Below are 72,089 nucleotides of genomic sequence, written 5' to 3' on the forward strand. Positions count from 1 at the left end.
TATGACCCTAGCCCTGAGTAGCATCCTGCCACCACCCAGAATGATACCACAGTACAAGGACAACATGATTGACTTCAACAATTGGCTAAGCTTCTGGTGTCATTCTAAGGGGATCCAGTATTTGTCTGCCTGGGACCACATGATCGACAGACCACAATGCTTTGCCAGAGATGGCCTGCACCTGTCGCCCTTGAGATTTTGGATACTGGCTAAGGCTCTTGCCACCCCTATAGTGCCTTTTTTAGGCAAGGTTCAAATGACAAATTCACCACCATAACAGGGACAAGCAAGCAAAATCTGAGGGTAATGCTACTCAATGCTAGAAGTCTAAACCTCAAAATGCACTCACTCGAGGCACTCCTTAAAATGGAGAACATCGACATCTGTGCAGTGACAGAGACCTGGTTCAAAGCTCCAGAGAGCACCCCTGCATTACCAGGCTATAATTCATACCACACCTTTCGGCCACCTAACCCGGAACAAAGCAATAAAGGTGGAGGCGTGTCCATATTCATTAAGAATATCCAGACCTCCAGGCTAGTTGCACAGCATAATGCATCAGAGAGTATCCAAGTGCAACTAACTCTGGCAAGACCGCAATCCAAATTGCAGCTTGCTGCAGACCCCCCACCATGCCCAAGGATTCCCACTCCTCATTTCTTGATACACTGGAAAGTATTAGGGTACAACCCAACACCCTAATAATGGGTGATTTCAACTACCCCACCATTAACTGGGAAAACTACTCATGTACCAACTCTTTTGTTCAATGTTTTCTGGAATTCATAAATTCCAATGCCTTGGATCAACTTATTCACACCCCCACCAGGGTCAGCAGTATCCTAGACCTGGTCATTACCAACATGGGCAACCGGTGTTCCACACCAGAGGTCAATTCCTTGTTGGTCAGATCCGACCACAAGCTAATCACCCTAGACATCCACATCCCGCCCTCACCCCCAATTAGGGAAACCACTGTAAGAAACTTGTCCAAAGCCAACTTCACACTTCTTAAGACATAAGTGGAAAACATAATGACACCCATGCAGACGGACAATAGAGGTATGACTGCTGAATCCTACACAAATGCACTTTATAAGCACTTACACAAGTGCATGGATCATGCTATCCCTAATAGAACCAAGATGCTATCCTCCAAAAAAAGGAAGCCAATCTGGTGGTCCTCTGCCATAAACAAACTCTACAACAGAAGAAAGAAACAGTTGCAAAAAAGAGTAAAATCCCATGACTGGAGGAACTCCCTGATCAACTTCAGTAAGAAGCTGAGATCCCTCATAAAATCCTCCAAAGCTAGTTACAAAAACAAAATTGCCACTGACTCTAAAGACAGCCACAAAGCATTCTATAGCTATGTCAAGAATCTCAATGACAACACTCAGATTTACTCTGAGTTACAGCACAATGGCACTAAATATACAGAACCAACTGATATTGCCAACATCCTGGCAGATAGGTTCAGTGCTAAGTTTACCCCCCTTTCACCCCCTAGAGGGCCTATCTCTATATCGGAAGAATACAAAGTTCCTGTAATCATGGCTGCACAGGTAAAAAACACACTGGGACCTGACAATATCCCAGGCTGCATTCTACATGAACTACAGAATGAATTGGCACCCTACCTAAGTACCATGTTCAATCACAGCCTCACCTCAGGCTTTGTGCTCACTGAATGGTGCACCACAATGGTTATCCCACTCAACAAAGGGGGAGCCATGATGGACCCCGGGAACTACCGCCCCATTAGCCTGACGAGCCTGGTCTGCAAGGCCATGGAACGTATCATCATTTAACTCATAAACAAAGACATTGGTAATCTCCAAACTCTGGACACTACTCAGTTTGGATTTTTAAAAGGCAAATCATGTCTCCTAAACCTGATTGACTTCTTTGAAGCAGTCACCAAAGCCATAGATGAGGGTAAGGTGGTTCACACAGCTTATCTAGATCTCGCCAAGGCTTTTGACACTATCCCTTATTTTGGAATTATAGATAAGCTCACTAAACTAGGTATAAATCCCTATGTCACAAGATGGGTTGCCAACTGGCTCATGGACAGAACTCACACTGTGAAAGTAGCAGACTCCAAATTCGACTTCATACCAGTGACAAGTGGAGTACCACAGGGTTCAGTCCTGGGTCCTCTCCTGTTTGGTATCTACCTCTCTGAAATACAGGCCAACACAGAAGGTCTTTGGCTAATAAAGTTTACAGATGACTGCAAACTAGGAACCATAATTGAAACTCCTAACGATGTGGACATCCTACAAAAGGGCCTCACTGAGACAGATGCCTGGTGTCAAAGCCATGGCCTCAAGCTCATTGCCAAAATGTGCATTGTCATCCCCTTTGGTAAAAATTCTGTACCCATGAGCTACCACATAGCTGGAAGTCTACTTAACGCTGAAAATGTGATAAGAGACCTTGGGACACAGGTGGACAGTAGTCTCTCCTTTGATAATCACATTGCCACAGTGGTCAGGAAATCCTTCTACGTGGCTCACCTCATCACAAAAGGTTTCTCATCCAGAAAAAAAGAAGTCATTGTTCCCCTCTACTCATCACTTATTAGACCCATTATAGAGTACAATGCCCCTTTTGGTATGTACCTCAAAAGATATAATTTTACACTCTAGCGTCATTGAGGATTACTGGCCTCAAACAGATGCCCTACACAGACCGTCTAAAAAAACTCCAGCTGTACTCTGTCACATATCGCCTACTCAGAGGCAATCTCTGCCTAACATACAAAGCTATGTCAAACCCAGAGCTGTTGGATATGCTCCACTTAAAGAAATCCCAATCCCTCCAAGCTACACACTCTAGGGACCTAAACCTTGTCACCACAATAAATAGAACATGCTGGAGGGATAGATTCCTGTCCCAGAGACTTCCCATACTCTGGAACAGATTACCTATCAATGTCAAACAGAGCTCTTCATTAGCACTCTTCAAGAAAAATCTTGATGATTGGATGGGAAATAGGAAATTCACCCCAGGGATCACTTCTGTGGCTCTGCTCGACAGGGGCACAGGAAAATAATTTTCTTGGGCGGCAAAAGCCAGGGTACATTTTTGGCTAGGCTTATATAGACCCTAGGGCCAATAGCCTAGTACCTACCTATGAACCTATAAACCTATGAACCTATTTTACAAACCTCAATCTTTCCAATTATAACCCTTCATGAAAAATATAATACAGTTGTTTCATACAGTGCATGTACCCCTTCTCTTGACACACAAAAGTATACTACGGAAACGTATATATGCCAATTATATTAATAACTCATCAATTATTGACACATAGTCTGGAATTTTTAATGCATTTGATCTGTGTTGATATACAATATATTACACTTAACAAAGACCTTCTAAATTTCGATTAAAGGCTGGACAGGGAGTTTGTGGCCTATATAAACATGTGTATACACCATTCAGATATCCTCTTGTCATTTTTCTGTGCTACTACCCAAAAAGCTAACATTTGTAAAAACTCTTATTTTCTCATTTTTCCTATAATATGGAATAAACTACTTTTTGTAAATAATTATTTCCCCTGCCGTCTTTTCAAGTCTTCACAGATGCTGTACTTTCTAAGACTATGTATATATATATATATATATATATATATATACCATGTCCTTCTTCAAGTATAGCCTTCTACTTTCTCAAGTGACTGCTTTCATATCCTCATATTCCTGCTGTTTTCCTTTAATGGAATGTTTGGAATGCTATTTTATTAAAAAAAAAACATTTTATTTTTATTCAAAATGTTTAACAATAACAATAAGTCAAAGCAATCAAATTATTAAAGCATATTAATTAAAAACTATTTATATTAGTACTTATATTAGTCCATATCAAGATTTTCATTTTAAATAAATAATTATACCATTAGCATTTTTCGAGTAAATCACTTTATATTTTTGCAAGCAATATGATGTAATGATGCGTAACAGTTGGTGTTATCATCTTAATGGTTAACAATTCTTTTTGCACACACTTTCAGCTACATCTATAAATTCTGAAAATGATAAGATATTTTTACATTTCAAATTAATTGTAATAACTTTTCTTGCAATTGCTAACATCGACCATAAAACAAGAGCTTGTGCTCTTGGAATAACTTTTGGAACTGAAGCATTAAACGATATTAATAAATTAGTTATTATACATTTATCTGACCACAGTGCTTGAGAAAAGCTTTTAAATTCATTCCAAAAAAAAAGATATCATTTTACACTCTAACGTCATTTGTAACCAATCAACATTTAAATTATCACCACATCTCCAATAATTATAGTTTGATAGTTTGTTTATTATTGCAGTCTTATGAGTGGTTATAAAAGCTCTATGGAAATATTTCCAAGTAAATAATTGGAATGTTATTTTCCTTTCAAATTGTACTGCATGCCTTTATAATTGCACTCAATATTTAATATTGTTTATTTGCTCAAAAGGTGCTAAATTTAAGTTTTACTTAATAGCTTAGAATTATTTTTCATACTTCACAACCAATAAGTGTCTCATGGTTTGTATACTGCTTTTTCTTGAACTTTTTACCAGGCTTCCAGCGAAAAGTGGGTATTAGCCTAGTCAGACTTTTCCAGTAAAAAATGTAAATAAATATATACATTACATGCATGCATATATACATAAATAGATAAAAATGTAATGTTCGTTAAAGGCATTACAATCAGGGGCTGTTTTACAAGTAGGTATGATACAGTACAGTTGTGCAAAGGTTCTCACATTATCTGCAGATGATAAATTAACAGGATTAGTGCTGCAGGAATGTAGTATTTGAATGTCAAATAGCCAGAAACAAAATCAGTTAGTCCTATGGCATGATCTTATGCCTGCCTGCATGTGTGGCTGAAATCTTTAATCCATTGCCATTAGGAAGAGCTCATCTGTAAAAGTGCAGTGATCTTATTACATTCTTTATTAAGCCACAGGAAACAGCAAACACAGGTAGGTAGAAAAATGTGATTGAAGAAGCCAAGCCTCTTTAATCCAATACTCTGATGATTCAACTATTATCTGCATTGCTAATACCTTACTTGAACTTCAAAAAATTACTCAAGAAGCTTTTTCATCTATTGAACTCTGGCTTTATAACTCTCAACAACCTAACAAAACTAAACATCTACTCTGTCACAAAAAACCTGCAAGAATACAAAACAAATTTCAACATCCATTCCCCTAAATAACACACTAATTGAAACTGTTCCATACACCAAGCTTCTAGGTGTAATTATTAATAACCTAAAATTCAATGTCCATTTACAAAATAGTATAAAAAATCATCAGAAATTAGTTATGCTCTTCAGATATTCACCTTTCCTTAACCAGTCTACTAGAATCACTCTTGCTAATACCTACCTATTACCTTCCCTCTTGTATGGTGCCAACATCTTCACTAATCTCCAGTCCTCTCTCTTAATAAAACTTGAAACTTTCTATAATAAAATTGCAAAATTTGCCACAAACACTTCATATTCCATTCATCACTGCATTGCACTTCAATCATTAAAATGTCTGGAGGTCTCAGAATGACTCTCCTACTTACAACTTTTAACAGTCCACATTATCATCGACAAGCCTACTGCCTGTCCTGCACTAACAGCTGTTTTTTTTTCCTACTTATCTCCCTAATAGATCTCTGAGATCCAAAGACAAACAACTTCTTTCTGTACACAAGCCCAATAAAGCTGCTAGAAAATCCCTATATTCCTATTCTGCTGACAAAGCTTGGAACAAACTTCCCACAGACAATAGATCAAACATCAACTTCCTCTCATTTAAAATCACTCTAATGGAATACTTAAGCAAGGCATGGATCTGTTCCTGCTCTAACCCTAATTGACACTATATCCTTTTCTAACTACCTTTTCACAATATCAAATTCTCCTTCCCTTTCTCCCTTCTTCTCCCCTTTTTAACTTTTAGTTCTCTATCTACTACCTGTAGATCTGCACATGCCTTTTGGTTGTGTGATCTTTGTATATACCTATCTCTGTCACCTTAGAGATCATATGGGTTTCCTATGTGTTTTATTTATGAAAAATTGTAACATGCAATTTTTAATATATTTCATCACTATTGTAAGTCTTTGATGATAATTAATTAATTAATTTTAATTGATGGTGTTTGTTGTTTGCTAAAATTCTCTATGTAGTCTGCATACCTCACTACCTTAACACCCAAACTACTTTCGATTTCTCACTCTAGCTTCTTCTATGCTCTTATATTTTCTTCATTTTCTTCATTCCTTACCCACTTAACCCACTTGCTCTATATCACTTTCTCATCCCTTATGCTGTTTTCTTCTCTTATGATTCATTGATTGTCACAACTATCAGAATATAACTAGTGTCTTATTGTCTAATTTTCCTCCTGTAATAATGTATTATATTTATTGTAATAGTCTCTGCATGTAACGTAATATTTTTCTTCTGTTCTTCCTATGCTTTATTATATAATTTTATTGTCTTTATTGTCTTAATCTCTGTATTAATATTTCTTTTTACATGCATTTGGAGCTTTATTCCCCGGGCCTCTGCTGAAAACGGGTCTCCCTGGACCCAGTCAGACTTTCCCAGTAATCAAATATCAAAGAAATAAATAATAACCAAATAAGTAAATAAATACATAAATAAAACGAATGCCAAAGGAGCACTGAAACCCTAAATAAACCTATTTAAAATCATACAGACTCTAAAAGTAACAGGAATTTTAGCAAAAAACACCATCAATTAAAATTAATTAATTAATTACCATCAAAGACTTACAATAGTGATGAAATATATTAAAAATTGCATGTTACAATTTTTCATAAATAAAACACATAGGAAACATATATGATCTCTAAGATGACAGAGATAGGTATATACAAAGATCACACAACCAAAAGGCATGTGCAGATCTAAACTAATAGAGTAAGAAATCACATCAATCCTGCATTAATTACCAAACCATTCTGTTATGGTGGGTACACTTATACAATTATACTGTGTTCATTATAAGTATCACTTCTGTCAAACTTCATGATTTGAATGGAGCAGTACCAAACTGTAAGCTCCCAGAAAATGTAAATGGCTACTTTATTCCAAGAAGGACTGCCATAGCAAATTTTTCTCTAACCGCAGACTGGACATTCAAACTGCAATGCTTGGAGAGTGTGTGAATGAATCAACAGCTACCACTCTCACAAGTTTTAAACATTTTCATTTTTTAAAAAAATGTAACAATAATTTCTAATATGAAGAAGAGAGTTGAGACCTCCCTAGCGAAATTATTTATGTATTCATTTAAGGACATATGCATTTATGGATGTATGCCAAAATATCTAACACTCAAAATATCTAAACCAGTAATATTAAAAAGAAAACCTATGTCATGCAGGGAACCTCCCCCTCCCCACAGCCACACTCCCTGCGTTACACAAACCATTTTCAGAACTGCACAACAGAGGGGGAAAAGACTAATCCCCATCACCAGAAACTTACAATATTCCAGGGTTTAGATATTTTGAACCAGCAATAGCTCTTATATATTTGAATTTGATCAAATGAATGGAACATCTATTTATACATGTAAGTATCTGTGCATTTCCATTTGTTGATGAAGATGACCTGACTGAGCTAGTAACCCCTTTTCAGTGGAATCCTAAGAAGAAAACACTCCAAACCATTTATGAATGGAAATTATGAAAATGCAACACTTTTCTTTCCAGTTTGTAGAGGTAAACATGTAGGTTTGTCTGTTTTTCCCTTAATAGGAAGACTTACAAGTCTATTTATATTCTGACTACATTCAATAATGTGGCTACATGCACAGAGTATAAGGTGTCTCCTTGATGGCCATTTGATTTTGTGATTAGTAACTGGTTAGAATTGTGAGATAACTGCTATCTGGAGGGATTTTACTTGCTGATGAAGGCAGTGATGGATGCAAAATATTTGAATTTATGAAGACTGTTGTAAGTGGTATTAAGTTGGACAGTGTTAAGTTTTCTCAGGCAAATTTTGTAGCAGCACTTTTCTAGTTTATTTAATGCTTGTGTGTGTGTGTGTGTGTGTGTGTGTGTGTGTGTGTGTGTGTGTGTGTGTGTGTGTGTGTGTGTGTGTGTGTGTGTGTGTGTGTCCTTTAAACTTTTTCATAAATAAAACACAGGAAATGCTTATGATCTCTAAATCTCTATGTTTTGTGTGTGTGTGTGTGTGTGTGTGTGTGTGTGTGTGTGTGTGTGTGTGTGTGTGTGTGTGTGTGTGTGTGTGTGTGTGTGTGTGTGTGTATGTGTGTGTGTAATATTTCCATATCTATCTATCTATCTATCTATCTATCTATCTATCTATCTATCTATCTATCTATCTATCTATCTATCTATCTATCCAATTGGCCATTCCCTCTGGGCTTAATTAGACTGTCTCAGTGGTTTCATTTTCTGCTTTACCACAGTTGCCTGTGTGCATTAGTAGTATGCAAAATTCTAAATTCTTTCACCATAATTTCCATATTTATAAAAGAAGACAGGCTACTGAATGAGCAGCAATTTCAAAGGCTGCTTTAGGCATAAAGGAAGGCTCTGTTCTCAAAGATACCCTACATTTGTATGAAATCTTGTATGATCCGTATTGTACTTGTGATGTCAGAGTTGATATATATATATATATATATATATATATATATATATATATATATATATATATATACACAGTGGGTGGGTGGGGTGCAGGAGTGCTTGCCCTCCCTGCAAAAAATGTAGAGGTTTTTACATACGAATTTTCAGAAACTTGAACACATGGACTTGACCATATGAAATTCAAGTTTCTGAAACATGATAATATGATATAAATACACAGATATATGTGTGTGTGTGTGTGTGTGTGTGTGTGTGTGTGTGTGTGTGTGTGTGTGTGTGTGTGTGTGTGTGTGTAACAGGTGGTGTAAGATGCATAATTGCTCACATGGGGTATAACAGAGAGGCTTGGCCCTGCAAAAATGCTTTGTGTGGAATTTGCTCTTTCTGAAAGTAATTCGTGTTCAGGTCTTTCTGAGGTTTACTGATCAATGTTTTGTGAGTCAGTTTCAGTTTTGAAACTGTCAGTCTTTCATTAGGAAACTGATTCTGAAAGTTTTCGAGATCTGAGGAACTGTTCGATATATAACTTTATCTTTGGAGCAAAGGGAAAATCTGGTCCAGTTTTATTAGTATAACCATTTTTCCGGTGGTAGACCTTTTAGCTTCTTTCACAGTCAATGATAACTTCGGAAGAAGGCAAAGATGGCTACACGTTATCTCTCCGTGATGTTAGATTGAGAGATTTGCAGTATGAATACAAATCTCTGCCTTCTTGTCGGGTTAGCTACTTGGTGTGAAGAGGGAGAGTTACTGTCTGAGCCAACAATGTCTGTCTCACAAGAGTGAACCATTACTGTCTTGGCTAGCACAGAGTTATATGACTGACATTTGATATTTGTTCTTCTTACCTTTAGCAACAAAATTAGAATTAAAAAAAGGAGGAAATGACTATCGTTAAGTCCTGATCTCAAATGATAGAAAATATTTGTTACTCACGCTGGTAAGTGAGGGTCCCTTGTCACCCCACCCCATAAGCTATGAAAAAATCTTGTTCAGGCTGCCTGTATAGTGAATTATTGGAGATTAAAATGAACAAGTAGCTCAGCTTTCTGCATCTTGTTCTCACATTTTAGATGTTTACTGATGGTAATGAAGTTCATACATTGGCTGTACCAGTTAAGATACATTGTTGTGATTGCTCTTTGTGCATCCTATTTTTGTTCAGGCTGAAAGCGACCAACTAAACAAGCTCTGTAAATATTAAGCAGCAGACTGCTCAAACAGCATTGCAAGCAAGAATGCATTAAGAAAGGAAGCAAATAAATCGATACAGTCTTTATTGATCCCATGTTACATTATTTTGAAAAAATATATATTTCTAGCTTTTGCAGAGGCATGTATGTTTATCACCAGCTTTGACACAAATACTGTTAATGCAAAGTCACATTTTGTTAAGGACACTATTACGTTACCTGGCTATTGTATTTGATTTTTATTTGCTTTCTTTAAACATGTTTAATTATCTCTGGCTTCTCTGAACTGCTGAACTGGAAAAACAGGCTACTGAAAAAGTAATTGTTTGCATTCTGCAGTGTAGTGTTACCTACAGGAGTTCAGCCCTACAGGGTGTTTTTCCTTTTAGGGTGTATGGGGCAAAGATGCTCCACTTAAAAAAAAAAAAAAACATGTTTTTTTAGTTTCATGTCCCTACATATGTTTTCCTTTTTATTTTCATCTTTTTTATTTTTGTCAGTGACACTCCTCCCCCATGTAAAAAAGAGGAAAAAGATGGTTGATGGCTACACCGATTGATTTATTTCTATATAGTGGCTTTGTAGTAGTTTTGTCAGTATTAGTCTTTTTTTATATTTAGTTTTTTTCTTAAGACAATTCTCGATTTACTTATGGCTGCTTAGAATTTGCCTCATTATACTCTTTATCAGTGTTTGCTATTTTGAAAGGTAGATCAGCTGAAGGGAGAAGAGACAAGGCCATTTGAATTGTAGTTATCAGAATATTATGACTAGTATGAACACGGAGTATGAATGGACAATTCTCTGTTTGCTCATATACAATATGCCACTGACAATCTGTAGAGTCCCTGGACTTGAAGGCTGTTAGGATCACATGAACAATAATCATTTCATTAAAGTTCATATCCTGTTCTATCTGTGGTACAGACCATAAACATTACTCTTTGAGATTCTGGAGATATCCTCCCCTAGCATAATCCAAGAAGTCTTTCACAGGTATTTGATATAAAGCCAGAAGAAAAGGACTGTCATTGGTTGATGGCAATCTATCTGTGACATCTGAGGAACAAAGGACATCATTTGTTGATGGCAGGCTGATTGCACCACCACTGGAATTCCACTTCAGTGGCTGGAATTAGAAGAAAGATGATCTAAATGCTTACATGTTTCATGGCACATATTATGTAAGCATCACTGTGTCTGCCTAGTGTGGAATCTGGTATTGGGACAAATAGAAGAGCAGAATACATTAAGCACCATGCTTAGAAAAATATCCTAGCAGTCAATACCTTCAGTTAAGAAATGTGTTAGGAAAAAGTTTGTCATCATCTGTACCTTGTCCACTGATACATCTATAGACATCGTGGAACATTTGCTATCCATGATTGTCCCAGAAATCTATTTGTCTGTAAAAGAGATATTTCTGACTTGTTGAGAGAAATACCCAGGCTCTTGAACCTACAACACTTACCTGCACTGTAGGATTTAAATTCTGAAATAAGCTGGTCTGGGTCATGTAATAAGCCAGATAAGAACAAGTGTGAATGCTGTTATGTCTTGTGTAAACTAACACTGGAGCAAGTGATTTGGTGACTACTCTTGGCACACTAGAAATGCCATGTAGCAAGGCAGCAAATTGGTAATGAAACTTCCCTCTTGCCTATCACATTTCAGAATGGAGACATGTATGTATGCTTCCTGCATGTTTATGTTTAGCATTGTTATGTATTTGATTTCTTGTTTATTTGTTAACCAGTACCGAATGCTGATTCATATGGACATTTTTCAGATTCAGTTAAAGTGAGCTGTCTAGGTAAGTAATTTACACAAAGACACACATAGACAAATAAAGGGTGATGGAGTCAAACCCTGGATTACAGGATGAGCTTTATTAACAGCTCACAGATGTATGAACTTCTGCATTAACTGCCAGACACTGGCATCAGGTATCAATAGAGGAAAATGTATTCATAGTGGCAAGAGCCTGAACAAATTTCTTGATAAACATGGTCAAGTTGATAAGAACCAGGATAGTTTTCTACTAGTGTCCTGATTTGGCAATAAGAGGAAGCTTGAGTGAAACCTCTTTTCTGTTCTACCACTACTGTCTTTCTAGTTGCCTGCCCCTTATGTTAATTTAACCATAGGTTCATAGGTTCATACTAGGCTATCTTCCCTAGGGCATTTATCAGCCTAGCCAGAGTGTGTTTGGCTTTCACCACCCATTTTAAATTAATTTTGCTATGCCCTTTTTTGAGGTTAGTATACTGTGCCTCTGTCTAACAGTGACACAGAAGTGATACCCGGGGTAAACCTACAATCTCCCATCCACTCATCAAGATTCCTCTTGAAGAGAGTCAATGAGGGACTCTGCCTAACCTGGACTGGGATTTTATTCCAGAGTGAAGGGAGCCTCTGGGTTATGAATCTGTCCCTCCAGCATGTCCTATTTATTTCAGTGCTGAGGTTCAAATGAGAGATTGCTATCAACTTGGGTCCCCAGGTCCCTAATTACTTCTTCTGTACTTAATGGATTACCACCTATGTGGTAATTTGTGGGCACTTTGTTTTTGCCAAAGGGGATGACTATACACTTTTTGGCGTTTAGCTTGAGGCCATGGCTCTGGCACCAGTTGTCTGTTTCTATGAGGCCCTTTTGGAGGATGCATGTGTTGGCTGGAGAGTCGATTATGGCGCCCAGTTTGCAGTCATCTGCGAACTTGGTCAGCCACAGTCCTTCCGTGTTGGCCTGTACCTCCGAGAAATATATACCGAACAAGAGAGGTCCCAGGCTGAGCCTTGTGGGACGCCACTTGTAACTGGTTTGGAATCTGACATGTCCAGCAATTCTAACCATGTGGATTCTGTCCTTGAGCCAGTTTGCAACCCATCTAGTGACATAGGGGTTTATATTTAAGCTGGTGAGCTTATCTATAATACCTGAGTGGGGTATTGTATCGAAGGCTTTTGCAAGGTCCAGGTAGGCTGTGTGGACCACCTTCCCCTCGTCAATGGCCTTGGTGACTGTTTCAAAGAAATTGACCAGGTTTAAGAGGCAGGATCTGCCCTTAATAAAGCCGAACTGGGTAGGATCCAGTGTCTGTAGGTCCCCAATATCTTTATTTATGAGGTCCATGATGATCCTTTCCATAGCTTTGCAGACCAAGCTAGTCAGGCTTATGGGGCGATAGTTTCCAGGATCCGTTGAGGGACCACCTTTGTGGAGAGGGACCACTGTTGCTGTACACCACTCTTTGGGTACATATCCTGTAGTAAGGCTGAGATTGAACAGTAGTTTTATGTTTGGGTTTAGCTCTTCTTGGAGTTCATGTAGGACACAGCCCAGGACACCGTCTGGTCCCATTGATGTTGAGTTTTTTGCTTTGGAGAGGGTGGCTGTTACCTGAGCATCTGAGATGTCAGGGGGGCAGCACTCTGCTGGGATAGATATTTGCCCTTTTGGTGGGGAGGGGGGAGAAGTTTGCACTGAACCTGTCAGCTAGGATGTTGGCAATGTCTGTGGGTTCATGTATTTTTGTCATTTTGGACTAATTCTGAACATATCTGGGAATTCCCACCCAGGTTCCTAACATAACTAAAGAAAGCCTTGTGATTATCCTTAGTGTCCTGTGCAATTTTTCTCTCGAAGCTGGCCTTAGATGATTTTATGAGTACCCGTAGTTTTTTGCTAATACTGATCAGAGATGCCTTCCCTTTTTGGGATTTTGCTCTATCATGTAGTAGCTTCCTCCTTCTATTGTATAGTTTGTTTATGGCTGGGGTCCACCAGACAGGACGTCTGCCTTTGAAGGATTGGGTCTTGGTTTTATTTGGGATTGCATGATCCATGCATTCCTGAAGGTGTTCATAGAATGCGTTTATAAAGGATTCTGCGGTCTGGGCCGTATTTTCCACAAGCCTGGGGGCTTTGAAGGATTCCACCTTGGTTTTGAGGAGTGTGAAATTTGCTTTAGAGAAGTTTTTCACTGTGGTTTTCTGGGCAGGGGGTGGGGTCGGGATGTGAATATCCAGTGAGATTTGTTTATGGTCTGATCTTACCAGTGAGGGATACACTTCTGGTCTGGAGCATAGAGTCCCCATGTTGGTGATGATCAGGTCCAGTATGTTTTCCCCTCTTGTGGGAGTGGTAACAAGTTGTTCCATAGCATTTGAGTTTATAAATTCTAGGAACCTTTGGGCTAGGGTGCTGGAGCTAGAGTAATGCTCCCAGTCTATGTTTGGGTAGTTGAAGTCACCCAATATAATGGTGTTTGGAGAGACCTTCATATTTTCCAGTGTTCTCAGGAAGGCCGAGTGGGGTTCCTGGGTTTGGGAGGGTGGTCTGTAGCAGGCTATAAACTGGAAGGCAGCTTTACCCACTGTTAGTTGCACATGGATAGTCTCTGATGCTTCGTGCTGTGCCACCAACCTGGAGGTGTGGGTATCTTTGACGAATATTGATACTCCCTCCTTTTGTGGTTCGGTCCAAGTTTTGGGGTCGAAAAGCATGGTATGAGGTATAACCTGGTAGTGCTGGGGTGCTCTCGGGAGCCTTGAACCAGGTTTCTGTTACTGCACAGATATCGATGTTCTCCATGCTAAGGAGAGTTTCGAGTGTGTGCATCTTGAGGTTTAGACTTCTGGCGTTGAGTAGCATTACTCTTAGTTTCTTATGCCTTGTGATACCTATGGAGGTGGGTTTGTCTTTTGAGCCTTGCCTAAAAAAGGCACTATGGGGGTAGCAAGAGCCTATGCCAATATCCGAAAGCCCAGGGGTGACAGGTGCAAGCTGTCCTTAGCGAAGCATCGTGGCTTGTCGAGCATGTCATCCCAAGCTGACAGGCATTGGATCCCCTTTGAATGACACCAATACTTAAGCCAATTGTTGTAATTTCATATCGTGGCATCATTCTTGGTGAGGGTAAGATGCTACTCAAGGTCAGGGTCATACCGGCCTGGGCTACATGCTCAGAGAGCTCCTCTATGTCTCTTTTCATATAGTCCAGGGAGGTACGTCTCAGGTCATTCACACCAGCATGGACAATGACTGAGTCATATTTGTACTTGCCTTGGAGTGACCTGAGTGCTTGTGTTATGTGGCGGATCCTAGCGCCCGACAGGCAGCTCACCATGACCTTCTCCTTGTTCAGCCTGGTGAGCGGGACGTCAGTGTGCCTGATGATAGAGTCACCTATTACAAGTGTATCAGGTGTGTTGTTTAGCCTTAAGGGCTGTGACTGTTCGGCACACTGGCTTTGTGAGCTATGTGTTGCACGTGTTTTGTTTTGGGGTAGCGGTTGCTTGGGTGTCTGCTATATCTCATTTCCTCTATGGTTTTACTGGCTGGTGTGAGTAAGCACAAAGTTATCATTTTGTGAAATCACTCCCTTTCAACTATTTAAATTTATTGGCCATCCTACTGTATTCCATAGTACCAGAATAAAAAAGTGACCACCCCCTTTCAATCTATCTTGCAGTTTTGAAAATAGTGACTCTCCACTAAACTTAACTTTTTAGACAGGTAAAACTTAAGTTACCTACTTTTACATCTAACTCCTCTACTGACAATGCAGTGTTTAGGATAAACCATTTTTTTTCATCTTACCTTTAAGCATCTATTGCAAGACCACCAGTTATTGGAGAACCTACATTCTGCCTCTCAGTAGTCATATTGGGATTAGTGCTTCTGTTTTCTGCTGGTGAGAGAAGGAGTGCAGTTACATTATTTCCTGGAGACTGTTGATCACCAAAAATCTTAATAATTGCTTTATAGTTAACAGCTTGGAATCTGTACTTATATTCTGATCCTGGTGAGAATAGAAGCAAACTGCATTGATTCCTGACTCTTTCTGGTTGGAGAGTGAGTGTCTTTGCTTAACATACTTGATTGGTCTGGTTGCTATTCAAGGCATCTACCAGAAAAAGGCTACAAGCCTGCAGACCCTTGCATCATCTGGGACAAGACTGTGGATCACCAAACAGGTTGTGGCTTGTTTCTCTTCTTGGGATTGGTGCTAACATTTTGCTTCTGGTGAGAGAAGAAGCAAAGGAGTATTGCATCCCAGTAGAGTGAAGCTGTGCTGAGACCAGCATTAGTAGTGGCCAGGCAGTAGCCATTCATGCGACTCCCCTCTTTCATCATTCTTAACAAGCTAATTCTTTATTTTTCAGTAATTACTGCTTGATTTTTTTCTAACTTCAGAATATCTGCCTAAATACTTCATCCTTGAATTTTCAGGGTCTACATATTAGTTTCCCCTCAAGTGCAGTGCTCTGTACAGACTCAAACACCTTGAGTGACATTTTTCCTGTAAAAGGAATATATAAGGAAACAGCTTCAGTACTTAGTAATAATGACCATACCTCATGTAATGTCTAAAGGTCGGTTCCCTGTGCTTTCTCCTATTAACCTGGTGAACTTGGGCATTCCGAGGCAGTGTAGCAACTGCCTCATGTACACAAACAACATTCTCCTCTTAACTCACAACACTCAGACTTGTGAGAGATGCACTTATTTATCCAAATTTGAAGCCATGCACTCTCAAGCCAAGACCGGAATAGCTGGTCAAAAGGAGAAGGTCAACACCTGCACCACACCACATGCAACACATAGCCTTCCAGAACACCCACCATCACAGCACTCTCATAAAAACACAAACCACACACCCACCTTCATGGAGGCTCTCAATAGAAATTTATCCAAACAGCAGAGACGTCCAAGGCAGAAATGCACTCGACCACCACAACACAGCACAAACTACAAGACACATAGCTCACCTACACAGTGTGCCCCTCAACCTAAGCCCCTAAGGCAAAACAGCTTGCCCAATATACTAATCATAGGTGACTCAATAGTAAGACATACTGATGTCCCACTCACTAAGATGAATAAGGAGAAGGTAGCAGTCAGCTGTCTATTAGGTGCCAGAATCCAACACATAACACATGCACTCAGGTCACTCCACAACAAGTACAAGTATGACTCTGTCACTGTCCATGTGGGTGTAAATGACCTGAGATGCACCTCCCTGGATTACATGAAAAGAGACATGGAGGAGCTCTCGGATTATGTGGCCCAGGCAGGTATGACTCTAGCCCTGAGCAGCATCCTACCATTGCCCAGAATGATACCGCAGTACAAGCAGAAAATGATTGGCTTCAACAATTGGCTAAGTTTCTGGTGTCATTCTAAGGGGATCCAGTATCTGTCTGCCAGGGATGACATGATTGACAGACCTCGATGCTTTGCCAGAGATGGCCTGCATCTGTCACCCCTGGGTTTCCCGATACTGGCTAAGGTTCTTGCCACCCTATAGTGCCTTTTTTAGACAATGTTCCAAAGACCAAATTACCACTGTAACAGCTATAAATAAATGCAATCTGAGGGTCATGCTGCTCAATGCTAGAAGTCTAAATCTCAAGATGCACTTGATCAAAGCATTCCTAAAAATGGAGAACATCGACATTTGTGCTGTAACGGAGCCTGGTTTAAAGCAGCAGAAAGCACCCCGATGCCACCAGGCTATAACTCATTCCACACCTTTCGGCACCAGAACATGGACCGAAGCTCCAAAGGCAGTGGTGTCTCCATATTCATAAAGGATATACACACCTCCAAATTAGTAGCCCAGCATAACGCATCCAAGATACTTCGGGTACAACTAACATTGGGTAAGACGGTGATTCAGGTCTTAGCCTGTTATAGGTCCCCAACCATGTCCCAAGACTCTCACTCCACATTCCTAAGCACCCTAGAAACTATTAGGGTCCAACCCAACACTCTCATACTAGGTGACTTCAACTACCCCTCCATCAACTGGGAAAACTACTCATGTACCAATACACTGGTCCAATGCTTCCTGGAATTCATCAATTCCAATGCCCTGGACCAACTCATCCTTACCCCCATTAGAGGAAGCAACATCCTTGACCTGGTTATTACTAACATGGGCAACTGCTGCTCTACACCAATAGTCAATTCTTCCCTGGTTAGCTCTGACCACAAACTAATCACCATGAAAATCCACATTTCACCCACACCCCCCTCAAAGGTAACCAGCATAAAAAATGTTTCCAAAGCTGACTTTGGCTCCTAAAAACAGAGGTGGCTAACATCATGTCACCCATGTCAATGGAAAATAGATGCATGACTACAGAATCATACACCAATGCACTGTACGAACACGTACATAAATGCATGGAACTAGCCATACCCAACAGAGCCAAGATGCTCTCCTCCAAAAAAGGAAGCCAATCTGGAGGTCCCCTGCCATTAATAAACTCTACAACAGAAGGAAGAAACTGTTGCAGAAAAAGGTGAAGTCCCAAGACTGGAAAAAATCCCTTATTAGCCTCAACAAAAAGTTGAGATCCCTCATCAAAACCTCTAAAGCCAGCTATGAAGGCAGAATTGTGGCAGACACTACAAACAACCACAAAGGCTTCTATAGTTATATCAAGAATTTCCATAACAATACCCAGGTTTGCTCTGAGTTACTGCACAATGGTACCTCCTATACTGAGACAACAGATATTGCCAACATGCTGGCTGACAGACTCAGCACCAACTTTACACCTCTCTCCCCATGAAAGGACCAATCACAATACCGAAGGAATGCTAAGCACTCAGTATTACTGCAGCACAGGTTAAAGTTGCATTGTCCAAGGCCAAGAATACAGCTTCCATAGGACCCGACAATATCCCTGGATGTGTTCTACATGAACTACAAAGTGAACTGGCACCACATCTGTGTGCCCTGTTCAATCACAGCTTCACCTCAGGCTTTGTCCCTACCAAATGGCGCACTGCTACAGTCATCCCTCTCCATAAAGGGGGAGTGACTACAGATCCTGGGAATTATCTCCCCATTATCCTGATGAGTCTGAATAGAGAAAAAGTGTTTTGGTACCGATTTTTAAGAATAAGGGTGATGTGCAGAGCTGTAGTAACTACAGAGGGATTAAATTGATCAGACACAGCATGAAGTTATGGGAAAGAGTAGTGGAAGCAAGGTTAAGAAGGGACGTGATAATTAATGATCAGCAGTATGGTTTCATGCCTGGAAAGAGCACTACAGATGCAATGTTTGCTCTAAGAGTGTTGATAGAGAAGTACAGAGAAGGTCAGAAGGAGTTGCATTGTGTTTTTGTAGACTTAGAGAAAGCATATGACAGGGTGCCTAGAGAGGAGTTATGGTATTGTATGAGGAAGTTGGGTGTGTCAAAGAAGTATGTAAGAGTGGTACAGGATATGTACGAGGGTAGTGTGACAGCAGTGAGGTATTCAGTGGGAGTGATGGATGCTTTTAAGGTGGAGGTGGGGTTACATCAAGGATCAGCTCTGAGCCCTTTCTTATTTGCAATGGTGATGGACAGGTTGACAGACAAGATAAGACAAGAGTCCCCGTGGACTATGATGTTTGGAGATGACATTGTGATATGTAGTGAGAGTAGGGAACAGGTTGAGGAGACACTGGAGAGATGGAGATATGCTCTAGAGAGATGAGGAATGAAGGTCAGCAGGACTAAGACATAATATATGTGTGTGAATGAGAAGGAGGATAGAGGAATGGTGAGGATGCCAGGAGTAGAGGTGGCGAAGGCGGATGAGTTTAAATACTTGGGGGTCAATAGTTCAGAGTAACGGTGAGTGTGAAAGAGAGGTGAAGAAGATGATGATCCTGATGAGTCTGATATAAAAGGCTATGGAGCGCATCATCATGGACTTAATTAACAAGGATATAGGGAATCTCCAAACTCTAGATCGCACGTAATTTGGTTTTGTGAAAGTTAGATCATGTCTGCTCAACCGAGTTGACTTCTTTGAGTCAGTCACCAGAGCTGTGGATGAGGGCAAGGCAGTTCATTCAGCCTAGCTCGATCTGGCCAAGGCCTTTGATACCATTCCCCACTCAGGAATTATTGATAAACTCACCTAACTAGGCATCAACCCCTATATCACTTGGTGGGTTGGAAATTGGCTCACAGATAGAACCTACAGTGTGAAAGTAGTGGACTCCCACAGGGCTTGGTCCTGGATCCTCTCCTGTTTGGCATCTACTTCTCAGAAGTCCAGACGAACACGGAGGGACTCTGGCTGACCATGTTCTCAGATGACTGCAAGCTGGGAGCCATTATTAACTCCCCAAGTGATGTAGACATCCTACAGATAGGCCTCACTGAGACCAATGACTGGTGTCGAAACCATGGCCTTAAGCTTAATGCCAAAAAATGCATCCTCATCCCCTTTGGGAAAATCTCATTTCTCACTAATTACCACATAGATGGGAGCCCACTGAACACTGAAGGCATTATAAGAAATCTGGGGACACAGGTTAATAGCAACCTCTCCTTTGACTACCACATTGCCCCTGTGGTTAGAAAGTCCTTCTGTGTGGCAAATCTCATTACCAAGGGTTTTGCATCCAGGAAGAAAGAGGTCATCATCTCTCTCTACTCTTCCCTCATTAGGCCAATCGTCGAGTATAATGCCCCATTTGGCATGCACATCACTAGGCACATGCAACAGCTGAAAAGCCCACATATGTACCTCATGAAGAGGATCCTAGGCCTTAAACACATGTCTTACATGGACAGACTCAAAAAACTCCAGCTATTCTCTGTCTCATATCGTCTACTAAAAAGCGATCTCTATTTGACATACAAAGCCATGTCTGACCCAGCTCTGGTAGAAATGCTACATCTAAAGAAATCCCAAATCCCTCTGCTCCACACACTCCAGAGACCTCAACCTCATTACCACAATCAACAGAACATGCTGGAGGGACAGGTTCATAACCCAGAGACTGCCCATGCTCTGGAATCGACTTCCCATACATGTCAAGCAGAGCACCTCACTGGCCCTCTTCAAGAGAAATCTTGATGAGTGGATGGGAAATAGAAAGTTCACCCCGGGGATCACTCCAGTGGCTCTACTTGATAGAGGCACTGGGAACTAACATCGGGCAGCACAATGCCAGGGCACTTCTATGGGCTAGGCTTGTAAAGGTTCCAGGTCCATTAGCCTAGTACACACCTATGAACCTATGAACACCATCTGGTTATACTGCATGACTACTAAGTAGCTGGTGATTTAGATACAGAGCTAAATGGATCCCATTTTTGGACTCATCTGCATTGACCCTGGAACTGAGTTACAGAGAATTCTGTACTGTAAGCTATGGACAACAGTTGTCTAACCCAGTTGCCTGATGCAATTCAAGTATAACTATGGCAAGGCTAGTTAACTATGGCCTGTCTGTTGATGCTTCCTATATTTAAGAATGCATTTGTTTTACTATCACATTTCCCCACACTGATGGTGTTTTGATTGCACAATCACTTCCCAGATGGCTCAGATCTCCACATACAAAATATGTTATCATTTTACCTCAGTACTACACCATTTACACTAAATTCTTTCTATTGCTATCATACTATCTGATTTAACTGCCATTCACATATCTGCAAAGTTCTCATCATTCCCCAGTCAATATTTTCCATTCATCATAAATGCTTGAATAACTTTAATTTTCCTCATATGTGCATATATTGAAAACAGTTGGGATCATTCCCTGTTTTTTGGCCAAATTTCCCCAAGTTAGTCTGGAAACTACCTTAGGCCTCCTTTGAAAACAGGCCATAGTTGTAGTTGGACTGACACAGTCATTAAAAGATACATCAATAAATAAGTAAATGCATAAATAAATACATATATACATAAATAAGCAATTATATATAACTATGTAATGACTATAATGGGTCCATTTGTTCCTGTTTACCTACTTTTAAAACAAAAATAAATCAGTGCATACATACTTATGTACACATGTACATCATTATATAAACAAATAACTGGACTATACACTGACACTGGTGATAATATACCCATATATTATGAGTGTTTAAAACTGTTAACTGTTTGTGCTAGTTCCTAGAATTTCTACCTGAGGGGTCAGGTCATGAGTCTGTCTTAGAATTTATCTATGGTAGTCTTCCATCTGTAAGCGGTGGTGGTGCTGCGGTAGCATTGTCACCTCACAGTAAGACGCTGTCCGGTTCGACTCTCAGCTAGAGCGTCTTCTGCGTGGAGACATGCGTGAATGGGCGTACCTTCGTTGAAGGTTGTCCGTCAGGGCTGGTAACTTGGCACGTAAAAATCAACTACCAATCAATAGCGGACCGGAGTTCCGCTGTGGCAACCCCTAAAAGCCGAAAGACACAAAACAAAAAGTCTTCCATCTGTATCAGGTTGGTTATACCCCAAAACATATGATTGCAAGCATATGCACCATGTTAATACATTTCCAGGCATTCAGCTTCCACTGTCATATGGTAGTTTACTAACAGCTGTTATCTTTCTATTGGACTAATTAAAAATGACTGCTTTACATATACCAGTGTCAATCACAGAGTTACTAAAATATTTTTTATCAATGTCATACCCTGCAATTTATTTTCAGAGTTTAAATGTGTAAGTTTTGTTGTTTGTACAAAGAAATATCCAGTTTCATGAAAGAAGGAATGAATTAATAGCCAAAATGTTAGTGATTTATGCACGTAAGGTTTCAGCAGTTCAGAATATTCTCTTCATGGAGAAGGCTAATTTTCTATATCCAATTTAAATGGCCATCTTATTAAAAGTCTTGCTAAAATAGGCTCATAGGTGTTTATGGATGTTTACTAGGCTAATGACCACAAGTGCTTTTTTAAGCCTAGCCATGCCTAAACATATTCTTACTGAGTGCTAAGTCAGAAGAGACAAGTGCTCATCATTAGATACTTTACCAAGACAAAGGAAGTGTGTAATTCGGTGTCTATATGTCAGTAACTCTTCACCCTCATTTGTTCTGGAAGGAATAGTTAGATGTGGAGGCAGGTTTCTTCCTCCTTTTTTATAAATCCCGAAGCAAAAGGCTTGTTTAGTATTCTACAGCAATGCAAAGACCAATACAATTTTAGAATAATGAGCAGAAACCTGGGTGCGGTTAATGCTATCGCCTCACAGCAAGAGGTTCTCTGGTTCGATTCTCGGCTGGGGTGTCCTCTGTGTGGAGTTTGCATGTCCTCCCTGCATTCGTGTGGGTGTACTCCGGTTTCCTCCCACATTCTAAAGACATGCTTCTGGAGCATTTCTCCTTGGGCCTCTGCTGAAAAAAGGCTCTGTGGAACCTAGTCAGACTTTCCTGGTCAACAAATGTTAAATAAAATAAAAAGAAAAAAAAGAAAATATACAAGTAGGATCAAGTGGCATCATATTATATATTTCTTCCACCATTTTATCTAGTACAAAGTTACCAGCATAGAGATATCCAATAAAGGGCTGGCAGAATCATGTTGAATGTCTGGAATCAAAGGTGGACTCAAGAAAATTTAGGACCTTCGCTATGTGACTTGGGTAGAAAATGTCTTTCTTTTCTTTTCTTTCAAGTCTGGAAGTCTATCACTGCCCATAATTTCATTACTACTTCCCCAATAATTGAGATGAAAAAGATGGAGTAAGAACATTTTTTGTCTGTATTTATTTATAATTTGTTTGTTTGCTTTGCTTTAAAGATCATTTAAGATTATATAATATTTTTGTGCTGAATTTAACATAATGTTAAAAGTTTTATATCTGAGTATATCTCCTTACAAAAAGACACTGCAAATGATAGTCATCATCTTCTTTCGGCTGATTCCCGTTAGGGGTCGCCACAGCAGATCACCTGTTTCCATTTCTTCCTGTCCTCTGCATCTTGCTCTGTCACACCAACCATCTGCATGTCCTCTCTCACCACATCCATAAACCTTATCTTAGGCCTTCCTCTTTTCCTGTTACCTAGTAGCTTCATCCTTAGCATATTTTTCCCAATATACTCAGCATCCCTCCTCAGCACATGTCCAAACCAACGTAATCGTGCCTCTCTGGCTTTGTCTCTAAACCTTCCAACCTGGGCTGACCCTCTAATATACTTATTCCTAATCCTGTCCACCCACGTCACACCCAGTGCAAATCTTAACATCTTCAAATCTGCCACATCCAGCTCAAACTCCTGCCTTTTTGTTAATGCCACTGTCTCCAACCCATATAGCACAGCTGGTCTCACTACCCTCTTGTAGACCTTCCCTTTCACTCTTACAGGTACTCATCTGTCACAAATCACTCCTGACACTCTCCTCCACCCACTCCATCCTGCCTGTACTCTCTTCTTCACCTCTCTTCCACACTCACTGTTACTCTGAACTATTGACCCCAAGTATTTAAACTCATCCACCTTCACCACCTCTACTTGCATCCTCACCATTCCTCTATCCTCCCTCTCATTCACACACATATATTCTGTCTTAGTCCTGCTGACCTTCATTCCTCTTCTCTCTAGAGCATATCTCCATCTCTCCAGGGTCTCCTCCACCTGTTCCCTACTCTCACTACAGATCACAATGTCATCTGCAAACATCATAGTCCACGGAGACTCCTGTCTGATCTCGTTTGTCAACCTGTCCATCACCATTGCAAATAAGAAAGGGCTTAGAGCTGATCCTTGATGTAACCCCACCTCCACCTTAAATGCATCCATCACTCCCACCGCAGACCTCACCGCTGTCACACTACCCTTGTACATATCCTGTACCACTCTTACATACTTTTCTGACACTCCTGACTTCCTCATACAATACCACACCTCCTCTCTAGGCACCCTGTCATATGCTTTCTCTAAGTCTACAAACACACAATGCAACTCCTTCTGACATTCTCTGTACTTCTCCATCAACACTCTCAGAGCAAAGATCGCATCTGTAGTGCTCTTTCTCGGCATGAAACCATACTGCTGATCACTAATCATCACGTCCCTTCTTAACCTTGCTTCCACTACTCTTTCCCATAACTTCATGCTGTGACTGATCAATTTAATCCCTCTGTAGTTACTACAGCTCTGCATATCACCCTTATTCTTAAAAATCGGTCCCAAAACACTTTTTCTCCATTCCTCAGGCATCCTCTCACTTTCCAAGATTTCATTAAACATTCTGGTTAAAAACTCCACTGCCATTTCACCTAAACACCTCCATGCTTCCACAGGTATGTCATCTGGGCCAACAGCCTTTCCATTCTTCATTCTCTTCATAGCTATCCTTACTTCTTCCTTGCTAATCCATTGCATTTCATGATTCACTATCCCTACATCATCCAACCTTCTCTCCCTCTCATTCTCTTCATTCATCAACCCCTCAAAGTACTCTTTCCATCTCCTCAACACACACTCCTCGCTTGTGAGTATGTTTCCCTCATTATCCTTTATCACCTTTACCTGCTGCACATCTTTCCTAGCTCGGTCCCTCTGGCTAGCTAATCTGTACAGGTCCTTTTCTCCCTCCTTAGTGTCCAACCTTTCATACAACTCTTCATATGCCTTATCCTTAGCCTTCACCACCTCTCTCTTTGCCATGCACCTCATCTCCTTATACTCCTGTCTACTTTCTTCATCTCTCTGACAATCCCACTTCTTCTTTGCCAACCTCTTTCTCTGTATACTCTCCTGTACTTCCTCATTCCACCACCATGTCTCCTTGTCGTCCTTCCTTTGTCCAGATGTGATACCAAGCACCTTTCTAGCTGTCTCCCTTACTAGCTCTGCTGTAGTTACCCAGCTATTTGGTAACTCTTCACTGCCACCGAATGCCTGCCTTAACTCATCCCTGAACTCCACCTCACAATTAAACTTTTTCAATTTCCACCATTTGATCCTTGGTGCTGCCTCACACTCCTCCTCCTCTTCTTGATCACTAACATCATCCTACAAACCACCATCCTATGCTGCCTAACTACACTTTCTCCGGTCACCACTTTACAGTCTCCAATCTCCTTCAAACTGGCCCTCCTACATAAGATATAATCCACCTGTGTGCATATTCCTCCAGTCTTGTATGTCACCCTATGCTCCTCCCTCTTGTTAAAATACGTATTCACCACAGCCATGTCCATCCTTTTCACAAAATCCACTACCATCTGAACTTCTGTATTCCTTTGTTTAATACCATACCTACCCATCACTTCCTCATCCCCTCTGTTCCCTTCACCAACATGTCCATTGAAATCTGCTCCAATCACCACTCTCTCACCCTTGGGTACAGTCATCACCACTTCATCCAATTCACTCCAAAATTTTTCTTTCTCATCCATTGCACACCCAACTTGTGGAGCATATGCACTAACAACATTCATCATTACACCATCAATTTCCATCTTCATAAACATCACTCTATCTGACACTCTTTTCACCTCCAAAACACTTTTCGCATACTGTTCCTTCAGAATAACTCCTACACCATTTCTCCTCCCATCCACACCATGATAAAACAATTTGAACCCCCGCCGATACACCTAGCCTTACTCCCCTTCCATCTGGTCTCTTGCACACACAATATACCAACCTTCCTTCTGTCCATCATATCAGCTAGCTCTCTCCCTATACCAGTCATACTACCAACATTCAAAGTTCCGACCCTCACTACCACAGTCCTAGACTTTCTCCTCTCTTCCTGCCTTCGGCCATACCTTCCGCCTCTTCTCCTCCTTCGGCCAGCAGTAGCCCAATTTCCGCCAGCATCCTGTTGGCTAACAGTACTGGCGGCAGTCATTGTTAACCTGGGCCTCGACCGATCTGGTATGTAAATAGTAACTGGTGACTGCATGAAAAGTTTTGGCAAAGTTTTACGCCGGATGCCCTTCCTGACGCAACCCTCCCCATTTATCCGGGCTTGGAACCGGCACAAAGAAATGCACTGGCTTGTGCATCCCCAGTGGCTGGGTTACACTGCAAATTATAGTACAGGTATTAATTAGATTTCCACAAGAGCACTGGTTGGTAATTTATTTTGCTTTGCATTTGGTTACTAGGATTATCTGTAATGGTATAAAAGCTCTTCTCCATGGAGGCCTGGGACATAAAGCTATATAAAATACAATTAATGTTCTTGAGAATACAAATGAGCAGTGCTATACAAACACACAGCAGAGCAATGCTATACCATTACATTTAACAAAGAATTTAGCTGTAAATTTAACATCTGATAAAATACAGAATATAAAGATACACAAATTCACATCATGTAGATATTGAGAAATTCAGTCAATTCTACATAAGCAATCAAAAATGTATCACCTTTTTGAAGAATATTACTTATCACTGATTTCATTAATATAGCTGTGTATAGTAAAGAGGAGCACAGAGGAGAGAGTACAGGGCAGGGTGGTGATGGATTATGGGGTATAACTTTCAAAGATTATAGAGAACTAGTTATAGATAGTAAAAATGTATAAGAGACAGAGTATAGGAGGTTTTTTCTACTAGGACAACATTAATAAAATCACAAAAACATTTAACGGTAATGCTGTAGATTGAAATCCGCAGTGGTGGTGCTGCGGTAGCATTGTCGCCTCACAGCAAGACATTGTCCCGTTCGATTCTCAGCTAGAGCGTCTTCTGTGGAGACATGCGTGAATGGGCATACCTTCGTTGAAGGTTGTGCGTTAGGGCCGGCAACTCAGCACATAAAAATCAACTGCCAATCATTAGCGGACCAGAGTTCTGCTGTGACGACCCCTAACCGGGAAAAAGCCGAAAGACACAACAGCTGTTGATTGAATAAGGGGTAAAACAATTGTGATTTTCAGTGGCAAAGAGCAATGCTTATCAATTAGCAAAGTATAGTAGAATGACCTGAATTTCAGGTAGTAAAATACATACAGATGGTGCACTCCATTTTAGAGTCCGAATAACTTTAACTTCAGTGACTCAGGACTGCAACCATCCATACCAGGGATGTCTGAATACTGAAAAGATTACACTAGGCAATACCATCTGTCTCTGGCTATTTACCATTCATTTTTTTAATTACTGTAACAGTGAACCTTAGGATTATCACCATAACACAGTTGTATATATAGTAATGCCATCTCTGTTACCATATATGTCAGTACATTTTCTGAATTAAGAATGCCTGACACATACCTGCATCACAGGTCTGATACAGGTCTGATACTAGATATATTGCCTTATGACATATTTTTGTTATTTTGCAGGTACTGTTGTGCTATCAAAGAATCACCATCTATTCAACATACATTCATACATATAAGACATTTGGGGCATGTGTACAGTAAGTGACCATCAGGTGAACTGATTTATTTATCTATTTATTATTATAATTATTGATTATAATAAATAAATAATTAAATTAGACATTTGGGGCATCTGCACAGTAAGTGACCATCAGTGAACGGATGTACATAAATGAAACTGTGTGCATATGTGCAAATACCATGTAAGCAACATATGCACTTGACTTCATCTGTAGCCACAGTGCACATAACATGTCTCCTATCACTTTGCTTATATATCAAGATACACGTGCACATGCTAATTTGGTTGTTCTTCATAAATCTGGTAATGTTTAGAAAAAAACGTATCCTATTTGCTTTAATGTTAATATTGACTTGTATCAACTTCATATCTCAAGTTGTTAATATTTCTCCCAACAGTTTTGATTCCAGCATCTGATTTATCTAACTCAGCATTTCTGTGCTACTCTAATATCACCCTAATTGCTGAATGTGAAATTAGAAAGAGCAAAAGCTGGTTTGTTGTTCAGTATCCAAACAGTTAAAATTATGTTATCTACCCTTATCAGTTCTTTGCAAATAGATGGGGAAGGAGTCAATGCAGTGACACGTTTTATTTTCCTAGATTCAAAGATCTCTGCAGATGGTGTCAGTAGTGTAATAGCTAGAACACTTGCTTTGGGTGCAGAAGGCTTTGGGGTGTATTCCCGCACCAGACAGATGGATTAATGACACTTCAAGTGCAACAAAATAGGGATGTTGCACTCCTGAGTGTGTCATCCTTAGGATGAGAGGTTAAACCATGGTGAAGTGCAGATAATTTTTTGTGTGCGTGTGTGTGTGTGTGTGTGTGTGTGTGTGTGTGTGTGTGTGTGTGTGTGTGTGCATGTGCATGTGCGTGTGTGTGTGTGTGTGTGTGTGTGTTTGTGTATGTGTGTGTTTGTGTGTGTGTTTCACAAAAAAAGTCTTTACAATATATTTTCCATGTATACAGTTCTTTTCTTTTTTATATTCTCCCAAAAAGTTTCTAATACCGAAGCGATCTTAATGAAAGTATCACAATGTCTCTTTTTTAATCAAAGTAAAAGTTCTTACCTCCTGTGCCTCAGTTCCCAAAGGTACAACTATCTTGTCCCATATTTCATAGTTGTCCATTTCTTGTTCTTTATTCTAAATTCTAGCTATGTAGTCTTCTTTTCCATTTCTTTGTCTTCTTCCTCTCTATTCTTTCTTTTCTCTGACTACTTCTGCCAATGTTCTTCTCTTAAGTTTTTGTCCCTTTTCTTTGTGAATTATTTCCATCATTTCACCCAAGATACATCCTTCCCCATCTCTGGCTCAGTCTGGGCAACTAACTCCACCAATGAATCACCACGCAACCCTCCTGACTGGAGGGTTGTAGTAATAAAATTGCCCTGTTGTTGCTTCTTTCCCCTCAACTCCTTAAACAAATTACTCTGAAAAACATTTTCCATATCCTCTATGGTCACCCTCATGATTCTCTGTGCCAGATATCTTCCCCTCATTTTCTTAAAACAAATCCAAATAGTCACAGTTTTCCCCTACGTTTCACTCCTCCATTACCATGTTTGCATGCCGTTCTTGCTGCAACTGCACTAGGAACAGAAGGGACGATCATCAGCCACTTACACCATGAGTGTTATAGCGCCCCACTGAGGAAGTTCCCTTATGATATGGACAAATTTCTCCTCATTTTATAAACATTACTTCATGTCTCTCCTAAAATGAGACTACTAGCTTAGTACGATTAACCCGGTCAACAAAGGCTAGACAAATTAATAAATGGTGAGTGCAGCCCTGATACTAAAGACACATAGTTGTTGGAAGGAAAGCTATGGCAAATCTGGGTATGATTTTAAAGTTGAAAGATATTATATTGTCGATGAGGTCCATATAGTCAAAGCTATGGTCTTCCCACTAGTAAAATATGGCTGTGAAAGCTGGACTGTAATAAAGCTATGCATTGGACATTTAATGCTTTTGAACTTGTTCCTGGAGAAATCTTTTCAGAACTTCATTGACAGCAAAAAGATCAAATCAGTTAATACTTAAGAAAATAAATCCAGACTGTTCACAGGAAGGTCCAATAGCAAAATTAAAACTTGAATATTTTGGCCATGTAATGCAAAAAATGGATTCATTGAAGAAGAGACTAATACTGGGAAGGATTGAAGACAACGATGCATTCTACTATAATGTTATCAAGTATTGAAACTGCATATGTACACAGGAAAGGAAAATGTAATTGTCCATGCTGCTTAAATGTTAGTCACTGCTTTCCTGTCATTAGGCACTGTAAATATATGAAATGTTAATACTTAATATGATTTCACTCTTTTTAGACATCACTGTAAATTCAAAAGTAAGGAACGCTTTACACAGTGTCTGTTATGAAGAACTGCACTATTATACTAATATTATATACAGTGAAACTCTACTGAATGGGAATGTATGCTGTGAAAATAAGTTGCGTGGTTGAGATCATGATGACACCATTATTATGTTGTCATGTCACAGTCTCTATCAACATACACTGACTTACTCACATAAAATGTACATCTATTACATGAAAGCATACCTCTGGACTGTCCAGATTTTCGCAGAATGTCCAGATTTTTGGCTCATATTTTTGGTCCATTTCTCATAAAATTGTGGTTTTCTGGGTAATCATTGAGGACGGAAGTCAGAAAATAATGGCATACATTTGAGTTTCAGACTTTACATCATTCAGAAAATTCATGGTAATGCATAACTTGTTATTCTACCCACTTTCTAAGTTTGTAAGAGCAATATTTAAAAAGTATCACTATTTTTCAGCCTTTTTCTCCCCATTATATGTGCCTTTGTCCAGATTTCTTACTCTAACATGTTGAGAGTTATGCATGAAAGTAATGCTGCATGCAAATTTGTTTGCTAATGGGAATCCACCCTCTCTAAAGTTCCTGAAATTAAGTAACAATACATCATGTTTTGTGTTGTATGACCCAGTCAGTGAGTGTGTGTGTGTGTGTGTGTGTGTGTGTGTGTGTGTGTGTGTGTGTGTGTGTGTGTGTGTGTGTGTGTGTGTGTGTGTGTGTGTGTGTGTGTTTATATATGTGTGTATGTATAAACGGATAGAAAGATAGATAGATAGATAGATAGATAGATAGATAGACAGATAGATAGACAAATTATAGATAATAGACAAAATATATTCACTCATTCAGCTGTGTTAGAAGTATATCTTTTGATGAGGCCGTGTTTGAGCAGAAAATGGATTTCATAAAACTGGTCCGTGGACAGATGTTTTTGAATACTGGTATTATGCAGTGTATGATCATGGATCAGAAATCCTCTTTTTTGTATACATCTGACTCTGGAAAAGACTTGTTGTTGCTTTATATTACCTGAGCTATTACATTTAGTAACTATTTTAAGTATTTTTAATATACTTTGCTTATGTGGTTGTGGTTAATATTCTGGATAAGAAAGTACCAATACTGACAAAAAGTTAGATAAAAGTGGAATCATTGAATGAATGAATGAATGAATGAATGAATGAAAATATCTAGAGTACAACATCCTTAATAGAGCACAGTCAAATGTAAAATATCACAGTTACTTCTAGATGCTTCTTTTGCTATGTTTCTGCAGAAAAGCGCATTTCTGTATGTCCACAAGGGGTCTATATTAAAGCACCGAAGAGGTGTTTCATCGAAAACCTCTTGGTCAATACATAAAAAACGAATGCTCAAAACAGTGATTTCTTTCCCTGGGAAAGAAATCGCTAGTGCACTCACACACACACACACACACACACACACACACACACACACACACACACACTTTCAAACATAACAATGTGGGGTGCTTCACCCCCCCCACACCCCCCAATGTGGGGGGAGTGCTACCGACACCCCGCTAACTAAATATACCAACTCCGAGCTCGCACTACAGTGAGGAAAGGAGCAAACTCAGGGGGATGGCCAAGCAATTTCTTTCCCAGGGAAAGAAATCACTGTTTTGAGCATTCGCGCTTTAGCCCATTCGCTCTTTATGTGTCGATCAAGAGGTGTTCGATGAAACACCTCTTCGGTCTTTTAATATAGACCCGCCCACAAGTACATAAACCTCAAAGGTTAGCACAATGCTGAATTTCATAGAAATCAGAGTTTTCCACTAATCTCCAAGGCAGAGCAACCCCTTAGTGAAAATAATTTAAAAATGTGTGTTAGGGGGGTGGACACAGCCCTTCAAATTGACATGCAAGGAGACATGACTTCCATATGCTCACTGTTATACATATTGGGCAGGATTCACGAAGCCTCCATGTAAGAGTTACAAGGCTTACACGGAGGCTGCAGTTAAACGGTGTGACGTCAGCATGCCATGCATATGCATGAGGGCATGCTGAATCACACCTAAGGCTAACACGGTCCATGTAAGACAGTAGGGGGCGTGTCCATAGGGCGAGCCCTGCAAACGGACACACCCCCAGAAGAGTAAAAGTCTCGAAAGTAAACCCCCATGACAGAGTCCGTGTAAATGTGAATAAACACAACACAACACATGCCCCCACAGACTATGAACATAAAATGTATAAATGAACATCTTATATATGTTTTTATAAGTTGTAAAGATGTTTGCCTGTGAGTGCGCTCGTTTGCATGGGCATGCCCGGCGCTTAGCCACAGTTAGCAGTCAGTGGAAAAGCATATAAGAACTATATATGCAAAGTAAGCCAAGAAGCAATAGCATAGCGGTAGAGACGTCGGCTGAAGAGGAGGCAGTCATGGTTCGAGCCCCCACAACATCAATTTTTATTTTTAGTGAAATAAGCACAAAACAATTCCCTGACATATATGTACATATATAAAATTATATTTTATGTAAAATGTAATGAAATGGGCCATGTATTTTGAAGAAATGTGAGATAATAAAAAATAAAAAAATGTCAGATGTGCCTATAGCTGAGCTACAGTCTAACAAGTTGAGTATATCTGCCTGTAGGTGAGCAGTGTTTTAACAGGTTTAAAATGAGTGCCCGTAGGTGAGCAGTGTTTTAACAGGTTTAAAATGAGTGCCCGTAGGTGAGCAGTGGTTTAACAGGTGCAAAATGAGTGCCTGGGGTTGAGCAGCATTTTAACACGCTGAAACTGTGTGCCTGTAGCTGAGCTGAGCGTAATATACGTGCTGACAGCCAAAAAACACGTAAACCAGCGTGGCCTGTTTACGCGGAGCTGTGCACCATGCCAACAAGCTAACCAACGGACAATGTTGAGCAAGCTGTATCAAAACTGCCTTTACACAGACACACCTCCTAGCCTGTGTAGACAGTCATAAAATATAAAAAGCAATGGCCAGGCTCGAACCCAGAATACCATGCACCATAGTCAAAGTACTTAACCACTAAGCCATGACAGTTGCACTTAGAAATGCAGTAATAGCATATATATAGGAATGAATAGAAAGAGGAGCATGACAAAGCAGGTTTTGTGAAGCAGATACAATTCCAAAATGGCCAATCACAGATAAGTGCAGGAAAAACAGCATATATAAGCCCCATAGGCGGGAATACACAGCATAACCAATTGTGGAACCGACTTGCAGCAGGATGGCAGGTGTAGGAGAGAGTAGTTGCTTCCGAGCACAAAGGTGGGGCATTAAGGAGTCTAAAATATATGGTTTGGCTCCTCATCCATGATCATGAGGCCCAACTCATGCAGGGCCAGGTCCTGTGGGGAGCATATAGGGCTGAGGTGTGGGACCGGTTGGCACATGATCTCACCAGTGCCACAGGAATACCAAGGACTGGTGAACATGTCCATCACCACCATGCGGACCTGAAGAGACAGAAGCAGGACCAACTGAACCATTGGATCCAGGAGGCCTGGCAAATGCCCAATGCCCCACTATTGAGTAAGTTACATGTAATTATTTATGTAAGAAAGTAACCTAGCTGATATTATGGAGATGTGTATTCCAATATTACTTCATTTATATTGCAGCTGCAGGTGTCCGTTCTGCGAACCGTCAAGCCTATGCCGATAGGCTGGTGCGGTTGCGCCACCAGACAGGTCAGTAATCCTCTCCCTGTAACTGTAAAAAAATATATAAGTATGACAGCTTGCAAAAGAGTGCAGTGTAGTCACTTATTAACAAAATGTGCAAGTAACAGTGTAAGAGAGTTTGCAAGTATTGCTTGATTACAAAAGTTATGCATCCCGTAATCCAAAAATAAAAATGAAACAAGTCTGAAATAAAGATGTCCCACCTGCAATATAATAGTACATAACCTGCAGCAGGCTGAAACGTACAGCTACAGAAGCTGAGTAAAACACATGTGTGAAATATATCCCTGTTTATATTCTGAAACATGACACAAGTGAGACTGTTGGAAAGGATTGTTATAACTAAAAGTAAAACATGTCAATAAAACCTAGAATTAAGTACCACCCTGAATTGCAAAAATAAAACAAGTGAGAGAGTGTGAGAAAGAGGTATGAATCCACCAATAAAGTAGTAATAACTCCTGAATAAAGTATACTGCAGTCAGTACAGAATTAAATGAATGTGACAGGCAGAACCAAACAGCAACATGTGTTGAAAAAAGTACTGAAGCTGGAATGTGTGTCCCAAAATCTGGATATGTTGCTCTCAGTTTGCAATATGCAGATAGTATGGTTGTATGAAATACCAAACATCCACAGTTGTCTATAGCCATATAAAGCAAATGTAGCAGGATGATGTAGCTGAACAGAGACAGATATTAATGTGTATGAATAAATATGAAATGTATATTGATGTAGCAGTAACATTCCTATCACCAACCTGAATTAGTTATCACATAGGAAACTGTAGTCAGACCTGTAGTGTGTATATATCTGCAGCTAGTAGAAATGTACAGCATATGTATAGGTATTTGAAGTTGTTAATGAAATATTTCTTCACCCTACCCTATAACCACAAATAATCCATTCCACGTGAAATGGGTATGTGCATTCACAATTAACACCCCTGGACATTTATCCTGTTGGTTCATACATATTTGCATGTACGTTGATGCATGTGCCCTGTTCATACATTCAAACCTGATGGCCTGTTGCCATCAATCAACCCTGCATGTTGTTGGATTGTGTATTGCTGTTCAAATTATGCATGTGTTATGCTTGCTGTTCAATGGCTTGAATTTATGGGTGTTTGGTTAATGGGAATACTAATGCATGCTGTTACAACTAATTGTGAATGGTATTGTATGTTACTAACCCAAACTGTCATAAAATAATGCAAAACATAGGACAACAGGGAAGGTGGGTTCCAGCGGACCCACCTCTCCCACCTCAGCTGGCGAGTGCACCTGGCAGTAGTGCCCAGGCCGGACCCTCCTCCGGTGGCCCTGTGCCACCTGCGGGTGGAAGCACTGCAGGGGATGGGGCTTGTCCCCCCTCTGCAAGCATGGCCGGAGGAGAACATCCACTCACCCTCCATAGTGTCCGGACTGTGGTACGTAGGGAGATCTGGCACACTGTGCTTGGCCCCCTACGCCAGCTTGAGGCATGGGTGGCACAACTCATGGGCGTGCCTGCTGCCCGGCCTACACAGCCCCTAGCACAGCCCTGTCCTGGGCAGCGAAGGCACAGTGGCAACTGCCCATGGGTGGGGATCTCAGTTCCACTGTTGCCATCTGTGGGCTCATGGGCTCGAGATATCCAAACATCCATCCCCGTCAATTGTGTAACCCCCCCCACATGTGTCATACACCACCCCTGTATGCGTCTTGTTTGTCTTGTCTGTTAACCTCCCCTTCCTACCTCCCCAGATATACCGACTTCCTGTACCTGACATACCACTCTCACCTGAAAAAAAAAAAAAAAAAAGGGCACTCTGTACCCACAAAAAAATTACACCCCATACATAGCTACCCATTTTGCACACGTCTGCTGGGCATGTAAACTGGCAATTACAATTGGCTGTACAACAAATATTATTGTTGTCCTCACACCTCTCTCAGGTGTGGAAGGTTTCAAATTTCACACCAAATTACAAGCATATGCACAGCTGTTGCTGACGAAGAAATGGGCAGCTATGGGCCTTTCCTACATCCCTCCTGAAAAACCCGAGCTTGTTTTCCTACTGTCCTACCCTCTTTGTGCCCCCTTTTTCACCACTTTCCTATCTCCCCATTTTCTTTTCTTTAAAAGAAAATAGCGCAGGTGTGCGCGAGAATAAGCACTTTTAAGCAGTAGTAGATGGGTGTGCGCTTCTGTGCACTTAGCTAAGCATGTGTGTGCGAAGCTAAGCGGCAGTGCACATGCGTGACCTCTGCGCAAACCAGCGCTAACCCGCTTACAACTGCTTAAAAGTGCCTTAGTCACTCTAAATGACAAGGCCTGTAGTTTTCTCAGCAGCAAAATAAAATACCTCCGTCGGTCTCGAACCCAGGACCTTGGAAACACTAGTCTGCATGACTTACCACTAAGCCATGACTGCTATACAAGAACATTGTGCTGAAAGAAATATATCATAAAATAGTAGGAATTAATGTAAAGGGAATATAGCAAGTCTAGTACACAAAGCATGTCATGTATATTTACTGTCAAATCTAGTGGATTTGTAAAATAGTACTGTGTGCTAAAAAACAGTCATGCTAGTTGGTAGCTACTAGGTAATAATGTCATAGTAGCATTTGGAAAGCCACACACATACTCAGAGCAGGATAAACACTGCCATAGTTGAATAGTTAAGAGATCAGACATAGCAACTGTGACTGAGTTACAGGGATGTCCCTGATGTGAAAACAAATGTCAACTGTGCCCCACTGACACCCTGTCAAATGTACTAACAGTAGGCAGAAATGTGTAACTACACATGCAATGGTAACTAAGACTGACTGAAGGTATGCACCACCTGCACGTCACAAATGGTGTACTAATACATATGCTTGAAATAACCCACAGTCACAACTGCAGAATATCAGAATATGTCATTGGAGTAACCCACTGCTATGTACCATTCCATGAGGCTGATAAAAGATGCACCGGAGAGTATCTGAGGCCTGCTCAGCAGCATGATCAAATACCCCTGTAAGTGTCAAGGCCCACACCATGGCCAGACCACACTGCATGCAGTAACACCCTACCACAACAAACACATAGGGAATTGCTGCCCAAACAGATTTAGCAAGCATTACAAGCTGTGAATGTAAATGGAAAATAGGAAAGCCATAGCAACACATTACAGGAAAGACACCTAGCAGGCATACAAGGAGTGAATGTAAAGGCCAAATATTGAAGCCATAGCAACAGATTGCAAGAGCCACTGCTATATACCAGTTACACCACAATCCCCACAGGAAAGCACACACACCCATATACACAGTATTACTAGTCATAGGTGTCAGTTTACATACACACGGAGAAGAGGACACTGGAGGAAGGAATACTCAGCTTACAGAACAACATGCATTGCAGTGTCTACAACACAGCTTGAAATATGAGAGACATACCAACCCTCACAGAACAGCGTCCACAGCAAACCAGCATGGTCCCCACCCTGATAGTCTGAAAGGGCTATGCCTACCTAACAGACCTTTTTATAGCACAGTCCTGTAATCACAGTGAGAACTGCAATCACTACACAACAGGCTACATGCAATTAGTAAATGCTAGCTAACAATTGGTGCAGAGGCCATCACATGGACATGTGCAGATACCTACAAAAGCATCCTGTACTCCCAGTCCACACATGCAATACTTTCATTGCACCCGCTGGAGGTAGAGAGAGAGAGAGAGAGAAAAAAAAAAAGAAAGAAAGAAAGAAAGAAAAAAAAACTGTAACAACAAAACAAAGAGGCTGACAGCAGGCCAAGTAACTGCAAGCCTACACAAACAGCTGCAACAAACATAAGTAATGTAAAGTACTACTATAATACTCTGCATACTGTGAACCCTCCAGATGTGTTATTGGTCTGTATCTATGTATATGAAGATGTGCATAGGGCCGGGGACATACTGCAACTGTCACTGAAGGCTCCACATACATATGTATGTGACGGTAGCTATGTGCACATAGCAATGTAGGTTGTAGTGCAATGTACAAGTAGGTTGTACAGTAATGGATGTTCAGCAGTACATTACTGTGTGTATACATATGTGGAACAAAAAAGGAATATATATATATATATATATATATATAGCATGTGTATATGTATGTATATTGAGATATGTATGTATATATATATATATATATATATATATATATATATATATATATATATATATATATCATATGCATATGTGTATACATAGATAGAGAGGGATGTAGAAATACATAGACATATATAGTTTCACAGTGTCATAGTATAGTACTAGGCTATCTGCAGACAGTGTATAGAATAGATTTAGAAACTTGCGCCTCTGTATAGTAGTGACACAGTGAAGACCCCCCTATATAATACCATTAGTTTACTGTGCCTCTGTCTAGTAGTGACACAGAGATGAACCCTGCTGTAAACCTATGATCTCCCATCCACTCGTCAAGAATGCACATGAAGAGTGTCAGTGAGGGTCTCTGCCTAACATGAACTGGGATCCTGTTCCACAGTATGGGAAGCCTCTTAATGATGGATCTGTCCCTACAGTATGTCCTATTCATATGTGTGCTGAGGTTTAAATCCATAGCTGTTGTGGTTCTGATGGATTTGGATTGTATGAGGTGGAACATGTTCATCAATACCTGATTGGACATGGCCTACTACATCAGGCACAGATCACCCCTACGTAGGCAGTATGCTATGGAATAGAGCATGAGTTACGTTAGTCTGGCAGCATATGACAGTTGTTGCCGACTCTTGATCCTCCTGGTGATGTACTTATGGAGTCCCCCTAGCTGTTGCAAGTGCCAGGTGAGGTACCTACCAAATGGGGCATAGTACACAGTCATGGGCCTGATAAGGGAGGAGTATAGGGGTACAATGACCCCTTTTGATCTGGATGTGAATCCCTTCATGATAAGGTGGGCAAGGTAGGAAGTCTATCCAACCACTTTGGCAACATGGGTGTCAAATGAGAGGTCAGCATTGATCAGTGTCACCAGGTCTCAGATTACTTTGTCTGTACTCAGTGGGTTACTGTCTCTGTGATAATATGTGGGTATCTTGTCCGTCCAAAAGGGTATGAGTATACATTACGTGGCATGCAGTTTAAGGCCATGACTCCGGCACCAGTTGTTGGTGTCCATGAGGCCTGTCAGTAGGATGTATGTGTCAGCTGGTGTATCGACTATGGCGCCTAGTATGCAGTCATCTTTGAACATTGTCAGCCACTACCCTCCCATGTCTGCTTCCACATCTGAGAGAGATAGGTAAGTCCAGGTAGGCTGTATGGACCGATGTGCCCTCATCAATAGCTCTAGTGACTGATTTGAAAAGGTCAACCAGGTTCATAAGGCAGGATCTGCCCTCTACAAAGCCAAACCGGGTGGGATCAAGTGTCTAAGTCCCCAATGTCTCTGTGTATGAGTTCCATAATGATCCTTTCCGTAGCGTTGCAGACCAGGCTGGTTAAGTTTATGGGGCGGTAGTTACCAGGGTCTGTAGAGGTGCCTCCTGTGTGGAGTGGGACTACTGTTGCTGTATGCCAGTGTCCAGGTACATATGCTGTAGTAAGGCTATGGCTGAATAGCATTTAATGTGCATGTGTAGCTCCTCTTGCAGTTCATGTAGCATGCAACCTGCAATACCGTTGGGTCCCATTGATGCTGTGTTTACAGCTTTGCTGAGGGCGGTTCCCAGCTGGACATCTGAGATGACAGGGAGGTTACAGTCAGCTGGGATAAGTAATTCCTCATGTGTGGATGAGGGAGGGGAGAAATCTGCACTGAACCTGTCTGCCAGAATGTTGGCATTATCTGTGTGTTCAGTGTAGCGTTTGTCACTGTGAACTAACTGTGAACACAACTGAGGGTTCCCACCCAGGTGTGTAGCATAGCAGAAGAAGGCCTTGTGGTTATCTGTAGTGTCCATAGTGATGTCCCTCTCATTGTTGGCCTTGCATGTTTGTACGACAAAACGTATCTTTCTACTACTGCTGATCAGAGATGCCATAGCTCTATGGAATTATGCTCTGTGCAGTAGCTACCTTCTGTTGTTATACAATTTGTTCAATGCTGGGGTCCACCAGACAGGACGCCTGCCCTTGGTGGAGAGGGTCATGGTTTCATTTGTGATTGCATGATCCATGCATTCTTGGAGATGTCCGTAGAAAGCATATGTGAAGGTGTCTGCATTGTGGGAAGTGGTTTACACTGGCTCAGTGGGCATTAAGGATACCAACTCAGTTATAAGAAGTGTAAAGTTGGCATGTGAGAGGTTTCCCACTGTAGTCTTTTGTGTTGTGGGGGAGGTGGGATATGTATATCCAGGGGGATTAGTCTGTGGTCAGATGTGACTAGTGAGGGGTATACTTCCGGTGTGTAGCACATTGTCCCCATGTTTGTGATGATCAGGTCTAGTATATTATCTCCTATTGTGGGAGAGGTGACTAGCTGTTCCATTGCATTTGACTTAGTGAATTCCGGAAACCTTTGGGCTAGGGTGTTTGGGGTAGAATAATGCACCCAGTGTATGTTAGGGTAGTTGAAGTATCCCAATATGATGGTGTGTGGTGGGACATTGATATCCTCCAATGTCTTCAGGAAGGCTGACTGTGGTTCCTGAGATTGGGAGGGTGGTCTGTAACATGCTACCAGTTGTATAGCAGGTTTACCTACGGTTATCTGCATCTGGATGGTCTGTGATGCTTCATGTGTTGCCACTAACCTGGAGGTGTGTGTGTCCTTCATGAATATGGACACACCCCCTCCCTTTTTGTTTTGTCCCGAGTCCTGGGGCCAAAAAGCATGATACGGGGTATAGCCTGGTATCACTGGTGTGCTCTCAGGAGCCTTGAACCAGGTTCTCACTTACTGCACAGACATCGAGATTGGTAGAATATGTACATACAGATATATGTCATACACACATACATATATAGATATCTGTAGAGACATATACATATACAGATAGATCTGACTGACAACAGATATGTCTGTATACGACTATCTCTCTCTCTCTGTCCCACCCCTTCACACTCTCACTCTCCCTGTGTCTCTCTCTCACTCTCTCCCTCTCTCTCCCCACATCTATACTACATCTATATATACATATTTTATATACATATATACAAACATATATATATCTATATACTATACATATATTTATATATATATATATATATATATATATATATATATATATATATATATATATATATATAGACTGTGTGAGGCACATGTGTGCAGATGTCTTGCAACAGGTGCCTGGTGTCAAAGGCATGGCGTGAACACCAGTGTGGATACTGGAGTACCATACCCCATTCAAAAACACTGACACCAGTAACCATCACATATGTACATGCCTGCCCACCACTGCATGTGTCAGGGGGGAACAGGGGCAACAAGTGTACAATAGGCTCCACATTGATATACACAGTGGCACACTAGTCCTGTAATACCTCTACATGGAATGTGTCAGCGGACATGGTGTGTCAGCTATGGACATGTAGGTCACTGTACCCCTCCACACCCCACAATGTCCTACATGGTATGTACCTCCCATGACAGCTACAGATATGGAAAAGGACACAGACATATGCAAGTAACTGTATCAATGCACTCAAACACCACAGAGCGCACACAGACTACCTACATAGAGGTTACCACTACTGGATATACATAGTTCGGTCACACCCATGACAGTTGTCTAACAACCATGGTAACACCCCCAACATCCACAACACAAATTACCTATGTCTGTCGTCCTTGTCACTGTAGTATAGAGCACATGGTGGAGGTACAGGACCCTACCCACAGATATGACATACCCTGTAGTAGACCACACAGAATTAAGAAGCAAGGCTCCCCATGAGTATATGTCAGACATACCCCTACTGAATGTTATGCAGATAGGTAATATGCCATATGAGTCACCCTGTGTAACTGTTTGTAAGGAGCAGGTACGATCATAACACATGTGTCACAAGGGGCAGGGTAGCATAACAGTATACTGCTGTAGGCCCAGGGCCAAAAGCACACTACCTATCTAAGACACAATGCACACCCATGAACACATTGCAAACGGAATATGTGAGGTGGAATGAGTGTGCTAGTGACTGGGTGCATGTTGTGTACTGGTGTGATTGCTCACCATGACTGTCTGTCTGTCATGGTAGTGTGTGTCCTTGGTGTGATTCCAGAGACAGGTGTGTGAGGTATTGCGATCAACACATACTACATTGCCATATGTTGTGCTGTGTTACCCTGTATGTCACTGTGGTGTAGGTAGGGTTATGGCAAGTAAGAGTAGTGTGCATTACCAGTGAAATATGTAACATGCATTGTGTGCAGTGCATGGGCTGATAATGTTCCCCATTCAGTACCTTGATACAAACCCCCAGTGTGAGGTTGTGTATTGTACCTGAAACAGTGTGCTGACTGCTGCAGTATACTAATCTGTCATATGGAGTGTGCCAGGTACTGTTGCACAGTTGTCGGATGAGCACTGATATCTGGTTATTTACATGTGTATCCCCCAATAGACAGACAGATGCTATATATGGTGCTTAAGTTATATCACTGCAGTTGAGTATTATGTGTATTATGTGTGCCATAGTTTGCTGACAGATATTGCTGACATATTTTCCTTCTCCTTTTCAGGGCTATGGTTCACCAGCGGAACCCTGTCTACTCCACTGCAGAGGAGGAGGAGATACACCAGAGCCTGGTGTGGGATTTTGCTGTACTCTTTTCCCGCACCAGTCAGAACCAGCAGGAGAGGGCTGCACTGTGGCAGGACCTGGTCTGTCGGGTAAATGACATAGGCACACATAACCGGACATATGAGCAGGTACACCATCACTGCAGTGATTTAATTAGAAATGTCCGTCAGCATGCGTCAGATATCCACAGGCAGCAGCTTGCCACAGGTGGTGGGGTGGCTAGACATCCCCCCCTCACCAGACTGGAGGGACTACTCCTAAGTGTTGTGGCTCCAGCACAACAGCAACAGCAGCAGCATACATGTGTAATGATGGAGGCTGGAGCCACACAGCAGCAGGACACAGAGCGTGCAGGTAACATGCCATGTGTATAGTTAACCATTCTGTACACTGTTAGGTTATGCATGTGTGAGGTGTGTCCTCATTTTGTAGCTGTAATCTTGGTAATTATTGTGCAATAGTGATGTCCTCAATATCTGCAGTACACCTGTGGAAGCTAACTGTAGCACTACTGAACTGTATCATGCCCACAATATCAATGGCACAGTTGTGCCCACTGACGATAAATGTCTCTTTTCTGCAGGTCCCTCTGGTGTACCAGCAAGGCAGCCTATCCATGCTGGTGAGTGTGCAATACCATTACCTTAAATACTCTGTATACTAATAGTAATAATAGGATGATGCAGTAGTGCTATGTGTTTGATTGCAGGTGTGTTTGTGTCTGTGGGTTGATATCTCATATACTGAGGTGTGTGCATGCGTGCATGTGTGCATGTGTGCATGTACCCATGTGTGCATGAGTGCATGTGTGCATGTGTGCATATGTGCATGTGCCCATGTATGCATGTGTGCATGTGCCCATGTCCCCATGGGTGCATGTGCCCATGTGTGCATGTGTGCATGTGTGCATGCGCCCATGTGCGCATGTGTGCATGTGTGCATCAGTGGTGACATTGTGTACACATTGTAAACTGTGTTACCTGTGTTACTCCCACAGGTTCTGGTGCTGCTCTGGTGTCGTGCAGCAGGGAACCTGAATCAGCTGCTGTGGATAGTGATAATGATGATACCTGTGTAATGGCACAGGTAGGTGTGCCAGGGTCCATCATTGGTCAGCCAATTGACACTACACAGCTGTCAACCCCATCAATGCGCACAGTCATCCTGCCAATAAATCCTTTGTCACCAATGTCCCTAGGTGATGGACAGGATACAGTGGGCATTGACCAGGGTAATGTGGTACCGGTGGCACATGCATCCCCACACAGCAGCCATGGCCAGGGTCCTGACACGGTACCACACAGGCAGACGTCCATGGGTTCTCGTGAGATCATCCATGGGCGTACTGCTCCTGTTAGACGTGCCCACAGAGGTCTTTCAACCACAGCCATGTTTTGGGTTGTAATGCAGGCACAGTCACGTATGGAACAGTACACCAGACAGGGTCTGAGGGAGCTGAGAGCATGTCGCAGAGCCATGAGTGACAGTATGCGTGATGTTGCGGCTGCCATCCGCAACTTCACCGAGGTCGTTAACAGACGTTGGGGGGGCATTAGATCTGTTCCACAACTACATGTCCATGAGCCAGGACAATGGTGGACGGTTGAGGCGTCAACGTGGCCGTATGCCAGCAACAGCAGCAGCTGGCAGCCGTCGCGGACAACAGGCCCGTGGCCACTCCAATAGTGCCAGCAGCAGCCCCAGCAATGCTGGGTCTGTGCTGTCATCAGACCGCCCCAGGAGACCATGTGCATGTGGCGCTGGATAGTCCCAACAGGGACCTGTCTCCAGTCACCAACCACCTGCTTCTGATGACAGTACCCAGTCTGGCTTAGTACCTGATACGGTCCGTAGCACCCCTGCCAGGCACAGGTACCGTGCCCGTGGCCACAGACAGTGATTTGTATGACCTGGCAGGTACAGTCTGTGGCTGTCCACAAACACCTGTATATGGCAGCCATGAGGTGGGACTGTGTGCATTCATACACACATGCAAAGTGATAACACCTAGGGCTACCGCATACACGCACACACTACATCAACATTTCCCCATCTTGTACTGCTGTCCCTCACCAACACACACACACAGACATGTCAATTGGTTGTATCAATAGCAGACTCAGGCATACCAGGTACACACCCTGTGCATATGATGAAACTGTGCCACCTCCTGCAATCTGTAAAATTGGTGCAGGAACAGGTTAACATGGTGCTGATGCACAGGGAGTGTACATAGACATATTGTAATAGTATGATGTTGACAACAGTACAGTGTAATGATAGCACTGTGGGTATATACCAGCATGCCTGATGCAGTTACAGTATGAATGTCAATGTATTGTTTTGTACACCCATAGTAATTACCACAGTGTTCTGTCTGCACATCTTTGCATACTGGTGGTGAGGCTGTGAAGGGATGGCCACCTACATAGGTAGCACAGGGGATACAACAATGTACATATTGATACTCAATGGCCATGTCAACTGCGAGTTGCATGCTGTCCACATACGACTCTGCAATGCAGATGTTTCAGGATGTTGATATCTGTGCAGTACTACACAACAGGTTCAAGGCTCACAAGAGCACACTAGCACTACAAGGTCACACCTCATACCATGCATGACAGCACCAAAACGCAGAACTAACTATGACAGGAGGGAGAGTGTCCATACATGTCAAGGATACTGTGGTGCCAGGACAGGTAGCATACAATCATACTAAGTCTGGAACTACTGAGTGACGGCTCAGTGTCTGTTATTTGACATGTGTATTATTACAGGTATGAGCACTTGGGTATCAGGCCAGTTATTCAACATTACGAAGGTACGTGGTCTATACACTTGTGTGGGGTGCGACTGGACCCAGCCCGTCTGACCTGTGAATGTCTGGGTACTGGCTTATAGTGCCTGCATATATGCACTGTTACCTACTGGAAGTCATACACCTTGTTTGTTGTAGCATAGTCTACATACAGGCCTGCTGACTGTAGCTTTGTTTGTATGCGTGTTTGCCTGTTATGTTCCTGAAACACTGATTCCACCTGCAGTGCAGATATACAGTGCCTCTGTAGATCCCTAGTGACATCTGTATGGCTTACTGTACTGATGTTCATGTGTCACTTGACAGAACGTCACTGTTTGTCCTGTTTGCATGTAGATTGTCTGTAACACATTACATATGATTTACCTCACATTTGCTCAAGACAGCATTCATACATGCCAGTACTAACAAATCAGGAACACTACACCCTCATATAGTCACCTTGAGTACCTTGTTCCCCATTGGCCCTATGTGTCGTTACTTAGTATGGGAGTCACAATGCTATGGTAGCATGTGCAAAGGTCACCTGTCGATGTACTCTCAGGTCCAGTTGGTGAATCTGTGAGTCATGTGGCAATGTAATAGTGGCCTCATGTACACAGACAACCCTCTCCCCTTCCCATACACGTACAAGACATGTGAGAGATGCAACCACATAGCCAAACTGGGGGCTAAGCTCTGTTAACACAGCACTGGCATTCCCTGTCAGGTGGAGTGGGATACTACAGTGAATACAGTACTAGTCTCCCATAGACCTTCCACGACCGCAATCCAAACACAGACACACACACAGGTACATTATTGGGCTCTCAGAATAGCATCCTGCCTGAGCAGTTGACACCTGCAAAGCAGACACACAAGCAAACGTTAAGCCAGAGCAGAACACATGCAACACATAGATCACAAAGCCTGTGTGCCAAACAGTCACAGGCCATACGGCTTGACAACACACCTGCTACAGTTGTATGAGGTACCTCTATCATCACGTACACTAAGGTCCTGCTCCCAGGCTGAACAAGGTGATGGTCATGCTGAGCTGCCCGTCGGGCACTATGATCCACCACATAACACAAGCATACCAGCCACTCCAAGGCGTGTAGAAGTATGACTCAGTCATTGTCTGTGCCATTGTGTATGACCTCTGACATACCTCCCTGGACTACATGTTAGGGGACATAGAGGGGCTCTCTGAGCTTGTGACACAGGCTGGTATGACCCTGGCCTTGAGTAGCATCTCACCCTCACCAAGAATGCTGCCACAATATGTATACAGGATCATCGGTTTCTGCAATTAACGTATCTTTCAGTGACATTCAAAGGGGATCCAATGCCTGTCAGTGTGGGATTACATGCTGGGTAAGCCACATTGCTTTGCTTGGGACAGCTTGCACCTGTCACCCATGAGCCGTTGTATATTGGCAGAGGCTTTTGCTACACACATAGTGCCTTTGTATGCAAGGCTGACATTACATAGCCACCTACACAGGTATCACAAAGGATAGGACACTAATAGCAATGCTACTCAACAGCAGCAGTGTAAACCTCAAGATGCATGCAGTGGAAACTGTCCTTAACATGGGGTACAGCAATATCCGTGCAGTAACAGACTCCTGGTACAAGGGTCCTAGGTGCACACCATCAGTGCCAGGTCATTCCTGATACCATGCTTGTCATCCCCTACACATGCACCAAACCAGAACAGGGGGGATGTATCCAAAGGCACCTGAGATACACACACCCCCAGGTTGGTGGCACTGCACAAAGCATCAGAGCCTCTCCATGTGCAACACACAGTGGGTTAGACTGCCTTCAGGTTCATAGCCTGGCACACACCACACTCCCATACCCAGGAAACCCACTTGGCCTTCCTGACAACACTGGGAATATGACGGTCTCTACACACACCATTATATGGTTGTACTGCGACTACCCAAACATCCAGTCTGAGCATTATTCTAGCTGCAAGACCCTATCTGAAGGGTTCTTATCATTCATTCCCTGCATTGCTATGGAACAACTTGTTACCACTCCCACAAGTGGTGACAACATGCTGCAATTGTTCATCACCAACATGTGGACTATATGTTCCAGAACAATCATGTATCCCTCGCTGGTGGGATGACACCATCTACAACCCACACTGTATAGTCACATACCACATGCAGCCCCTGCACAGAACACCACAGTCATACAGTTGTCTGATGCATATTCCGTGTATTCACATGAGGCAGGCTTCGGACATGGGATCTCTTGCAGTTCACAGGTACATATGTGTAGGTGACACACACATACATCATGTGTGCATTGACATCACTGATATAATGTATGTCGTGCAATATTGGGAACAACACCCCACACACATGGACAAACTGTGTGACAAAAATACACATGGCATTTGTAGGATACAAGCCCCTACCTAACTATATTAGATCACTTGTGAGAGTTGCAGTAGCAGAGTGTGTTATTTGCGTTACTGGGAGGATTGCTTTCACCTGCTGTACTTATAGGGTGCTGACATCATCAGTGTTTAGATAGAGGGATATGCAGCATGTGTTGTGTAGTAATAGCTGCCAAAATTGACATTTGTCATACACATGGAATTGCACACAATACTCCTCCCCACACATTCACTGGGAACTTGCAAGATTCAAACTCCTACCTAACTATGTTATGACACTTGTGAGAGACGCATTAGCGGAGCATGCTATTTGCATTACTGAAGGGATTGTTTTCTCCTGCTGTACTTATAGGGTGCTGACATCATCAGCATTTAGACAGTGGAATTTGCAGCATGTGTTGTGTAGTAATAGTTGCCAAAAGGGAAATTTCTCATACACATGGAATTGCACACACACTACACCCTCACACACACTGGGCAATTGCAGGAGTCAAACCCCAACCTAACTATGTTATGACACTGGTGAAAGACGCATTAGCAGAGCATGCTATTTGCATTACTAGAGGGAGTGCTTTCTCCTGCCGTACTTATAGGGTGCTGACATCATCAGCGTTTAGACAGTGGAATATACAGCATGTGTTGTGTAGTAATAGTTGCCAAAAGGGACATTTGTCATATACATGGAATTGCACACACTACTCCCCCACACACATTCAGCACTTGCAGGATTCAAACCCCTACCAAACTATGTTATGACATTTGTTAGAGACGCAGTAGCAGAGCACGCTATTCACATTACTGGGTATAATGTTTGCTCCTGACATATGTATAGTGTGCTGACATCATTATGGATGAAGAGGTATGTACATCTGTGACTATCCATCAGTACAGGGGAGAGCATATCTATGCATTAACTTTGCACAGGCACAGTGGCCTACTGTACTGTGGAGGCAGACGCCAAATACACTGTGGATAGCCTTCTGTATTCCCTAGGGACAACAGTCAAGTATTGCACTCTACGGCCATATGTTTACCTGTCAGATGCAAGTATCTGTTGCTCATATACTGTTTGTGGGTCTTTATTGCCATAGCCTTCCCTATCTCTGTAAACAACATGTGTACTGTGGGAGATGTTTGCATATGAGTGGGATCCAGTACTTTACTTATGTATCTGTTGTAACTTCACTGTGTGTACTGGGCAGATGTCTGCATTGTGGGAGGCTCCTGTATTAACACATAGAAATGCCAGATATGTGTGTGCAACTGCTGAACTGTGACATGGCCTAAGTGTGTGAGCATGCCCAGTTTGTATGGCTTCTTGACTGCCACTTCTCATTTATCTAAGTGTGCGAGCATGCCCAGTGTGACCTTTCCTTATGTTGGGATCTGTGGACCACCACATTTCTGTTTGTGTGTGGACACCATCTATATATCACATGTACAGTTGAGTGTTGGACATCAGGTTGTCTTCTTACTGCCCAACTGCTTTGTGTCTGAACCTAACAGGCATTATGCTGTGCCTGCAGGGTCGCCATGGGATAGTTTGCATACAGTTGTCATCATCCTTTCCTGCTGACCAAACAGTTGTATTGTTGTATAGTGTACTGGTGCAGAACTTTCACTGTGGTGGACAGTATAATCGGTTTCAGTCCTATCACTCCTTGTAATATTTATAGTTAGCACACCAGACTGGTTGATGGCCAGTTGTGCAGATATGACCATGTTGCATTTTGTTCAGATATGGACAGCATAGTACATGATTGTCCGACATTGTTAATGTATTCCACAACTTGTGTGGACAGTGACAAACAATGGCCATGTGCCCTAGTCCATTTGTAATGCTAGTCAGAGAGTGTTTGTCCTTCAACACACATTTACTGGTGTTTGCCATGACATATGTCACGGTTAGTGTGCTGTGCCTCTGTCTACCCGTGACATACAGGTGTTATCCAGGGTACACCTACCATCTCCCATCCAGTCATCATGATTCCTCTGGATGACAGTCACTGAGGGACTCCCTGGATATCCTGTAGTGGGAGTTTAGTCGTGGGTGGAGTGAGCTTCTGGGTCATGGACCAATTGGACAGCATGTCCTGTTTATGTCTGTGCTGGGGTTCAGGCCTGTCAGCTGCATAGGTCACCAGCATTCAGTGTTTACATGGTGCCAAATGTCCATTGATACCAGGTTGGTCATGGCTCTATACATCAGGCACAGTTCACCTCCAGCCAGGCAGTATGGCACTGTGTGGAGCTGCAGTTTCTTTACTCAGGTGACATATGACATCTGTTACAGCTCTGCAATCCTCCTGGTGGGGTATTTGTGTGGTCTTTCCAGTTGCTGCAGGTGTCTACTACGGTACATCCCTGAAGGGCCATTGTACACAATTGTGAGGCTGCTGATGGATGACTGGAGAGGCACATTGACCTACCCTAACCAAGCTGTGCTTACCTTCATGATTAGGTGGGTATATGGTATGTTTCTGTAACCACTACAGACACATGGTTGTCACATGCAGGATATCTATCACCTTGTGTCCCCAGGTCTCTTATTGCTCCTGATGTACTTACTGGGTTAACACCTATGTGGTAATTTCTGGCCATGTACTGTGTTTCCACAGGGGTTGACTATACACTATTCTGCATTTAGCTTGTTGACATGGCTGTGGCACCACTTGTGTGTTTCTATGTGTGCCTTTTGTAGGTTGCTTGTGTCAGCTGGAGGGTCCGATATGGTGGCCAGTTTGTAGTCCTCTGCAAACCTGTTCAGACAGAGTCTGTCCATGTTGGCCTGTACCTATGTGACATATATAGCATACAAGAGAGGTCCCAGGACCATGCCTTGTGGGATGCCAGTTGTACCTGGTTTGCAGTCTGCCATGGCTACAGCATGTCTGCCAGGACAGTTCTGTCCTTGAGCTGGTTTGCAACCCATCTACTTGCATAGGGGTTTATAGTTAGGCTGGTGAGCTTATCTGTACCACCAACTAGGGTATTGTATGGAAGGTCCAGATAGGCTGTGCGATCAACATTCCCCACATCAATGGGTTTGGTGCACGTTTTACATGAGTCAGACATGTGTAAGGGGCAGGATCTGCCCTATGACAGCCACATTGGGTAGGGTCCAATGTCTGTAGGTACCCAATCTCGTTATACATGGGATCCATGATCATCCACTCCATTACTTTGCCAACCTAGATAGTCGGGGTTGAGGGGTGATAGTTTGCAGTATCCATTCAGGCACCCCCTTTGTGGTGTGGGACCACTGTTGCTGTACACTGTTCTTTGGGTACATATCCTGTGGTAGGACTGATAGTGCGCAGTAATGCTATTTGCTGTTCCATTCTTCTTACAGTACTTGTTGGACACAACCCAGGACACCATCTGGTACCATTGATGCTGTGTGCTGTGCTTTGTGGATGCTGGCTGTTACCTCAGCATCTGCAATGTCAGGGGGCCAGCACTCTCCTGGGATAGATATTTGGCAGTTAGGTGCTGGTGGGGAGGTTGGAAGGAATCTGTTTGGTAGGCTGTTGGCAATGTGTGTGGGTTTGGTGTATTGTTTGTGATATTAGAGTGCTGTAGAGCATATCTGTGGATTATCACCATGGTTCCTACCATCAGGTAGGACAGCTGTGTGATAATCCTTTGTGTCCTGCACAATTTGTATCATCATAGGTTCATAGCTTCATGCTAGGCTATCTGTCCTGGCCTTGTTTGAGCATGGACAGACTGTGTGTGGGTCTCAACACCCCTTGCAATGTGCATATTATGCCCACGTAGGGTTTACTTTCCTAGATGTGACACAGGGATGGCCCCCAGTGTACACCTACTATCTCCCATGCACTTCACCGGATTTCTCTTGTTGAGTTTGTGTGTGGAGCTCAGCCTATCATGGACTTGGATTCTGTTCCAGAGTGTCAGTAGCCTCTGGGTTATGGATCTGTCCCTCCAGCACATCCTATTAATCTATGTGTGGAGGTTCAGATATCTCACTGTGGTGTGTCTGCTGGATTTGGGGTTTCTGCAGTGGAGCATGTCCATTCATTATGGATTGGACATGGCCTTGTACATCAGGCATGCATCACCTCTGACTGTGCAGTATGCTTCTGAATTGGGCTGTGGTTTCTTCAGCCAGGCTGCAGATGTCCAATGTTTGGACCCTTTATCCTGTTGGTGGGGTACATTTGGGGTCTTTCTGACTGCTGCATGTGTAAGGTAAGGTACATCCGAACTGGGGCATTGTTGTCACGTATGGGCCTGATAAGGGAAGAGTATGGGGGCACAGTGACCTCTGTAGCTCTACATGTGCATCCTTTCATATTAAGGTGGGCAATATAGCAGGTCTTCCTGGCCACCTTGGCAATGTGAGTGTCACATGGCAGGTTACCGTCCACTTGTGCCCCTAGGTCCATGATTACTTCTTCCATACATAATGGATTGCCACCTATGTCATACTTTGTGTGTGCCTTGTTTGGCATTTATTGAGACATTCATACTCTGAAGTGTCTTCAGGAAGGCTGGCTGGGGTACCTGGGTTTGTGTGTGTGGTCTGTAGCAGGCTTCAAACAGGTACACAGTTTGAGACAGTGTTACTTGCCCATGGATAGCCCATGCTGCTTCTTGCTGTGGTACCAACATGGGGGTGTGGTTATTCTTGATAATTACTGGTAGCCACACTCCTATTGTCATGTGTTCCATGTTTTGGAGCTGTAGAGCATGGTATGAGGCATAACCTGGTAGTATTAGGGTGCTCTTCTGGGCCTTGCCCAGGTTTCTGTTACAGAACACATATTACCATTCTCCATGCTGTGGTGTGTTTAGTCTGCATGCACCTTGCAGGTTAGACTTCTGACGTTGGGTAGCATTACATCCAGGTTATTATCCCTTGTGCTACCTATGGTGGTGGGTTTGTGTTTCTAGACTTACCTATTCCAGGCACAGTGGGGGTGACAACAGCCTTTGCCAGTATCTACACAGCCAGGTGTGCTGGGTGCGTGCCATCCCTAGCAGGTGGGGCATCATGTCTTGCTCGGCATGTCAGCCCAGGCTGTCAGCCATGTGTTCCCCCTTGCTAACAGCAATACCTCAGCCAATTATTGTACTTGATCTTGTTGTCTTCATAGTGTGGCATCATGCTTGGTGAGGGTGAGATGTTAGGTTGGGTCTTCATGTTTGCATATACTAGATGGTGTTACATTGCTTAACACATGGCAATCATGCCTCAGGTGGTGCTGCAGGGCTGCCTCTGTCGGATGCACATACTACACTCCCTGTACATGTTTGAGAGCAGGTTGTGTCATGTTAGGCATCCCTGTTACTATATGAGTGAGTCAGAGAGGGGTATCATTCCCAGGGTTCCTACTGAGCCAGTGTATGTGCTATGCATTGCCTCTTTGCCAAGGCCAGGGCATACTGGGCACGCCTCCTTCTGCCTACTGGGGCAGGCTCAGGTTGTTCCTCCTCCGAGTCACACTCTGCCTGTGATGGCCTTGGCAATGGTGGTGGGCTGTTTGTCCCGGCCCTATGCTGGTCCTGCTGCAGCTGTTTTCAAAGGATCATATTATGTAGCATAGCACATACCATGACAATTTGGGTACATGTAGTTGGTGAGTACTGCAAGGCTCCACCAGATGTGTCCAGGCACCGGAACCATGACTTGAGCAGCCCAAACATATGCTCTATTACATTACGTGTTTGTGCATGTGCCTCATTATGGCGTTCCTGTTCAGGTGTGTGTGCATTTCTGATGGGTGTCATCAGCCGCGGCTCCAGTGCATAATCTGCATCCCCCACTAGGTGACCATGTGGGATGTCCCCATTGACAAATGTCTGGTACAGCTGCGTCAAATGCCAGATATGGGAATCATGGTAGCTCCCAGGGCAGCCAGCACACACATTCATTATTATGCCCTGGGCATCACACATGACCTGGCAGTTGATGGAGGGGAAGCCCTTGCGGTTAATGTAGGCCCTACCCCGCTCACCGGCTGGTGCTTTGATGCGTATGTGCGTGCAGTCTATTGCACCCACTACCTCAGGGTATTCCGTTATTTGCTGGAAGAGACGCATATTGCTGGCCAATACCTCTCGGGCATTGGGGAAATATACATGCTCACCAACATGTGCTGACATGGCATCCAGGAACTGGTGCAGTACCCTGGAGGCTGATGCCTGTGATATCCCCATCATATCACCAGTTGGTCAGTGGAAGGTACCTGTTGCTAGTATTCTTAGGCCAACACATACCTTGGTTTCTGGGTTCTCCTCTGTTGGTTCTGTGTGTGAGGCGCGGCCTGCACAGCTCAACGATTTGCTGCAGGAGGTCTCTGTCCACTCTATAGCGCTCCACTATCTCCAGCTCATGTAACCCCTGGTAGGTGACCCTGGGCCTGAAAACTCTTCTCCGTCTCCTCACTGTGGGTTGTCTGGCAGCATTTCCATTGTCACCACCCTCAGCAAGTCTCCTATGTCTCCTTATGACAGCTATGGCAGCCCCTAGCATGTTTGGTCTGAGTGCAGCTTTTTCAGTTTTCACTTCTACTAGCTTACTCCTGTCTTGCAGTGTCTCTTGAGAGAAACATACTGCAATGCTGTTTGCAGTGTTTTAAGTGCTGGGCTTGTATTCTGCCTGTGTAATTGCCTGCTTCTAATTGTTTTCACCTGCTACTTCTACATGTATTCCCTGCTAGTTTCCTACTATTTCTTCTGCTTCCTTTTTCCTCTTTATTTCCTCAGGGGGGAGCAGCGCGCATACCAGTGAAAACACGCTCACAGTGGCTACCACGCATGCACACATGCTTACACGGACTAGAATCTGTTTATTCGGGTTAAAACGTGCGCACACCAGCACAAACAGGTTTACGGATCTTTAAACAGGCTCCTACATGCTTACTCTGCCTTACACGCACGCACTCTGTCTTACTTGCGGCTCCCAGCACGCACATGCACGCATGCATGCACAGCAAGAAACTTTGGTGTTGGCCACAGTGTACACCTTCCATTTCTTGACTTTCCCATGCTTATCTGTTGACACTCCTCTTTTTATGCTGTGTGATTGACATCTTTCACATACCACTTTGCTCTAATGAGCTTGGATTCTTCCTGACATTCCCCCTTGTGATGTCACCTATCTCCTACTCTGTTACTCCCCCTTATCTAACTCTTACACTACACAGAATGTGCTCATATGCTATGTGACAGTGTGATTCACTATCCTACCACTCATTTACATAGGATTGCCTACTAATGCTTAGTTACATGTCTTACACTCAGCTTCCCCCCTTAGCAACCACTAGACGGTGGCCATGTTGTTTTTGGTCTGCTAGTCCCTGCATTGCAAATCCATGCATTACATAAAACCCACATTTGTGGGTTTCAAACCTTTATTTTTCTGTTTTATATAGTGCAGCTCATTTGCGCGGGGCTGCGCTGCATTTAAACATCGCCGATCTCCGAAAAAAAAAATTATTTTATTTCATGTTTGCATCGGGTTAACATGCCAATGGCCACATATTTGGCCATTGGCATGCTGACTGCAACATTTGCACACTTTATTTGGAGCTGTCATGGCTCCGTTGTGTTATTTGCAGTAACGTACTCAGTTGTCAACTGAGTACATTTCTGCACCTAACACGACTCTTACACGGGCTGGTTTCAGCTTCATGGATCACTAATCTACCTCATTTGCATGCCTTTAGGGCTGCAAGTGGGGTGATTAGCATATCCACGTCCTGCCCGTGTAAGAGTCATTTTAGCTGTCTCTTACACGGGATTTCGGGCTGTTCCTGGATCGCGATGGCTGCATGGAGTCTTACACAACTCTTAGACTCCGTGCAAGCCATCGTGAGTACTGCCCATTGTATTCATCAGACTTGTATTATTCAAAGATGCTGTGATTTAGGTATTTTCAACTTCAGGATTTTGGTCTCACTATTTATAAATACAATGAACAGTGCTTTAGTCTACTGTCAGGATCTCCATTCATTCATTCATTCATTCATTCATTCATTCATTCATTCATTCATTCATTCACTTATACATTAATTCATTCACTCACTTATTCATTATATGAAAAATACCAAAAGAAATCCTTCTACAAGTGTAACATTACACAACAGGAAAAATGAAGACTGAGGGAATCAGATTCACTATAACATACAATGAACCTGTTATCAGGTTCCAGTCTTTGATGTCTTTGCTTTGCTTTGATTTGTCATTTCTTATATATCTATATATATATACACACACACACACACACACACACACACACACACACACACACACACACACACACACACACACACAAACTAAATCTCAGATATCAAAATCTCTGCATTTAAAATACTGAAGCTAAAATATCTACACCTCAAAATACTGAAAACTCAAAATACTGAAACTGAAAATATCGAAAGAAACTCAGGACACCAACAATAACTTTATTGCAGCACAACTACATACAGAAACATATAAAAGGCAAAGCATATTAGTCTTCTCTAACTATAAGCAGGGGGAACAAGCCCCCCTTCACCCCCACACTTCCTGCTTCTTAAATATATCAACTCCGAGATTGCTCTATACAGCAGAAAATGGCAAACATACCATTACCTGCTTCATGACTGCCTGTTGTAACCTTAGTCATGTTCACTTCTAGTTTGCTATACAACAACACAACTCATCTTAGTGTAGTGAAGTGTGATCTTGGAGTTGATATATTTAAGTAGCAGGGGGTGTGGGTGGTGCAGTTCCCCACATAGGTGGTGTAGGGGGGCTTGCCCCCCTGCCTATACTTGGAGAAGAGTAATATGTTTCTTTATGTAGTTATGCTGCACTATGGTTATTGTTGGTGTCCTGTGTTTCTTTCGATATTTTCAGTTTCAGTATTTTGAGTTTTCAGTATTTTGAACTTTAGAGATTTTGGTTTCAGTATTTTGAATTTAGAGATTTTGAGATTCGAGATTCAGAAGTGGACCCATATATATATATATATATATATATATATATATATATATATATATATATATATATATATATATATATATATTGCTAAATGAATATTATACTATTTCAGCTTGCTCTGGCTGGCTAAAAGACAAGGGCTTTTCAGTTTGTAACTTAAAATAACTAGTCATAAAAGTAGATCACCTATGGGTTGAATTTTTTATCTGATCTTATAACAGGAAATGAATAAGAAGCATTCATCATTTGTGAGTCAGGTAAGTTATTCATATGCACAATGCACATCTCAACTTTGATGAGTTTCACAGGTGTCACAAACCACAAGAGATGTGTCTTTAGGTCATATCCTTAAGTATGCAGTAATCACTTACTTAACTAGCTCCCCATTAGATATTCTATTCTTGTAATACATGAAAGCTTTGTTATGCATATTATTATATGGTTAATTAGTCATGTACAAGCTGGTAATTTTGTGATTTGTCTGATGATCTATGCCCTTAACAATTCTGCCACAAGCAGCTGGAAGTGCTCTTTCTTTCTGTAACAAGCCACTTCAATGACAGGTGCTCAGTGTAGGTGGGCAAGAAAATTTGACAATAAAGTGACTCCATTTCATGCTTTGTCAGACGCTGTCATATTGCTTAGCAATTTGTTTTATTATGTTAAATCAAGGTCTGACCTTTTCATTCATTAAAGTAATTAAAGAGCTGCTTATTATTTAGTTTGTTTAACATTTATGAAGTCCTGGCTTCTCTCAGGCTTTGTTCCTGTGAATCATTTCTTCTGTGATTCTATTTTTAGTAACTTCACATCTTTGATGTATATACTTGTATAATGCTTTATACTGACTTGTGGATTCTGAGAACATTAAACAAGCTGATGCTATGTTTCTGATCATGTTACTATTACCCTTCTATTCTACCAGTCAGTTGTCTATGATAGAAAAACATAGAGTTATATCTGACCAATAAAACTCCTCCTTTTTAATAAAAATAATAATAACAATAAGATTGCAGTCGTCTTTCCTTTGTGTTAAAGTATTGCTTTGTTTAATTATTTTCGCCTGTCTTTTTTCTAAAGTCCAGTGAACTATGTCTTATTCCTTTTTCTGTACTATCATTTTTCTTCTTAGCCATTTGTTTTGCTCTATTGACATTATCTCTGAGATAGCCACCTATAAAGTGGTTCCACATTCCAGGGGAAAATTACCTTACAGCAAGCAGTCTGCCTTTATCCAGTAAGCAACAAGCAACAGTCATGGTGCATGACTAGCTGCCTGGCACACTGTCAAAGTTTGTAGTTCATTTACTCTTGCTCTGTCACTCATGCATGCATGCACATACACACACGCATACACACACACACACACACACACACACACACACACACACACACACACATATGCATGCATGCATGAACCACATACACACGCATACACACACACACACACACACACACACACACACACACACACACACACACACAAAATATAATTTTCTTACAGTTATGCTCTATGTAGAGCTAACGGAGATCTAGAGCTTAAAAGGTGTTATATTAGTGGCTAGAAACTTAGGGGGAATCACATCCAAGACTGAAGGGTGAACCACATTAGCAGCTCACAATCCTAAACATCTGTACTGTACTGCCAGACTAAGGACTAGAGCAATAGAAATTACACCGTGCAGGAAACACTACACAGCTTTTGTTTATCATTCTTTACTGTACTTCCCATCACACTAATATATCTAGCAGCTAATACACTTCTTATGTATCATGAAACTCATATAAAATAAGCTTTTACATTTCATCAAGTGCATATATATTTATTAGACTACTCCATCACCCATATTCTTTGCTATTTCTGTAAGGGATAATAAACTTCTGTCAGCTTGTTCTCATCACAGAAGAAATGTTCTTACCTTAAATGTAATATGTGTAACTGCATCTATAGAAAAGTATGGCTGAAGTAGCTTCTTATCTCAGATTTTAGCCAAAAACTGCTTACACCCATAACTGCAAAAAAGAGGATCTCTGATTTTCCTTTTCCATGAAGTGAAGCAATCTCAGAGGTAGTACGTTTATAAGCAGTCGGCTACCTATCAAAAGCACAAAACAAGCTGTTGTGAGTCTCAGCAGATCATCAAATAAAATAGGATGTGTTTAGTTATATATATTGTCTCACTGTTAAGTATATTTCCTTCTCTTTCCTTTCTGCCTGCTTCTGCAGTGTCTCAAATAGTTTAGGTTTTGCACAGAACATCACATAATTTCATTTTGGGATTTTTGTCAGAAATCTAGTACTTCACTTAGTGCCTACAGTAAACTGCTGCTCTGAAGTACTATTCACGCCAGTTCTATTGTGTTCTGCTTCATGTCTGTAGTCCTAGCTTTGTAGGCTACTTTGTTTCATTCAACCCTACTGTCTTTCAATAGTAGACCAAACATTATGCTACTATTACAGTGAAACTTAATTGAGGTGCTGAATTCATGGTATTCCATGCCATGATTGCGGAACGTAAATATGAGAAAATTATTCTTATTAGGAAAACCAGGCAAAATCTGTTTTATATTGTTTAACTTGTTTGCTTTCACATTTAAAGGTAAGTCGGAATGACAGTTCTCTGCAGTTGTTAAGGCTTCATAAAGGTTACCACAAACTGTAGACTATGTCTACACTTGGTGTACTCTTTCTGAGTGAATAGACAGCAGAACAAATGTGGTAGGGATGTCCTTGGATACAGATCATGTGCACTTAGTGTAGGCATTCATGAATATGACTCTAGAACCATTTGGTTAAGATCTCTCCATGTAATCTTCCAGGGTTGGGAGGGTGGCCTAATGGTTAAGGTGTTTGCCTTACAAACACAAAGTGCAGGATTTGAGTCTCACAAGGGATAATTGGCTAGGCTTAAAATGGCTCGCAAGGGCAGTTAGCTTAGTACCACTCTATGAACCTATGAACCTATAACAAAACAACAGTTTAAAACATCTGCTAACACTATAAAATTGGTTCATAGATTCTTACTAATCCTATGGCAAAGAAGGCTATCATGAAGCTTGGCCATGTCCCGCAGTACTACTGGAAGAGTAACAATGCCGCCCATGAAGGATCTTTTCCTCACATATCCCAGGTAATAATTTCCCTCATTAAGTAAATTTTCTTCACACATCCCATGTGAAAATTTATGATCACCCAGCAAGTAATCCAGACCGATTTTAAATGATGTTAGAGAAGTACTTGCTTTGATATGTAAGGGCAGCCTATTCCAGAACTGAGGATATCTTGGATTATGTGCCCTTAATGCCTTTCAATGTTATTGATCTGATGGTATAGGTTTATTGCTCTAGAATGACTGTTTGCTTTACCACTGGTTCAGTTTAGGCAACAGAGTTCAGATAGTAGGCTTTATTCATAACAAGACAGGTTATGCAGAGACCACCCCTTTAGTCTATCAGTGTATCTCAGGTTACTGAAACCTGAAATATGAGATATACAGTCGTCACAGCCGAGTCCACTGTTAACCAAGTCCCTGATCACTGTCTCAGTTTAAGTGGAATGTTATCTGCATGGTTAACAATAGTCATGTGAAATTATTAAGGGAAACTAAGCTGCATTTCTTGGGGTTGAGGGTAAGACAGTGATTAACACACTAAGCATGTGTTCGATACAGTCTTTGCTGGAAAATGTGAATAGCAGAATGGGATTAACACACCCATCACTTTGCACTCACTGACACACACGTTTTTGTCGTTATTCATTGCAGTTTGTTTTAACTTGCATTTGTTTTGCTTTACATTTGCTTTATTTCAGAATTTTTTTCCTGGAGTTTTAAAATAAATTGTTTTGGGCAAATTAGCAACTATTTGTTTTCTGTTCTGTGCTGTAACTGCAAAGAGTTAAAGTCTGTGTGATCTGTGGGAGGAGCTGGCAAGTAGCATTCATTATTTAAGGTAAGCAAAATGCAAAAAGGTTTTAATCATTTGGAGCTGCTACTGACATATTTCTACAAATTACTGACCTGGCTCTACAAACACCCATACTAAGGATCTACATTCATACCAACAAATAAAGAAGACTCATTGATGTGATAGGTTCCTGTCTCTACACATTTCTAGCCTATGCAATAAATTACCACTACAGTTTGAGCAAAATATTACTTTTGTTTGGTTTAAGGCTAATCTTAATGATTGGATGGGTAGATATAAATTTGTACCATGGTTATCATGTATGGCCCTGTTTGATTTTGGAGGTGGGTACTATTAGGTTCATAGGTTCATAGGTTCATGGGTTCATGGGTTCATAGGCAGTTACTAGACTTGCAGTCCAGGGGACCACTGAAGAGCTTAGCCAAATTACTAGCTGCCATTAAGTACTGTCTGGTTAAGTGTCTTACTTAAGGTCACACAATAAGTTAATTAGATGAGGTAATCAAGCCATGTTCCAGAGGAACTACAGCTCGCAGCCTTAACCCGCTATGCCAACTGCCAGACTCATGTCTGAGTCTCATAAAGGGTAGCAACATTTTTAAGTGTAGCTACTTAAAATTGCATACCCAAGCCTCTTTTGGTCCCTGTAATTGCTTTCCAAGACTCATTCCTATGTTCCTACATCTCTAATTTCTGGCATACTAATACTTTGTCCATGAAATCTATATTCTGTTTGTAAGGAATCTATTGCTCTCTGAACTATGAAGTGGCCTAAAAACTCTGTCAGTACTTGGAGTCTTGTATCCATCTTCTTTCCAGGGGTGAAGACCTACATAGTCATTTTCATAACTTTTTTGAACTTTTTGAACTTTCAGTAACTTCTTACTAAATATGAGCTTAGATTTTAGGAAGGAAATCAACATAATATAGCTGTACTTATAGTTAGTGCATTTGACTTAGTATGAATGCAGGAATTGGCACTGTGTGTACCCTTCCTTCATGTGGAAAAGAGCTTTAAAATGTTGCATCACTCATAACTCTGTAACTGTATTAACATATCCTTCCTTGATTAGAAACTGTGAACTGTGACTATTCTATAGTAGAACTCGACATGGTAAAGTGGATTTCAGTGTACCCAAATGATCTGCAGTTATCAGGTATGTTCTCTAAATTTGTTGCTGAGCCTTTCATTCTTTTGTTTTGATGTAGGAAAGTAGGTGCACTCTTGCTGGGACCCATTGTATGTGTGGCATAATTCTGTTTCACTCCTCTCTAATGTGGTTACCATTCAATCTAAACAAGAGTACTGACTTTGTTTTTTTGCAAAGCTTGCTCCTTATAAATAACTAGTCATTAACTATACTAAAATACGTTTTTCCTGTTTGGGGACTAAATGTCTGCCTGCCTATCATCTCTCATCAGACTGACAAGCACTTATGGCTCTGTAAAGGCTGCCACTTGATTTAAATATCTGAGAATTATTTTAGCTTAAAATCTCATTTACCTAATCACAACAATAAATAAATAAATAAACAGACAATCAGAAATGGTGCTTTTGGAAAGATAAGCACTGCCTTTTCTCTGATTCAAGGACCACACCTGCCGTTTCCAAGCCATGCTTGCCATTTTCTTTCGCACATCTATTATTTTACATACTGATCTGTTGGCACTATCCATGAGCTGAAAGGAATTAGACAAACTGGTTGTATCATGTGAAAAAATAATCAGATATACAGCTGAAAATAAAGCTAGGGAATATGACTGTGCTGCACTGTCACCCCCATAATTAACAGGACTCTCAAGACATAGGTTCATAGGTTCATAGGTAGGTACTAGGCTATCGGCCCAAGGGCCTAAGTAAGCCTAGCCAACAAGGTTCCCTGGCTTACACCACCCAAGAAAGTTAATTTCCTGTGCCCCTGTCAAGCAGAGCCACAGAAGTGACCCCCAGGATGTATTTCCTATTTCCCATCCACTCATCAGGATTTTTCTTGAAGAGTGCTAATGAGGATTTTTGCTTGACATAGATAGGTAGCTTGTTCCAGTGTATAGGAAGTATCTGGGACAGGAATCTATCCCTCCAGCATGTCCTGTTTATTGTGGTGACAAGGTTTAGGTCCCTAGAGTGTGTAGCTCAGAGTGATTGGGATTTCTTTAGGTATAGCATGTCCAACAGCTCTGGGTTTAACATAGCTTTATATGTTAGGCAGAGATCTCCTCAGAGTAGGTGATATGCTACAGAGTAAAGCTGGTGTTTTTTGAGACGATCAGTGTAGGGCATCTGTTTGAGGCCAGTAATCCTCCTTGTGAGGTACATCTGTGGCCTTTACAGCTGCTGCATATGTCTTGTGAGGTACATTCCAAAAGGGGAATTGTACTCTATAATGGGTCTAATAAGTGCCGAGTAGAGGGGAGCAATGGCCTCTTTTTTCCTGGATGAGAATCCTTATGTGATGAGGTGTGCCACATAGAAGGATTTCATGACTACTGTGGTGATGTGATTATCAAAGGAGAGACTACTGTCCACCTGGCTTCCAAGGTGTCTTATCACACATTCAGCGTTAAGTAGACTGCCATTTATGTGGTAGCTCATGGGTACAGAGTTTTTACCAAAGGGGATGACAGTGCACTTTTTGGCATTGAGCTTGAGGCCATGCATCTGACACCAGGCATCTGTCTCACTGAGGCCCTTCTGTAGGATATCTACATCATTTGGGAACTCGACTATGGCTCCTAGTTTGCAGTCATCTGTGAACTTCATTAGCCAGAGGCCTTCTGTCTTAGCCTGTACTTCAAAGAAGTAGATACCAAACAGGAGAGGTCCCAGGAATGAACCCTGTGGTACTCCACATGCCACTGGTTTGAAGTCAGATTTGGAGTCTGCAACTTTTACAGTGTGGGTTCTGTCAGTGAACCAGTTGGCAACCCATCTTGTGACATAGGTGGGATTTATACCTAGTTTAGTGAGTTTAGCTATAATTCCAGAATGGGGGATGGTGTTGAAAGGCTTCGTGAGGTCAAGATAGGCTGTGTGAACTACCTTACCCTGGTCTACAGCTTTGGTGCCTGCCTCAAAGAAGTCGATCAGGTTCAGAAGGCATGATCTGCCTTTCACAAACCCAAACTGGGTGGGGTTCAGAGTTTGGAGATTACCAATGTCTTTCTTTATGAGTTCCATGATGATACGTTCCATGGCCTTGCAGACCAGGCTTGTCGGGCTAATAGGGCAATAGTTCCCAGGATCAGTGGTGGTTCCCCCTTTGTAGAGTGGGATAACTGTTGCTGTGCACCATTAAGTGGGCACAAAGCCTGACGTGAGACTATAATTGAACATGGTGCTTAGGTGGGGAGCCAGTTCATTCTTAAGTTTGTGTAAAACGCAGCCTGTAATGTTGTCCAGTCCCATGAATGCTGTGTTTTTGGTTTTAGAGAGTGCAGCTTGTACCTGCATAGATGTGATTACAGGGACTCTGCATTTGTTCTGTATAGATATGGGCCCTTTTAGGGGGGGGGGGGGTAAAGTTAGCACTGAACCTATCTGCCAGGATGTTGGCAATAACATGTTATATATTTGTATTAATCTGAGTCATAGGCTTCATACCAGAGTAAGACATCTCTCAGATATCAGCCACCATTTTGCCTCTTGTCATTCCCTCAGGACTGATTATTCCTTACATGTTAGAGCTTCTTAACATATTGAAAAATAAGGCATTTAGTACTGCAACGCCTTCTTACTGGAACAATCTTCTAACATATATACAAATATTATGCCTAACTTCATTCAAGCTAAAACTTAAGGAGTGCCATCTTACTGATGGCATATGTTTACAATGCCCTGATTTTCCATTTAGTATTATTAACTCTCAAATTCATCTCTCACAGCTCTGCCCTTGCTTGTTTTAAACATCTGATCAGTACTTGATAAACACTGTTACTTTGTTTTACAATAATTTTACAGTAAATCACTGGTGCTCAGTAACCTTCCAACTGATTGTTTTTGTTCATGACAAAAATCCCAAGAAGTACATTTATGAAAGGCCTATAATCTACCTACCCCCATTCCTACCACTACCAACAACACTTTATAACTCTTGTAACATGTCAAGAATCCTGTGCTCCAAATCATCTAGTCAGCAACTCCACCCCTAAACATTAGCAAATTAACCACACTAAAACCAAATTCAGAAGCCAAAGCCCATAAAATCTTAAAATGCCCATTGCATTTGCATTGATTTTTCTCCTTATGACTAGATGAGAAACTCTTAATCCCTGGTACCTCAGCCACTGTTCTTCCATCCCGCAAATGAATTATAGTCACATATGTTAATGTCTCAGTTTTATCTAGCAGCTTAACCAGCACAAGCAATGACAACAACTTGGTATGAGTATAATAAATAAATATTGTGCTTACTTGGAATATATGTAAGTATATATTCCACAAATAAATAAAAATTGACATATTATGTGTCAGGACCCCTGGGACTAGTGCCCGAGTTCTGAAGTCTAATCAGTTTAGGGTAGAAACTGTTATTGAATCTTGTTTTTTTTTTAATTTTATGATTATGGAGTAGTGTAATGATCCTCATAAAATATCTTCTTATCCTTGTTATTAGCCTCAGCCGTTAATATTTCCAAAAGAGATCCAAACCAACTTACATGGATGTGTACATTAGGCAACCATCTAAAACTCCATATAACTGTTATATGCAGCTGAAACATAAAACAAGACAAATGGTAAAGGATACAATATGACACATCCACCATTCCCACCCAGGTAAACAGCTACCATCAAAGTTGGTGACTTTATCGCTGGGGGGCTTTTATCTCTCATTCATGTCATACAACACACCAAAATTATTAATGGTCCACCCCATTGAATAAAACCCCACAATCAGCAATGATTGCATATTATATTGGATCATAACAAATTATCCTTCCATCATTCTTACTGCACTTCTAATTTATGTTTGGTCTACTGTCATGTTTTGCATTCTGCTATGTTAAGGTATAATATTACTGTTCTACTGTGTGATAACATGTTCAGTGTAAATTGGGTAAAATCTTTATAATGGCTTATATAACTTCCATATGCCATAAATGACTTCTAGGTGTTTCTTTTGCTGTATGTGTGTACTTGTAATTCTAATTAAGAAATGTAATAAAGTGGTAAATCAATAATTTATCAAACAAATAAAAACGTAAATAATGAGTGACAGGAGTACTAACTGGGATGATCAGAGACTGTGCATCAAAGAACTAAAGGGAAATAGTTCTCAAAGTTGGGCTAGAGAAATATTTTAAACATGAAAACTTCTAAACAATCGAGGAAGCAGGGATAGGAGGAGCATGACTACTAAGGGTGCGGGGTGCAAATTCAAGAAGAAAGAAATATATAAGGAAGAAATGAAAGAAGGCAATCAAGAGGACAAAGGAAGACTCAGTCAGTGATAGGTCTTGCTAGCACAATTTCTTACGACTGACAGATGTCTGTCCAAATGCTGGCATGTAGAGCTAATAGCACCAAAACAACTTTTAGTGACAGTGGAGTTTTCTTTATTGTCCATTATTGTACAACCTCTGAGTAGATAGATATATTTATGTTTGGGGGTACCCCCAGATTGGAGGAGCAGGAGGATTGCCCATGCAAAATAAAATTATCTCTAAGTTTCACCAAATATTGTTTTCATAATTTGTATCCAGTCTATCAGCATGTGAGTGAATGATTTTCAGAAAATTTACATGAACTCATCTTGCTGTGCAATGCAGTAGCTCATACCAAGAATAGTCAGTCATTTCTATGCTTTACTACAAAGAGCTGTAGATACTACACAAGAAGAAATATGGAAAGCATTTGACAAAGACTAGGATAAAATGATACTCGGATATATAGAGATCAAGAGTGAGACGTGGATAAAGAGGGTGCGGTGACAGGTGTATATCTGAGATGGGTACTGAGGAAGAGAATCGTGAGCTGTAGGATCTTCAGCATTCATTAGTCAGGTAAAGGTGATACATATAATTTAGAGAAAGTACTCAGTTAAGAAGGATATGCAGTGAGTATCCAGCTTAAGCTAGCTGAGAACCCTTCCACATTTCCTCTGTCCATACTTTTAAATGAGAAGCTTCTAAGTTGTTGAACTATACGCTTTGTGTTTGCTGCTACTGTTGTCTTGTCAGAGTTTGGATTGCTTATTGAATTTGTTGAAACACTTAGGGCATTTTAATTTTTAATTTGGTTATGATATGATGATGCATAAAGAAAAGAAAAACTAAGTTGTTAACCTTGATGCATGATATGGAAGCAGATGCTCATTGCTAACAATGATGATTGGCTGAAGAGTGAGATTAACAGACAGACAAACAGTATCAAAGTAACAAATGACCTCAGTCTTTTCAGCAGTAAACTGGAGGGGCGTGTTTAAGGTTAGCAAGGGAGAAGAATCTAGCCTTTAATAGATTGCACTTCTCATTTTGATATAAGACATTGCTCCACTGTATATTAAGGTGGCATTTAGCATTTATCATGGCTGCCATTTTATTTACTGTGGAGTAATTCACTAACATTACCAAATTAACTTTACTGTGCTGAGGAAGTATAGTGCATGTTGTTCATATTGTATCACCACAACTTTTTGTGCCTTTCCCATTTTCACATTGTTACAATGCAAATCCTCTGAGTTGCTTTTGGTGCCGTGGATGTCTGTTCTGTTATTATGGAAATTATGATGTGATGTTCAGAAGGTGCTAGAATAGCTGCATAATAGTGCTGGCTGCCCAGCACTAAAATATTCAAATATGGATAGGTTCATAGTACTAAGCTAACTGCCCTTGCGAGCCATTTTAAGCCTAGCCAATTATCCCTGTTACCATTCTGTGTTGGCTTAGTATAAACAAGGATAAAACTTCCAATAACCATGATCACTGCAGTCATGTCAGTATACGATGGTTTAATTACCCCAATGTTCTTACAACCCCCAGTAGCTTCCCTAATCCACATGTTTTTATATTATACACAGTTTGTAAAATAATCTCAAATTGACTTATTTGATTAGCAAAACAAACTCTTTTTATTGGATAAACTAGAAGTTTCACCACAGAAAGATATGTTTGGTAGTTTCCTATATTATTTCAAACTTGATACCATTAAGATATGGAGAGCAAATTCCTTAAGATGTGTATGAATAAAAAAAGGAAGAAGAAAATTAATTGCTTCCATTTCTAGACCAAAAACTGCTCATAAACACCTACATACTGAGATTTCTATGGCTTAACTTTTAAATAAATGATTGTAAAGATATTGGGCAGGATTCAAAAACTAAACACGGCTTGTTGAAACTGTGTGAGCATAGCGGTAATGCACACAAAAGCCTACTGATTTGTATTCAAATACATTGTGGCATACTAAATACTGCATAAGCAGTTGAACTGTATGCTAATTAATCAATCCAAGATGGTGGAGCTATAGAACAAGCTATAAATGCAATCACATATACTTAGTGTAGTCTTTTGTCTTGAATTCCAAAACCTATTGGAATAGAGCCACGGAAACTAGACTGGAGGGAAAGACTGTTATGGGCTGCTGCTGCTCTTCTGCATGTTTATGTGTAACAGGCTCATAGACCTTGGGCAAGGTGGGGAAGGGTATTTTAACCCCATTTAACTTTTCATGGTCTGGATGAGGTGGAGATTGTAGAGTGCTACAGTGTGGACAGAGGCACACTTCAGGAACTGTGCAACCTCTGTCATCTTCACCTGAGAGAAAGGGTAAACCGAGGGGAACCAATACCCATGGAGACCAAGGCATGTGTAGCACTTACAATATTAGCTACAGAAACATTTCAGAGACCCACATTTGCCATGTTAAGGGTGTCAAATGCATCAGCATCCAAGATCCCACACCAATTCCTGAATGTTATGCTACAGCATACCAGTGACTACATATATTTTCCCCATACCCTTGAAGACAGAGCTACAACTATGCAGGATTTTTACCCCATAGTACACTTTCCTGAAGGTCTGGGTGTCACAGACTGCACACACATTGAGATCAAAGCATCACCCGGAGAACAGGGAAGGGTATACATCAACAGAAAGGGGTTGCACTCCACTAACTGCCAGGTCATGTGTGTAATGCTAAGGGAATCATCTTGAATGGGCGTGTTAGCAACTCTAGCAGCTACCACAGCTCCCATGTCTTACACTACTCACAGCTCCACCACAGGATTTCCAGGGGTGACATCCCACAAGGGTATTTACTGGGGGATGCACAGTATGCATTCAAACCATGGCTGATGCCAGAATGCTATAATGAGGCACATGCTCAAACAAGAAATATCATACAGCATCTGATGAAGTCAGGGTTTTGGTACCTAGATACATCAAGGAGTGCTCCACAGTACAGTCCCAGTACTTCTGAAATTATCACAGTCTGTGCTATCCAACACAATATCATCCTGTGAAAACAGCTGCAACAGGAACACCAAGGGCTAGGAGCAAATATTCCACCACCACTGGCAAGGTCACCACATTCACACACAGGTGAGGAGTAACAGGGGGAACTACCAACTTCTGTTGGTGTAGGTAGACCTAGGCTAGCACAATATGCCCTCACCCTGGCCAAGAGGCAACATATAGTACACATGCAGACCACCTAAGGGGTACAACTTTCATCCTATGCACATGATTTTAGGCAATGCTCACAATCTTTACTTACACATGTAATGACTGTGTACTGCTAGCATCAGACATAGTCAGCCCTGAATAACATTTGTAACTGCATTACTATCAAGGTAAGTGTTGAAACTGTAAAATAAAAAAAAAATCTGTAAGAACATGAATGAATGGCACATACCTGCATACTGTTACTTGAAAATGTACCTAAGTAAAATATGAATTGTCCAGCAATGACATCACTGTGACATGAATGACTTATGCAATATATATTTATGCAGTTTTTCAGCTAACATGACTCATGCATCTAAAATACCCAGTATGGAAAAATCATTACAAACTCTACTTCTCCCTACATTATCACAACTGGAGCAATAAGCATGACTGCCATATCAGTGATTTCAAGGTAAGAATCCCAACACTAAAATGCTGTAATAAATCTGAAAAAAATTCCAGATAACATCACCGATACATATGCTAAGCATTCGTCTAGCAATCCACCCTCTGCATCAAACAATACATATATTTAACCTTGAATCAAAAAGGATAGAAACAAGGTGATGGCACAGTTATCATCATTTACACAGGGTGGGAATTGGGGAGACAGGAAGCCAAGGTTGACACCGAAGTAGTGAGTGTGTATGCAAGTAAGAAACACAAGCAGGCAGAAATATAGGTAATATCAAATGGCCACGGAGACAGAATGACCTGAAAGTCACATTAATGGTTCACGTAGCAAGAATGTGTGGGTGTCTGTATGGACACACAATGTGAAATGTTTGTATGAATGTCTGCATGAACACAGCCAATCCAGGAGTTGCACTGGCATGTCCATGCTCATCGTCAGATGTGGCAGTGCTATCTAAACATTAGTGATGTCTGCTGGATGAGCTCTCCTCATGACAGCACCCAGGTGCACAACTCCATGTCCTACCACATATGGGTATGAACACCTCAGCCACTGATGGAGCATTGAAAGTAGTGCCACCATGGGAGTAGGATCAGACATGGCCACATTGGCTACCACCAGATGATGCTGCAGCCCTTCAACCATATGGATGCTGTCCCTCTCCAGGCAGACATTCCTTCACAGACATTGCCCATTCTATTGTGGCATTCATCTGAGCTATTGAATCAGTCACATGATGGAGGCAGTCACACGTGTCAGTTTGTGTCATATCTACAGCTAAGCATGTCCTTGGATGCCCTAGTGAAACATGCCTGTGTCTATATGACAACTGTAAACATACAGTGAGTGGCACATAATAACATACCAGCATCAGATGGAGGGTGAACAACAGGCATCCTCCAAGCACCCCTACCAACCCTCCTGCGTGGCACCTTGCCAACACTTTTGGCTATGGCCAGTGTCAACCGGCACTGAAATCACAGTAACCACACTAACCTGATCAACTGTGTCACCCTCAACCTGTCCACTATCTGAGAGCTCAGTGGAATGGGTGTGTGTGTGTGTGTGTGTGTGTGTGTGTGTGTGTGTGTGTGTGTGTGTGTGTGCGTGTGTGCGTGTGTGTGTGTGTGTGTGTGTGTGTGTGTGTGTGTGTGTGTGTGTGTGTGTGTGTGTGTGTGTGTGTGTGTGTGTGTGTGTGTGCGTGTGCGTGTTCATATATATATATATATATATATATATATATATATATATATATATAAATGCTTAGTAAGAACAAAAGCAAAATATTTGCTTACCATGTGCAGATGTCTCAACACTTTTCAGGGAAGATGAACCTGAAAGAAATGAAGCAATAAAAGGATGGCAATTTATCATCACAATGGGAATAACACAGGGACAGTGAATACACAATTGCCTTTATGTCTTGTAAGATATAGCTCTAACTGAAACAGGTCTGAGACATTCACTCACACCCATGTCTACTGAACTGTTCTCTTCATAGGTTAGTTTGTAAGGCAAACACCTTAACCATTAGGCTACCCTCCCTTGTATAACTATATGACTTATCAATTGGTACAGAGAGAGAAAAGATGTATCACAAGCAGCAGCAAAATTATATTTCAGTCTACAAGCCAATGTAATGTTGCTATATGTAAGCTTACCTGGAAGTTGCTCCTGGGACACACTTGGCCTCCCAGCCACATCAACACTGTCATCAAGCACACGGTATACAGGCTTCCCTCAGCTCTCTGGATCTTTGACAGTGAACAGGAACTTTTCATTTGGTGTCAGCGGTGGCCCAGGAGCAGGACCAATCCTGTATCCAGCTGTTCTCAAGCTACTGCACCCACCCTCCTCCATGCTGATGAAATCATATCAGTGGCCTGATGCCGCACCTGCTAATACTTCTGGTAGCGACCACCGATTGCATTCAAATCGGTGACTTACTGGTTCCAACTCTCCTTTCTGGCAGCCATATCCCCCCTGGCCTCTCTCAAACAGGAAGGCCTCATGCTGCCTCAGAGTCTGGATGATCTCATTCTCAGCATCACTGAAAGTTGCTTTTGTGGATTTGTAGGCTTGCATACCATAATCCTATGTTGCATAAAACAGAGAAGGATAAACCACATTAATAT

Source organism: Protopterus annectens, chromosome 3.part0 (assembly GCF_019279795.1).
Source record: "Protopterus annectens isolate FY-2018-M chromosome 3.part0, PAN1.0, whole genome shotgun sequence".
Lineage (NCBI taxonomy): Eukaryota > Metazoa > Chordata > Ceratodontiformes > Protopteridae > Protopterus > Protopterus annectens.